The 67,369-nt window shown below is 49.0% G+C and overlaps 8 protein-coding genes, 2 long non-coding RNA genes and 1 other non-coding gene across 16 annotated transcripts; 5 read left to right on the top strand and 6 right to left on the bottom strand.

Moving 5' to 3' along the window:
- Positions 1-15,383: 15,383 nt before the first annotated feature.
- LOC120676882 lies at positions 15,384-16,195 on the top strand. The gene is made up of 2 exons (XR_005676023.1): positions 15,384-15,526; positions 15,631-16,195. It is a non-coding gene; the product is annotated as an uncharacterized LOC120676882 (long non-coding RNA).
- A 708-nt stretch (positions 16,196-16,903) lies between these two features.
- Positions 16,904-21,185, bottom strand: LOC120673956 (inactive leucine-rich repeat receptor-like protein kinase CORYNE). The gene is made up of 3 exons (XM_039955003.1): positions 20,639-21,185; positions 19,362-20,530; positions 16,904-17,834 (listed from the first exon to the last, which is right to left on the bottom strand). Exons 2-3 carry the CDS (start codon positions 20,312-20,314, stop codon positions 17,525-17,527), a joined length of 1,263 nt encoding a protein of 420 aa, XP_039810937.1. The 5' UTR covers positions 20,315-20,530; positions 20,639-21,185; the 3' UTR covers positions 16,904-17,524.
- A 1,166-nt stretch (positions 21,186-22,351) lies between these two features.
- On the top strand, positions 22,352-25,942 carry LOC120672704. 4 transcript variants are annotated; one of them, XM_039953239.1, is made up of 5 exons: positions 22,409-22,576; positions 22,769-25,030; positions 25,173-25,223; positions 25,315-25,462; positions 25,641-25,942. In XM_039953239.1, exon 2 carries the CDS (start codon positions 22,770-22,772, stop codon positions 25,023-25,025), a length of 2,256 nt encoding a protein of 751 aa, XP_039809173.1. In that variant the 5' UTR covers positions 22,409-22,576; position 22,769; the 3' UTR covers positions 25,026-25,030; positions 25,173-25,223; positions 25,315-25,462; positions 25,641-25,942. The 4 variants fall into 4 exon arrangements, with proteins under 4 accessions (XP_039809171.1, XP_039809173.1, XP_039809172.1 ...); XM_039953238.1 differs by having other exon boundaries at positions 25,173-25,462; XM_039953237.1 differs by having other exon boundaries at positions 22,352-22,576; positions 22,769-25,462.
- A 1,799-nt stretch (positions 25,943-27,741) lies between these two features.
- On the top strand, positions 27,742-31,385 carry LOC120672705. 2 transcript variants are annotated; one of them, XM_039953241.1, is made up of 3 exons: positions 27,742-28,238; positions 30,736-30,817; positions 31,004-31,385. In XM_039953241.1, the coding sequence occupies exons 1-3, from the start codon at positions 28,086-28,088 to the stop codon at positions 31,168-31,170; spliced, it is 402 nt and encodes a 133-aa protein (XP_039809175.1). In that variant the 5' UTR covers positions 27,742-28,085; the 3' UTR covers positions 31,171-31,385. The 2 variants fall into 2 exon arrangements, with proteins under 2 accessions (XP_039809175.1, XP_039809176.1); XM_039953242.1 differs by having other exon boundaries at positions 27,758-28,238; positions 31,007-31,385.
- Positions 31,386-32,668: 1,283 nt separating this feature from the next.
- On the bottom strand, positions 32,669-33,919 carry LOC120671903 (trihelix transcription factor ASR3-like). The gene is made up of 3 exons (XM_039952164.1): positions 33,412-33,919; positions 33,225-33,278; positions 32,669-33,105 (listed from the first exon to the last, which is right to left on the bottom strand). The coding sequence occupies exons 1-3, from the start codon at positions 33,917-33,919 to the stop codon at positions 32,786-32,788; spliced, it is 882 nt and encodes a 293-aa protein (XP_039808098.1). The 3' UTR covers positions 32,669-32,785.
- Positions 33,920-34,838: 919 nt separating this feature from the next.
- Positions 34,839-35,927, top strand: LOC120675113 (putative cyclin-dependent kinase F-2). The gene has a single exon (XM_039956204.1). The coding sequence runs from the start codon at positions 34,839-34,841 to the stop codon at positions 35,925-35,927; it is 1,089 nt and encodes a 362-aa protein (XP_039812138.1).
- A 433-nt stretch (positions 35,928-36,360) lies between these two features.
- LOC120675206 (histone-lysine N-methyltransferase, H3 lysine-9 specific SUVH4-like) lies at positions 36,361-45,342 on the bottom strand. 2 transcript variants are annotated; one of them, XM_039956313.1, is made up of 17 exons: positions 45,210-45,342; positions 44,568-45,046; positions 44,401-44,484; positions 44,180-44,260; positions 44,018-44,072; positions 43,765-43,874; positions 42,089-42,268; positions 41,874-41,972; positions 41,538-41,636; positions 40,365-40,414; positions 39,850-39,938; positions 38,777-38,939; positions 38,231-38,336; positions 37,420-37,599; positions 36,862-37,092; positions 36,620-36,775; positions 36,361-36,516 (listed from the first exon to the last, which is right to left on the bottom strand). In XM_039956313.1, the coding sequence occupies exons 2-16, from the start codon at positions 45,018-45,020 to the stop codon at positions 36,662-36,664; spliced, it is 2,094 nt and encodes a 697-aa protein (XP_039812247.1). In that variant the 5' UTR covers positions 45,021-45,046; positions 45,210-45,342; the 3' UTR covers positions 36,361-36,516; positions 36,620-36,661. The 2 variants fall into 2 exon arrangements, with proteins under 2 accessions (XP_039812247.1, XP_039812246.1); XM_039956312.1 differs by having other exon boundaries at positions 36,442-36,520; positions 36,624-36,775.
- A 4,352-nt stretch (positions 45,343-49,694) lies between these two features.
- On the top strand, positions 49,695-51,361 carry LOC120673691. The gene is made up of 3 exons (XR_005674749.1): positions 49,695-49,740; positions 49,830-50,897; positions 50,985-51,361. It is a non-coding gene; the product is annotated as an uncharacterized LOC120673691 (long non-coding RNA).
- A 672-nt stretch (positions 51,362-52,033) lies between these two features.
- Positions 52,034-52,105, bottom strand: TRNAK-UUU. The gene has a single exon. It is a non-coding gene; the product is annotated as a tRNA-Lys (tRNA).
- An 82-nt stretch (positions 52,106-52,187) lies between these two features.
- On the bottom strand, positions 52,188-55,493 carry LOC120676448 (phosphatidylinositol transfer protein 3-like). The gene is made up of 6 exons (XM_039957707.1): positions 55,145-55,493; positions 53,363-53,621; positions 53,106-53,142; positions 52,883-52,988; positions 52,682-52,792; positions 52,188-52,541 (listed from the first exon to the last, which is right to left on the bottom strand). The coding sequence occupies exons 1-6, from the start codon at positions 55,241-55,243 to the stop codon at positions 52,404-52,406; spliced, it is 750 nt and encodes a 249-aa protein (XP_039813641.1). The 5' UTR covers positions 55,244-55,493; the 3' UTR covers positions 52,188-52,403.
- Positions 55,494-62,341: 6,848 nt separating this feature from the next.
- On the bottom strand, positions 62,342-65,201 carry LOC120676738 (phosphatidylinositol transfer protein 3-like). Its single transcript, XM_039958065.1, has 6 exons — positions 64,948-65,201; positions 64,057-64,357; positions 63,696-63,732; positions 63,505-63,610; positions 62,963-63,076; positions 62,342-62,861 (listed from the first exon to the last, which is right to left on the bottom strand). Exons 1-6 carry the CDS (start codon positions 65,041-65,043, stop codon positions 62,724-62,726), a joined length of 792 nt encoding a protein of 263 aa, XP_039813999.1. The 5' UTR covers positions 65,044-65,201; the 3' UTR covers positions 62,342-62,723.
- Between the last annotated feature and the right edge of the window lie 2,168 nt (positions 65,202-67,369).

The raw sequence follows: 67,369 nt of genomic DNA, 5'->3' as shown, positions 1-67,369 counted from the left end.
CGTTGCAAGATTCCTCCGTCTGTGCTGCCGTTCTTTACTTGTCTTCCCTCACCCGTGATTGCAGCGCCGCCGGGCACTGGATGTTCTACTAATTCAAACAGAAAAATGGCATTCAGACAAGAGTGTAACTGTGGAAGCGATGCTACTAGATCAAATAGACCATACTAGCCACTAGATCTATACTACCATGAACAAGTAGAAGAGGAATGAATGACATACGTTGCAAGATTCAGGATTTAGGAAGCCGTTCTTCGGTCGAGGACTCGAGGTCTTCAGGATTCAGGAAGCCGGAGCCGCCGGGGGTAAGGAGCGCCTTGCTGGCCTGCAGTCGAGGTCGAGGACTCGAGGTCTTCTGGTCTCAGGCTCTCAGCGATGTCGGGGACGGGAAGAACCGAAGAAGGGGCCTCGCCGCGGCGCCTCGGGGGGAGCCGGTGAGGGGGCCTGCACCGCTGCACGGCCTGCAGTCTTGCACCGGCTGCACCTTCGCGCAGGCGCAGTGGCGGCCGGCACCCGGCAGGCGGCGGAGTTGGGCGAGGGGCGCTGGTGGGGTGGGCGACTCGTCTCGCGACACGACGGGGAAGCCGACAGGCGACAGGGTAGTGGCGGCGCGACTGGGGTTTGGGGTGGGGTGGGCGCCTCTGTGCGGCGCGACTGGGGTTAGGGTTGGTTTCGTGGGCTGCCTGGGCTCTGGGCTGCAAGTACAAAAATGTGCAATGAGTAAATATATATGGGCTGGGCTATATTTCGGGTAGTTCGGGTAATTCGGGTACCGTGGCCCAATACCCGAACTACCCGTAATAATTTCGGGTACCGTGGGTTAGAACCCGAATTTGGATTCGGGTTTTTCGGGTTCGGGTTTTTCGGGTTCGGGTTCGGGTTTTTCGGGTTCGAGCTTCGGGTTTCGGGTATTTTGCCCAGCCATAATCGGGGTACGTCGTTCCCGATGATGAGGATGCGGACGCCGCGTCGGTCATCATGGACGAAGCCGATGCAGCCGCGGAGGAGTTCGCCACCGTCCTCGCCGAGAAGCTCGAAGCAGACATCCCTCCCATCGCCGAATTCGACGCCCCTGAGGGCCCGCAAGGGGGGATGATAGCCTGTAGGAAAACTGGGCCTCGAAGCCCATGTAAATAGATTAGTGTTTATATCATGGTCGTGCTTTGTAATCGCATTCTATGAATATAGAAGATTTTGTTTCGTAATTTGAGTGCGTGGCCCGTCGAGGCCTTGTGTGCTCGAGCCTTTGTTCCTTTACTTTATTCCCATGTTCTTGTATGCGACTTGGACGACGTCTGCGAGGGGGTTCGCATTCATAAGCAACGTAGGCGTAGGGTGGTGAGGGGGGTGCCGTATCCCGGAGGCGTAGGCGGCCCCACGACTCGGCCGGCCCCGTACCGTAGTTGCTTATGCCTCGCGTGCGTTTTTTCTAAGGATACGAGAAACTTAGGGTCGAGACGGAAATATTTCGAAAAACATTGGCGACTTTTTGGGGACGTTCGGGGGTTCCCCCCGTAGTAGCCCCCGAGGGAGGCTCGGCTTTGCCGAGGGTAAAGCCGGGCGTACCTCAGTGTTAACGCACATCCTAGCCTTCGAGGGCCTAGACGGTTCCCAAAAATAAGCCAGTAAAGCGTACTTTATTATTTCGGGAAATTGAAGATGCGAGTACGAGCAAATGCACAAAAAACTTGAAATTCTAGGGATAGAAACGACGTAGTTGTTGTATATTCCAAGCGTTGGTGAGGACTTCGCCTTTTTCATTGGCCAGCTTGTACGTGCCGGGCTTGAGCACCTCGGCGATTATGTACGGCCCTTCCCATGGAGGTGAGAGCTTGTGGCGGCCCCTGTTGTCCCGTCGAAGCCTTAGCACCAAGTCCCCTTCGTTGAGGTCTCGGCGCCGGACCCTCTGCGCTTGATACCTTCGCAAGGACTGCTGGTAGCGTGCAGAGTGGAGGAGCGCCATGTCTTGAGCCTCGTCCACTTGGTCCAGCGAGTCTTCGCGAGCTCGCTGGTTTCGTTGTTCTTGATATGCCTTAAGCCTCGGCGATCCGTACTCCAAGTCAGTGGGGAGGATAGCCTCAGCACCATAGACCAGGAAGAACGGAGAAAAGCCCGTGGCTCTGCTCGGGGTCGTCCTCAGGCTCCAGATGACCGAGGGCAGCTCTGTGAGCCACCTCCGGCCGAATTTGTTCAGCTTGTTGAAGATCCTCGGCTTTAGTCCTTGGAGGATCATGCCATTGGCACGCTCCACTTGCCCGTTCGTCTGTGGGTGTGCCACAGCTGACCAGTCCACACGTATGTGAAAGCTGTCGCAGAACGCCAAGAACTTCTTGCCTGTGAACTGGGTGCCGTTGTCGGTGATGATCGAGTTCGGCACCCCGAACCTGAAGACGATGTCGTTGAAGAATAGAGCTGCTTGCTCGGATTTAATCTTGCCGATGGGTCGAGCCTCGATCCACTTGGAGAATTTGTCGACCGCCACCAGCAAGTGGGTGAAGCCCCCGGGTGCCTTCTTCAGCGGACCGACGAGGTCCAGTCCCCACACTGCAAACGTCCATGTGATGGGGATCGTCTGCAGGGCATGGGCCGGGAGGTGTGTTTTTCGAGCGTAGAACTGGCAACCCTCGCAAGTCCGCACGACGTTAGTGGCGTCGGCGACCGCGGTGGGCCAGTAAAAACCTTGCCGAAATGCGTTACCCACGAGGGTGCGTGGCACGGCGTGGTGGCCGCAGACGCCAGCATGGATGTCGCGGATCAGCTCCTTGCCCTCGGGGATGGGGATGCATCGTTGCAGGACACCCGAGGGGCCACGCTTGTGTAGCTCATTGTCGATTAGAACGAAGGACTTGGCCCTCCTGGCGAGGCGCCGTGCCTGAGCACGGTTCGAGGGTAAGATCCCTCGAATCATCCAGTCAAGGTACTGGATGCGCCAGTCTCGCGAAGTGGGGGCCTCGTCAACTTCCATTGTTTCGGCCTCGTCCGCGGAGGTGGTCCCGAAGTCAATGTCCATGGGCTCGACCCTGTCAGCCGGGGGGTTCCCGTCGGGGGACCCGGTGGACGAGGGGCCCGGCTCCGACGGGTCCTTGAATTCGGCAGAGGGCTTGGTGATGTCGTGGGCGAAGATATTCGGGGGGACGGTGGTCCGCCCCGAGGCTATTTTGGCCAGTTCGTTGGCGTCTTCGTTGTACCAGCGCGGGACATGATTGAGCTCGAGGCCGTCGAATTTGTCTTCGAGGCGGCGCTCCGCGTTGCAGTACGCCTCCATCTTCGGGTCGTGACAGCTAGACTCCTTCATTACTTGATCGACGACGAGTTGAGAGTCACCGCGTACGTCGAGGCGTTTGACGCCGAGCTCGATGGCGATGCGGAGGCCACTGAGGAGGGCCTCATACTCCGCCATATTGTTCGAAGCAGGGAAATGCAAGCGGATCACGTACCGCATGTGTTCTCCAAGGGGTGAGATGAAGAGGAGGCCGGCACCGGCACCAGTTTTCATCACCGACCCGTCGAAGTACATAGTCCAGCATTCGCCCTGGATTTGTGATGGGGGTAGCTGAGTGTCGGTCCACTCAGCCACGAAGTCAGCCAAGATTTGGGACTTGATCGCTCTGCGGTGGGGCGTAGGTGAGAGTCTCCCCCATCAGCTCCACAGACCATTTGGCAATTCTACCCTCGGCTTCCCGGTTGCGGGCTATCTCTCCCAAAGGGAAAGACGAGACCACGGTGACGGGGTGGGCCTCGAAGTAGTGGCGCAGCTTGCGTCGAACAAACACTACTGCGTAGAGCAGCTTCTGAATGTGCGGATAGCGTGTCTTGGTTTCAGACAACACATCGTTGATATAGTACACCGGCCGCTGGATGGGCAGAGCCTGACCCTCCTCTTGTCTTTCAACCACGATCACCGCGCTGACCACTTGGGTCGTCGCAGCCACGTATAGATAGAGGGGCTCGCCGTCCGTAGGTGGTGTAAGAATGGGAGCACGGGTAAGCGATGCCTTCAGCCTTTCGAGGGCTTCTTGAGCTTCGGGGGTCCATGTGAAGCGCTCGGTTTTCCTCAAGAGTCGATACAGGGGCAAGCCTTTCTCGCCGAGACGCGAGATAAAACGGCTAAGGGACGCTAGGCATCCCATGACCCTCTGTACCCCCTTTAAGTCTCGGATCGGTCCCATCCGAGTGATGGCCGAGACTTTGTCAGGGTTGGGTTCGATGCCCCGCTGGGAGACAATGAAACCCAAGAGCATGCCTCGAGTAGACCTGGGCAAACGTCGGGTCGGGTCGGGTTCGGGTCGGGTCAATGCCGGGTCACGGGTCGCATAGGACGGCCCGCGCCCGACCCGTACCTATCACCGGGTCGGGTCGGGTTGGCCCGTGCACCCTGCGCGGGCGTGTCGGGTCGGGTTTTTTTTCGGGTTGGGTCGGGTTTTTTGGCCTTTGGGTCGGGTTTTTTCGGGTTGGGTCGGGTTTTGGGTCAAAAATCACGGCCCGTGCCCGGCCAGTTGATTGTTGCGGGTCAAAAAATACGGCCCGCGCCCACCCGCCACGTAGCTCGGGTCGGGTCGGGTCGGGTTTTTTTTCGGGCGGGTTGGGTCGGGTTGTTCGGGTCGGGTGACCCATGCCCAGGTCTAGCCTCGAGGCACCCCAAATACGCACTTCTCGGGGTTAAGTTTTACCCCTTTGGCCCGTAGGCAATCGAATGCGATCCTGAGATCGGCAACCAGGTCGTCCGCCTTCCTGGATTTTACAACGATATCATCGACATATGCCTCTACGCTCCGCCCGAGATGGTCTCCGAAAACGTGGAGCATACACCATTGATAGGTAGCCCTGGCGTTTCTGAGGCCAAAGGGCATCGTAACATAGCAGTACATGCCGAAAGGAGTGATAAAAGAGGTCGCGAGCTGGTCGGACTCTTTCATCTTGATTTGGTGGTAACCGGAGTAAGCATCAAGAAAGGATAAGAGCTCACATCCCGCAGTAGTATCTACAATCTGATCAATTCGTGGCAAAGAAAAGGGAACCTTCGGACATGTCTTATTTAGACTAGTGTAGTCCACACACATGCTCCAGTTTCCACTCTTTTTCTTTACTAATACTGGATTAGCTAGCCACTCGGGATGGAATACCTCTTTGATGAATCCGGCCGCCAAAAGTTTCTGCAACTCCTCGCCGATCGCCCGGCGCTTGAGCTCGTCGAAGCGTCGCAGGCGTTGCTTCACCGGCTTGGAGTTGGGTCGGACATCAAGAGAGTGCTCGGCGACCTCCCTCGGTATGCCAGGCATGTCCAAGGGGCTCCACGCAAAGATATCTGCGTTGGCGCGGAGGAAATCGACGAGCACCACTTCCTATTTGTCGTCGAGGGTGGCGCTGATCTGCAACGCCTTATCATCGGAGTGGCTCGGGTCGAGGGGCACCTTCTTGATACCCTCGGCGGGTTCGAAGCTCCCGGCGTGTCGGTGCATGGAGTCCAAGGCCTCGCTCGCCATTTTGTCGAGGGTGGCTGCGAGGGCCTCGTCCTCCGCTTGAGCTTCCGCGCGCTCAACGCACTCGACGTCGCACTCGTAGGCGTGCTCGAACGAAGAGCCGATGGTGATGACGCCCTTCGGACCCGGCATTTTGAGCTTGAGGTAGGTGTAGTTGGGGACGGCCATAAACTTGGCGTAGCAAGGACGACCAAGGATGGCATGATAGGACCCTCGAAATCCCACCACCTCAAAAGTGAGTACCTCCTTGCGAAAGTTGGCTGCTGTGCCGAAGCACACAGGCAGATCGATCTGGCCGAGGGGTTGGACTCGCTTCCCCGGCGCAACGCCATGGAATGACGACTTGCTGGGGCGAAGCTTGTCCAGTCCGATCCCCATGAGCTCCAAGGTAGGGGCGTACATGATGTTGAGGCTGCTGCCTCCGTCCATGAGCACCTTGGAGAAGCAAGTGTTGCCGATGATGGGGTCGACAACGAGCGGATACCGTCCCGGATGCGGGACGTAGTCGGGGTGGTCCTCGTTGCTAAAGGCGATGGTATCCTTCGACCAGTCGAGGTAGGATGGCGTGGCTTTGGTGACGGAAAAGACTTCGCGGCGCTCACGCTTGCGCTGCCGAGGAGTCATATTCGTCGTTGCTCCTCCAAAGATGAAGAAGGCGTTCTCCACTGGGGGGAACTCGTCGTCTCCACCTTTGTCGCCCGCATCCTTCTTCTTGTCTTCGTCGCCACGCGCGACGCGGTTGTAGTACTTCTTGAGCATCTCGCACTGCTCGAGGGTATGATTGACCGGGCCCTTGTGGTAAGGGCACGGCTTCTTAAGCATGTCGTCGAACTGGCCACCGCCGCCTCGAGGGGGGCCTCGAGGTCCCTTGCGGTCTGGGGCGGCTGCGAAGGCCTCCTCGGAGTCCTCTGCCTGCCCCGACCCGCGCCGGTTCGGTGGGACCGGCTTCTTTCCCTTCCTCCCCCGCTTCTGTTTCTTGGTGGGGGCGTTGGGCTTGACGTTGCCGCCCTCCGCAGGCGCATCGTCCTTGCGCTTGCTCGATTTGTCATCGAAGATGGTACCAACAGCCTCCTCGCCGGCGGCGTAGTTGGTGGCGGCGTCGAACAACTCATTGGTGTTGACGGGTCGGCTTCTGGCAAGCTCATGCACCAAGTTCCTGCAGGTCGTACCCTCGAGGAAAGCGTTGATGACCTCGACATGGGTGACACTAGGGAGCTCGGTGCACTGCTTGGAGAAGCGTCGCACGTAGTCACGCAGGGATTCGCGGGGCTTCTGGCGACATCCTTTGAGATCCCAGGAGTTCCCAGGGCGCACGTACGTGCCCTGGAAATTGCCCACGAAGATATGGACCAAGTCGGCCCAGTTGTGGATCTGATCCGCAGGCAGGTGCTCGAGCCACGTTCGTGTGGCGTCGGCAAGATGAAGAGGGAGGTTGCAGATGATGATCGCGTCCTCCGTCGCGCCGCCTAGCTGGCACGCTAGGCGGTAGTCATTGAGCCAGACTGCAGGATCGGTCTCGCCAGAGTATTTGACGAGGGTGTTGGGTTGTCGAAAGCGCGGGGGAAAAGATGCTGTTCGAATCTCCCGGCTGAACACCCGAGTGCTCGGAGGCTCCGGGGACTCACCCCTGTCGTGCTCACGGTCGAAGCGTCCACCCCGTCGAGGGGTGTACCTCCTGCCGTTGATGACGTTGCGGGCGTCGCCGTCGCCAGCGTACCCGCGAGTATCACGGATTCGCTCCCTTACGTGAACTCTTCCGATGCGCTCGTGCACCGAGGGTGCCCTCACGCCGGGCGCTACGGCTGCCTTGCCCTTCCCCGCTGGGGGTGTGTGCACGGAAACCTCGCGGTCCTGACGCGCAGTCCCATCACGCTGCTCCGGGGCCTTCGAGCGCATACGAGACGCAGAACTCTCGGCCTGCTGCACGGCAGCTTGCTCGATGAGCTCCTGTGCCTCGTGGCGCAAGTTGCGGCCCGAAGGTGTCGATGGCTCGGGCATAGCTTGGAGTAGGTAGGCCGCAGCGACGAGCTTCTCGCCCGCCGTCTTCAGTTCCGGAGATTTGTCGACGTTGTCATCGGCCAGGATGCGCTCCCGGGCAAAACGTCCCGCTGCCTGGGCGTGTGCATCAGGCACGGTACGCTGCTGCTCGAGTGCGGCGCGTAGCTCCTGGGTTTGTTGACGCTGCTCGTCGAGCTTGGCTTGAAGCTCGTTGAGCTGCGCCAGTTGAGCTTGTCGCGCCGCTGAACATGACGAGGAAGGGGCTGCAGGCGGGACCACCGGTTGCTTTGCCCATACGTCCGCCCCGCCGTCCTCATCGTTGGCTGGAGCATTACCGTCTTGCTCGTCCGCGAGGTCCGCCATGAAGCATTCCCTGGAAGGATCGAAATCCCCCTCGCTGGAGTCTTCGGAGCAGGTGAGGCAGTAGGCCGTCGCCAGCTGGAACGCGCGGAGAGCGTCGGGGTCGCGGACCCCGGAGTAGTCCTCGGCCTTCTCGGCTACGAAGTTGTTCATGAAGAAGTCGATGTCGTCAGCGATCGAGCTCGCCGTCTCGGGGTAGGATTCGTCAGGGGACGACGCGATGGGGCTGCGAATCGACCGAAGACGATGACCCGGCAGATCCTCATGCTCGATGAAGCTAGCGCTGGTTGACGAGGCGTGGGCGGCAGCGTTGCGCATCCCGAAGGGGAAGGGCGACGCCGAAGTCAAGCCCCCCCTGGGAGGCACTAGTGCCGCAGCAGGTGACGATGTCGGCGCAGATGACGCCGAGGCACGTGATGACGAAACGGTGGCCCCGTTGGCCGTGATGCTGAGTTGCGACATGCCAGCCTCAACCCACGTGGGGGAGCTGCGGCGTGCCGCACGACGCCGCTCCGCGCGTGCTTGTTGCGAATGCGGACCCGAGCGCCTGTTGCGCCGGGCTGGCGAAGTCAGAGCGATGGGGTTGCGTCCGGGAGAGAGGAGCTGCATAAGGTAACCGTTGCCGGTTGCCCTGAACTCGAGACTCCCGAACGAGATCACGCGTCCCGCTGGGAACGGATCCGAAACACCCATAGGGTATGGGTTGGATCTGCTCGCCATTCCTGGAGATCAAATGGGAAAAAGAGAGAAAATGTCACGCAGCTCCCCTACCTGGCGCGCCAACTGTCGGCGTCCCGACCCGGGGGCCTGGATCCCAACTAGTAAATGCTGCGTGTTTCCTCGTCCCAGATGATGATACAAGAGGCAATCACAGTAACGCACGATTTTATCCTGGTTCCGGCCGCGGGGCCGTACGTCCAGCAAAGTGGGTGTGCGAGGGCACTGTATTATCTTGCACCCGGAGTGCTTAAAGTAGGGGATACAAGCGAGGCGAGAGAGGGAGGGGAGCTCCCAAGTCTCTGCTAGGAGTGGAGTCGGTTGAGATGAGTGCTCAGTAGTGCTGAGAGTTCTCTTGGGAGATAGAAACCAGAGAGACCCAGCAGACTAGAGTCCAGTTAGAGCCTAGCGCCGCTTAAAGGGGGTCCGCCTCCTCCTTTTATAGTCACAAGGAGGGGGCGGCGTACACGAGTGTAGGGCGCGGAAGTCGTCGTTTTTCCCCGAATCGCGGGTACAGTGGTCGAACACTGTAGGAAGTACACTGTGGGAAGGCGGCGCGCGTCGCTGTCGTCCTGGATTTCGTCCTTGGTTCTGCGAAGATGGCGCCGGTCGTTCTGTAGTGCCCCGGCGGTAGTAATGGCGCGAGTCGGCCCCGGACCCCCTGGTCGGAGTGCGGGTGTGCACACTAGAAGGTCCGGGGGACACGTGACGTCGCCGGACCCCTTCCTCAGTGGGGGGCGGGTTCGGAAGGTCGGCGTCGGCAGAACAGTAACGGGAGCAGTGCCAAGCCTGTCCTATCCCGCGTCGCAGGTCCCAAGGCGCTGCTACAGTGTCCGGGATGGCGGAGTGATGACCAGAGTCAGCGGATGGGACCCAGGTCACATCTACTGTGGGAGTGGCGGCCTGACGCCGCCCGTCCTTTGAGCCGTGGTGGAGCGGCTGGCTTTTAATGCCTTCGTACGGCGAGCGGTTGGGCGGCGGGGCCGTTTGTCCCTTGTACCGAGAGACGGCCTCGAGCGAGGCGGAGATGAGTCACCCGCTCGAGGGTAGATCCGCTACCCTCGAGCGTGGCGGAAGTGTGTTGCGCGGTCGAGGGTCCCGAGGGGGGCCCTCGTGCGAGGCGGAAAATGAGTCACCCGCTCGAGGGTATATTCGCTACCCTCGAGCGAGGCGGAGATTGTCCGGCGGGTTCAAGGGGGATGCAAATGGGCCGCATGCTGGGCTCCTTTTGAGTCCTTTCCTTTCTTCCGGATGGGAAGCAGGCTGTGGGCCTTCGTGGGCCCAGTTGTCTTAACAGGTGTTTTTGTGTTTTAAAGCGATCTTATCATCCTAATTAGGGTGTCCCTAATTGGGGCACCCGACAGAGCCAATGGCACATGATGGATGAATATAATTTCCAATATCAATGGAGGGAATTGACTCGAGAAATTAGCATGGGCACTCCTGTAGCGACGCCCCGACAAACTATAATCCCCTGTGGAGCAGACATGTTTTTTTCATTAAGAAAACATTAGATAAAAGTACGTGCAATCCGGCGAGATCCACATTTATTCCGGAGGAAAATAAAAAACAAGGAAGAGAAATTAGCATGGGCAATGGAGTTTGGTGGCGATTAGCTTTGACCCGATTGGCTAATAATGCCTCTGCTCCGCACGGAGGAACTTGTTTTTTTTCCTAATTGTTTTCTCTGCAACTGGAGGGGTTTGGGGATGGGCTGGCCGGGAACGGCGACCGCTCTTGTCTGTGCCGGCGGATCCTAGCGAGTGGTCGTGGTTGGGCGCGCTTGTAGTTTGCTAGGCCTCGTCTCGATGCCCATCTCTGTCGACGAGCGCCCTTGCCATCGTCAGCGCATCGGGTTTTCCCCACGTCCTCTCCGTTTGACCGCGTCCTTCTCTTGGCCCTCTCCTGGTTTCTGAGATGCGTCCATGACTACCTAGGGCTAACAACATTCTTGAGGGCGAAACGGCAGCAGCGCAGCTCGAAGAAACTATCATGGTTCCTGGAGCTTGATAGCAGCACATCAGTCCATCTGTGAACTGAACACACAGCAATTTGGAAACAAAAGAAAATCTGAACCAGATTTTTCCCAAGTGTCTGAGCAGAAGTCCGAACGGAGTCTAGGTTGCCCAGTCTTTTTTTTTTTGAAACTAGGCAGGAGCACTGCCGATGCATTTAAGGGAGGAAGCAAGAGTTAGCAATTAATACAAGAAGTTGTGATTACATAAAACAAATAAATCTCCTCGACTCATTAAGAAAGCGCTAAGACACCACCGGAGTGCCACAAGCTACCCTTCTAAGATTAACTTCTTCTCTGATCAGTTGAAAAACTTGTGGTGGCTGCAGCGACTTTTGATCAAAGATTCTTCGGTTCCTCTCTTTCCAAATATTCCATATAGTATATAGTTGAATTGCAGCGACTGATCGTTTCTGAACTAGAGGTAGCATCTCCAAGCTTCTCGTCCACCAATCCTCAAGCCCTTCATCTTGGTCCGCAGGTACTTGGATTATGCCCGAAGTCCAATTGCTTACCAGAAGCCAAACTTGCTTGGCGAAACTGCAGTACAAACAAAGGTGAGCCCCTGTTTCATTCCTGATAGCCATCAACTTATCAGCTGTTAGGATCTGCTTTGAACTAAAAGCCAACCAAAAAATCTATGTTTCCCCTGTGCATGCGAACTCCAAACAGCTTTGGCATCAAATGTACAATAAGTTCCTTGCAGTTGCGCATTGTAAGCTGACTTTGAGGTGTAACAGCCATTTGCAGTCCATCTCCAAATTATCTCATCCGGTCGACTAGCTGTATTTGCTGCACAGCATCCCAAAGCAACACAAACTCAGCTATTTGCTCAACAGATTCCATTCTCCAGAGCCCCCGTGTCCATTGTAGGTTGCCTAGTCATTCCAAGGAAAAAAAGGCTACGAGGATGAGCACTAGTATGGTTCAGAAAACGCTACTGCTATACTACTAGTACCTGAAAGCAACGCGAAAAAGCTTTTCAAAAACAAAAAAAAAGCAACGCGAAAATGCCACCGTCCAATTCGATTCTGCCATGGAATTAGCGTAGTGTACTCCTACTAGTATATAGAAAGGTGAGTCTGCGTGTGACCGTGAGGAATGCTGAGAGTTGAATCCAACTGACCTTCGTTCGTGGGAGCTACAGCCCGCGGACACAAGTAGAGTACTTGGGCTGTTCACAGCACATCTGCCTTCTGGCGCCGGTGAAAACCAGGTCTCCGAAATGCACACGCAAACGCACAGCGGGGGCGAGGAACATTCAAAGCACGCGCGTGCTGGTGGTCGCTGTCCCCCGTGTGTTTCCCGTCCAGCGGAACAAAAGTCACCTCCAAAAAAGAAAAACGCCGCCTGCTACTCCTGCTAAGCATAGCATTACGGAAACCAGTTCCCCCAAAGCAAGAGGTTTACACGCGTGTCTAAGCACCGAGGCAAAACAAAACTCGGACGGGGCGAGGGAATCCATTTCTGGAATTGGGGCGCGCCTGAAACAACTGGTCAACAACAAAAGGAAAGCTGTAGGAATACAGTAGGAAGATCTTGATGCGATACGAGCGAGCGTCGTGTGGCCCGAACAACGAGCCACACAAGATCTCTCCGGAGAGAGCACAGAGCGGGGGGCAAGGAGGAGGACGGTGGCGGAGAGACAGACGCCGACAGGTCGTGGCGCCGTGTCGCACGCCTGCCCGTGCCCGTGCCGGCCCCCTCCTCTCCTCCGCTTGCTGCTACAGGCCCCCTACAGCTACATGGGACGACGACGCGTCGTGCGCGCGCAGGCAGGCCGATCGAGACCCTGCGAGTGACGCTGATGTGCTCTCTCTCTCTCTCTCTCCGTGCCGGGCGGACGACCGGTCGACCGCACCCCGAGCATACTCCGTGTATGTATACACACCGCGGTGGCCGGGAACATGTACGTACGGCGGATCGCTGTCGCCGTAGTAATGGCGGCGAATACGTACGCGTACACCCGATGTGATCTGATCCCGATCTGATCTGCTGCAATCTGATCGTGATCGGCCACGAGGCCGGCCCACCCACCTGTAGGGACAGGTAACAAGCGGACGGCCCACGCCACCACTGCGAGAGAGCCCAGGAGTGGTACCGAGTACAACACGTGGCTGTCAAAGTTTCATCACCTCGGCGACCGTACGGCCCGGCAGGCTCGACCTGGCGCATCCGATGATGATGCCCGTGCTCTCTCTCTCTCACACACACAGTGTGTGTGTACGGTGAATACAGAGGGGTGAGGACGATCTGGGCCGTCCAGCTGCAGATCGGACGGACGGGGAGCCCTTCTCTTCTCTCGCCGGGATGCGTCTCTGTGGGCCGTACAGGCCGTAGTCTGATAACCCGAGGCAAAGCGAGAGGGCGGGCAAGTCACGGGCCTGCTGTGTAGCCGGGCACGCCGTCCTTTCCTGCTTGGGCCCTCATGCCCTACCTAGCCAGGCCCATTGCCCGCCGTCTCTACAATTATATCGCTCTTTCGCATCTCATGTCCCCCCTTTTTGTGTACGACGGGTACCCAACAAATTGCCCCCATCTTTGATGCTAGGCATTGCATTTGTATTTTTTTCGAAGGATTGGCATTGCATTTGTATGAACCAAGCTTGGTACTCCAAGCATTTTCCCCAGCACAATTGTTGCTAATTTTAAGTTCGTGCCTTTGTTTTGGGAAAACAAAAAAGAAAAAAAAAGCCCTTGTAGCTTAGCTTCAAATAATGATAGAAAGAAAAGGTCGAAAGAGTCCCATAGTCCCCTTCTTTTTCCTAGCGCATGTCCCCTTCTTTAGCACATGTTCCTTCCCTGTGCCTACTACTATTTCATCTTTCTGCTACCAAGAAAAATGGAAAGGAAAGGTGAGCACCGGGGAACAGCTGCTCCTTTCAGTGCCCACATGCAAAGCCTGCAATGCGGCATGCATGCTGTACTCTCTCTCCCCGTCTCTCGTACGATGCCCTCGCACTGCACTGGGGCCCCTTCTCGTGCCACGCGCCTGGCCCACTGGCATCCATTGCATCGTACATTTCTACTGCCAGCACCTTGCTTTGCCTTTGCTCTTGCGCAGCACAACACACCCTAGCAGCGGTCCTGGAGTTTTTTAAATTTTTATATTATTTTTTTCCCGATTTATCAAAAATATATGCCGAATTTTTTTTTTGCAAAAATGTCATCCTGCCGCCAGTTCATCCGGCGGAAGGCAGGCACCGGCGGTATGGTTACTGTAGCGACTTCCAGCGGTACTGTAGCGACTTACCGCCAATTCAACCGGCGGTTATTGTAGTAAATCACTGTAACACATTTTCAAAAAATTATAACAAATTCATATGGATTCGGATGGAGATAAAATTTATACGAAAATTATAGATCTCGACGAGATCTACAGCTTTGTAATTCAAACTTTTTTCATTTAGAATCATTCTAGTGTTTAAATAATCGACACAATATTTAGATCTAAAAAATCAGATCTAAACAAGTCGTGCTGGTCATCGGGAGTGCACCGGAAATCGCCGATCTAAACAACTTTGTAATTACAACAAGTCTAGCGTTGTTTAGATGAAAAATTCCCGGTGCACTCCCGATGAGCAGCACGACTTGTTTAAATCTGATTTTTTAGATCTAAATGTTGTGTCGATTATTTAAACACCAGAATGATTCTAAATGAAAAAAGTTTGAAATGCAAAGTTGTAGATCTCGTCGAGATCTATAATTTTCATATAAATTTTATCTCCATCCGAATCCATATGAATTTGTTATAGTTTTTTGAAAATTCGCTACAGTGATGAGCTACAGTACCGCCGGTTGAATTAGCGTTAAGTCTACCATACCCCCGGTTCATCCGGCGGTACCTGCCTTCCGCCGGATGAACTGGCGGCAGGATGACATTTTTGCAAAAAAAAAAATTCGACATATATTTTTGATAAATCGATAAAAAATAATATAAAAATTTAAAAAATTCAGCGGTCCTGGCAAACAAACAGCCCTCGTTCCACTGCGTCGCTGGAGGCCTTGCCATCCTGATCTGCTGCACGGTGCAGGGCTCAACATTTTCACAAGGCCCATCCATGCCATTCAGGCCATTGCACGGAGGGGGGCGGCGGAGGCGATAGCGGGGGCGTCGTCACTCGCATCTCATTTTGTGTGGCGGGGGCAGGGGAAGCGGATCCGCCGGAGACGAAGCTGAAGGCCGGCGGGTCGGGGGAGCGGCACCGAAGATGAGGCCACGAGGGAGAAGACGGCGGTGGCGGCAACAGTTGGAACTTTTTGTTTTAAAAGTTCCTCATCTGGATACAGCTGTAGTATCTGTTCATATATGCACTCACACTCATTCTACACATGCACACCTCACTCACACCATTGGCGGAGGCAGCTGGATTCCTGGGTATTCCCAGGAATACCCAACTATTTTTAAAAGTGAATAAGTATATACATCCATAATACATATATACATACTATATTGACTATACTATATACTCCTGAGCTCAAATTTAGCCCAAATAAATGATCCAACCCACAAACAACCAGCTTCGGCCCACGAAACACGGCCCACAGCAACGACCCACGCCCACCGGCCTGCTCTGACCCGAGTCCCTCTCTCTCCCGTCCGTTGATTGTTCCCCATTCCCCAAAATCTCGTGATGAAAACCTAGATCGGCAGGTGGCGGAGGCCGGAACCGGGAGCTGCGTCGTGCGTCCGGCGACCGCGAGCGCCGGCACCGTCGCGGCACGCGGCCAGGCGGCTAGGAGGCACGGGGGCGCTGGGCGGCCGGCCGGCGGCGGCGACGCCGCGCCATTGCGGCAGGCCGCAGGCCGCAGGCCGCTCGAGCGCTCGCCGCTGGGCGCTGCCGTGCTGCCCGCCTGTGCAGTGCGCACGGCCGCACGGGGTCAGGGGCCAAGGGCCAAGGCCGGCAGGCCCAGGGAGGTAGGCAGGGGAGCGACAGAGGCACAGAGCCATATACAGGAGGTGAGCAAGCAGACTAGCATAGTAGCATAGATTTACAATTAGAAAATTTTGAATTCCAATTGATATGCCATTTTGTTAATTAGTGTTTATGTCTTTAAGTCTAGATCATAGAGCTTTGCAAATTGCAAAATGAAGAAGAAGAAGCCGATTGATTTGAGAACTTTGTGGGAAAGAAAGGCAAAGGCACAGAAGGTGGGCTCGACATCAACACCACAGCCAGTTACGAATGAGAGTGAAGCTCATAATCCAGATGCTCCTGTTGTTGAGGCAGTCACAATTGAAAGTCATGTTCAGATTCGAAATCGAAGTACTCCTTCTGTTGAGCCTGACATAGCAACCAATGAGATAGAAAGAGAGGTAACAGAACTAGATATTGCTAGCAATGACCCTACAATAGCAAGCACAACAATGACAGAGCACCATGGAGAACCTTTATCTTGGTTCCCAATCAGAGATGGTGATAACTCAGATAATGAACCATGGAGCTACTCTTTCAAGCCATGAAGGAACAGAAACATAAAGTTAGAGTTAATTTGTAATTTTTTTATGTATTTTGTAAGAACTTCCCTAATTCCCTTTGTTTCATGGACATGTTAGAGTTGAACAGCTTTGTACCTTTGTTTGATCGAACACATATTATGCCTTTTACTGTTTATGTGGACTTTTTTATTTGTTTGGAGATGGGAATACCCTACTCTAAAATCCTGGCTCCGCCACTGACTCACACCATACATGTACAAACAAACCTACAACTACACTCAGATCCTCACACTCATTCTACACATGCACACCTCACTCACACCATACATGTACAAACAAACCTATAACTACACTCAGATCCTTAAACCGCGTCTTTCTCGAGATCATCAGAATTCTCTATACATGACGGGCACGTCACGATCACATTGTAGTTTCGCGCGTGGGAGACAATGCTGGGAAGCATCCAAACGGAGACTGTACACTGGGGAAAATCCACGGCAGCCACCCGAGCTAAGGCTGACCACAGCGGAGGGAGCAAGAGCAAATTTGCTCACTCCTCGTTTCCCACGCTCTCTCTGTCTACAGTGCCAAACAGTGCATCTACAGTGTCAGACAGTGTATTTGCTCATTCATTTGCTCCCTCCACTGTGGACGGTCTAAGCTCGGTCTTCAGCAGTAGGAACTTCAGGTAAGGAGAAACGTGGGAGAAGACCACCGGATGCTACCGGGCCTAGGTGGGCCGAGCGATGCATAGGTAACCCAATAGGAGCCCCCCATTGCAGTCGCCGGCAGGCAGCCAAGGCAGATAGACAGCGAGACAAAGAACCTGGTGGCAATAAAAGCCTTCTGAAATGGTGCTTGCAGCTCTCCAGAGCCAGGGACAAGAAGATAATTTTACCAGTGGTCCGGGCCGGCCTCACATAGGATTCTTATTAATTTCCAGTGTCAGACAGAGTCAAAGAGTCTATCACAGTCTACATGAACAAGTTGCACATGGAGGCAAGCACAGTGAGTGGCCAGCAGTTCATGAGCACAGCAGTGCTCTACTCCTTACAAACCTGTGAGATGCAGTCAAATGCCGTGGAAACAGTTGGGCCCAACAGCCTGTTAAATACCAGGCATCATAGTCACAGGCAGAATGGTGAAGCCGGTGTACTGTGTACATGATGGGTCTCAGTGCGCAGCACAACATCCTAACATCTTTCTACAGCTTACAGCAACAGATCCATGCCACAGCTTTCTACGAAGACATTCACAAATCATGGGCAGAACTTGAACAACCCAAGAAGCTCGACCACCAGCATATAGCTGCATTTTGAATCACAGGGAGCTGCTGCTTGTTTCTGATTCTGAAACTGTTGCTTCCCTGGTGGACCATCTGGTTTGGACACTCCAGCCCAAGACACTGAAAGCCACTACACACTCACTTGTGCAAGAGTCGGTTGATCCAGCACGATTCATCGCCGTGCCATGATGGAAGAAGAACATATGCAGCGCTCGAGAAATGATTGGTGATGATTATAAGCTGTGGAGCTGTGTTAGCATGGCGACGAGCTCATCGCTGGATGGCCGATCAACTGGCGAATCTGAGAGGCAGACAATGGCAACCCTAATAGCCATAAGCATCTCCTCTTCTTCACCCTCATCTCCTAAGATGCTACTATCCAGTGCTTCTTTTGGATCCCCAGATTGCTGCATATGCCGGAGCCATCTGGCAAGACCACCCCGCCCAGCTTCTCCCAAGAAGAAAGGATCTGTTGGGTCTCTCCCGGTGAGCAGCATGCCCAGGATCATGCCAAGGGCATACACATCGCTCTTATCTGTGTACCTGCACCATCAAATGGTTGAATTTATATGTGATAAGGCACCAGCTCGTGCAAGTCATCATGGTATTAATCGCCCCAAAGGAAATATATGGACACAATCGAACACATTGCTTGTACAAAAAATATAAATTATATTGAAAACAACGAATATATATACTTGCAAATCAAGGAGCGTAGATTTGAAGTCCACCATGGCTGAAACAAAGCATTAATCAGACCCATCTCCTTATTTGTGATAAATGAGACTTCTTTCTCTCTCTCAGAAAGGTATTTGAATCTCGTAAAAGTACTTGCTTAGGAATTACGCCTCGGAAATTTTACTAGCATAGGCGCATAGCTAGGCATGCCATAACTCATAAAAGAGGGTGGAATATGAACAATGGAATCAGAATGCCAACCCTCAAAGGATTTATTCTCAGATGGAGATATGGAAGGTCCGAATGAAAAAGGATAGTTATAAAAATTTTAGGAGAAAAAAAAAGGAAAGCAGCCCATATTCTGTATGCGCTCATGCAGGAATATATGAAAAGCATAAGTATCAAAGGCAGGGGCAAATGGAGGTCCTCTAGCAAAGTAAAGATTCTCATGTCGCAAAAAGTAAAAGTTGGATACCTTCACTAAACCCAAGGGATAATCATCATTTTTATGCTTTATACCTTCTCTGTTACTCTTCTCACCATTTCATGATAAAGAAGACTACTAATAGTAATTTGGAAAACTGAATGGTAACATCCACAGGTCAATGAATGTACACTGTCTAGTGCAGTTAGAGAACTAGTAATTTTTTTTAAAGGACTCGGTTGATGCAACATGGATGTAGTAAGCAACTAAAGCGCCTTAATTTTTTTTTTTTGGCCAACAAACAGGCGATCTGTCAAACTGCCTCTAGGTTTTCCAAAAATGATGCTAGGATGCTTTTAGTGTCACTCCATATCCAGGTAGATCTCATGATCCAATAGAATCATTACAAGATTATATTTTAAATCTACAATGTCAACTAAACTAGACAATGCAAAAAGAAAATACTATACATCACAACTCCTTTTTATCTTAATATTTCTATAATGAAACGCCTTCAGTTATTTGCATGGTCTGCGATTCTTACTAGAACTGTTGAAATCTAATAACCAACACCAAAATGCTCAAATTCTACAACACATTGTTCTTGTGGTAACCTTCTATGCAGTGAGAATGTTATATGATAAACATGCATTCAAGAATGCTACATAAGTAAAATTGAGCTGAAATTCTTAAAGATTATCACTCCGATTTAATTTTCCTTCTTGGGTCCAAAATTCAATACCATGGTAAAGGCAATGATAAATCTGAAAGTATTGATTTGTATCATCAAGTATCAACAATAAGCTAAGGGGGCTTAGAATGTCGGTTTTCATTTTCAACATTCCTGCCAGAATTAGACTCTTTGCTCTGAAATTCATGCATTAAGAGGGGGCTAAGAATATTTCAGGGATTTAACTGGTAACAAATCAACCAAAAAAAACTGAAAGTGGTAATGCGTGTATGTTTACCTGCTGCTCTGGTAGCACTCCGGAGCTGCATAGAGGCCACTGCATAATTCTGGATCACCTGAACCTGCTGCAATCAGCCTTGCAACACCACAATCTGTCAATATTGGTTCAAAGCCTTCATCCAGCAACACATTTGATGGTTTGAGGTTGCAATGTAGTATCCTTGGACTGTACTCAAAATGCAAGTGCGTCAATCCCTTGGCAATCCCAACAACAATCCTGCTCCTGGCATCCCAATTGAGGCTGACCTGCTGCGATCTCACCCTCTTCATCACATCCTCGAGGCTGCCCCCAGGAATGAAGTCGTACACGAGCGAAAGGCGGTCAGCCTCGCGAACATATGCCTTCAAGGTCATCACATTCTGGTGCCTCACCCGGGCAAGGGCCTCAAGCTGCCTCTGCACCCTCCTCATATCAGACTTGGATGTGCTCGGGGACATTGATGGCGAGGCCTCCGGGCGGTTGGCCGCCTCGAGCCGCTTGACGGCGACAGTGAGGTCGTTGTCTAGGGCCAGCTTGTAATACTTGCCATGGGGGCCATGGGCGAGCGGCTGCGCGGATGGGAGCGCGGCCAGGAGGTTCTTGGGGGAGATTTGCGGGGTGAAGGAGACAGGGCCCTTGACGATCGCGGGTGCGCTCTTGGCGTGGAGGATAGCGACGCGGATGGCGTAGAGGAAGGCGAGCGCAAGGAGGAAGCCGGAGAGGGAGCCGAAGAGGACCCCGAGCGCGATGCGTCGGAGGCGCGCGGCGCCGCCGGCCTGCGCGCGGGGAATCGTGGACTGCGGTGGCGTGGGTGAGGGCGGCGGCGACTGGGTGGCCATGGGCTCCGAGTGGAGCGGCTGGGAGGAAGCGGGCGTGCACAGGGCGAGGAAGGCGAGCAGGAGGAGAAGGGTGACCAGGAGCGGCGGGGTTTTGGTAGGGTTCTTGCTCTTCATCCTAACTGGTTGCTCCATGATACAAGAACCAAACTTGCTAGGAAAACAAGCAAAATTCCTTGGGCGAGATAGGGGAAAAAATGATCAATGCTCAGGATCAAAGGAGGCTGAAGATGCCAATTTCTGCTCGCTTCTCGCCACCTCACTCATACCTTGCACTTTTCCTCCATGGAAATCAAAGAAGAACACGAGTTGCAAACGGTACCACAAGCGAGGAACTTGCATACCTTCAACCTGTGCATGGTCCTCGTGATCTTTACCCACAGAAATTTTGCAAGAAGGGAGATGAAAAGGCAGCCGCGCCCAAGGCGAGAGTGGCGTGGAGCTTGGAAGGGGAAGTACCTGACGAAAAGAACCAGCACAAAGACAACAGCGAAGAAACGCCTCCTGCTTTCACCTCCCAAGCAGGCGGCTCACGCCCCTGTCGCCTCCCACCACCAAGAAATCAAGCGAGAATAGCGGGGCTCGCCACAGCACGGAGCACACTCTGCAAGCGTGATCTTCGCGAGAGAAATCTCAACCTCAACTTCCCCTTTTGCTCTCGCTGCACTCTCAGCTCACTGAATACCGAGCCGTGTGCTCCCTCCAGAAAGCTTCAAACCAAAACGACAGGGTCAAGAATTATCCAAAGCTGGCTCGCTCAACGGGGGTCACTGCTTGCAATAAGTTACTCGGAGAGCAGAGCAGTGTGGCATTGGTGTGGGCGCCTAAAGCTAAAAGCCGAGACTTTTCTCGACGCACCCTTCCCCTCTTCATCGGCCTCAGGCGGCTTGGCTTCGCATCCACCATGCGCGGGTACAGCGACCGGACCAGCCAGACATTCTCCCCCGCCGCGACTCGACGGATTCTCTCTCTCGTTTTTACCCCTTCCTCTCCTCTCTCTCCGGGCCGCGGGGGGGTGTGGTGCAGCGCGGCGCGTGGCTGTAGCGGAGGACATGGAGAGAGAAGCCCGAGACGGAGCAGGGATGCTTTGGTGCCCGTGCACCATTGCCCACACTGTTTCGAATCTCTTTTTTAACCTGTCCTTCCTCAAAGTGAGAACTGTCGCTTCTCCCCCACAGTCTTGCTGCTGATTTTTTTTTTCATCTGGAATACCGGCAGCACTCCATTCCCATTTTCCTTTTCGGTACTCTCCCTCCCTGGCGTGGAAAACACTGGTCCAACACACACAGCTTGCTGAAATGACGTCACCGTAATCCTGCAATAGACTTGCTGCTAATCCAAATTTGACTCGCCCAAACTGCAGCACCTGGTTAATGGAGTACCATCAGATTGTCTGGGCCAGCATCATTACTTTGCTCTGTGGCAGTAATGAATAAGGGGGTGTTTTGGAACAGGGACTTAAAAAAAGTTCCAGGGACTTTTTAGTATTTAGAAGTATTAAATAAAGATTAATTATAAAACTAACTGCAGAATCCTGGGCCTAAACTGCGAGACGAATCTAATGATGTATCTTAATCTATGATTAGCGAATGGTTACAGTAGCATCACTATAGCAATTATGAATTAAATAGGCTCATTAGATTCGTCTCGCGAAAAAGCACTCAGCTGTCAAAAAACATTTATAAACAGATTTTATTTAATACTATAAAATAATAAAATTCTTTTTTCCTTTTGATGTGATAGGGACTTCTGAAAAAAAAAATTTGGAACCAAAGGCCTAATACTCGTAGTAGAGACGGAATGGGACGAACAGCAAGGAGGAAAAAAAAAAGAAATTAGTGGAGTAACAGCACGGATGCTGGAGCCAGGCCGGGGTAATTATACCCGGGCCCGTACTTTGAGATCCGCTTTCCCTTTTCCCGCCGCTTGTGTTCGGGCCTCTTTTCGACTGCCGCGCGACGGGACCCTGACATGTGGGGAACCCTCTGCGCCCCGTCATCCACGTGCCTGGGAAGCGGGCCGCGCGCCGCCGGCGCCGGCGCGGCGGTATTGGACCTTCGGTGCGGCCTCTCTCCTCTTCTACGTGGGCCGGCCCGTCAGGAGCTAGCCACGGGCCCGTATGAAGCGTGCCTGGCCCACGATTCATATGGCCAGGCCGCGAAGACAGCGTTCGTTACGACTCCTGAGAGGCCCATATCCAGTGCTGAAGAACTTGAAGCTGCTGTATAGTGTCAACCAACAAGACACCGAAATTGGCCGTGGCATCCACCGAGATCGCTCGGCTGTGTTCATCCCGCCGGGTAATCCATGGCTCCGCGCTAGGGTTTAGGGCTTCCTCGCCCAATTCCATCCGCCTCTCGGAGCTGCACCCTTGCGGAGGCAGGATCGATCGGTTTGGTAAGGACCAACCACCCAACCCCGATCCCCGTTCCCCCATTTCCGATCGATATGGTTCCCCGGTGAAGGGGGCGGGTTAATCCAATGCGTAGGCTCGAATTTGGCCGCCCCATTTCGAATCTGCGGTGGGATGCTTGCTTTCTGATCGGATCCTGCCACTTTCCGCGGGTTCTGAGGATGGTTTCGGTGCAGGATGGAGGACGGGGACGCCGAGGCGGCCCAGAGGGACGCGATCACCGCGAGGATGCGGGGCCAGGACTACGCCGGCGCGAGGGAGCTGCTGCTGCAGACGCTGCAGACCAACCCCAGGCTGGAGGGCGCCCTGGAGATGCTCCCCGTGCTCGAGGTCCTCTGCGCCGCGGCCAAGGCGCTTGCCGGCCCCGGCCGTGGCGTGGACTGGTACAGGGTCCTCCAGGTGCTGCCCGGGGACGATGCTACCAGGATCCAGGCGCGGTACAGGAGCATTGTGGCTCAGCTGGAGCCGATCGGGAGCGATCTGCCCGGCGCTGAATTGGCTCTCCGGCTTGTCAGGGAGGCGTATGCGGTGCTGTCTGATCCGGAGAAGAGAGAGGGGTTCGATTCCAGGGACATTTTTGCTCGGTTTGTTCGTTCTGGTGTTGTTGCCGCACCAACTCCTGATAGTGCAATGGTCCATTCTGACAAGCTCAACAGGCTTCACACAAGGGATATTATGACAGCAGATTTTACAAGCAATGCAGTCTCACTCTCACATGTTCAGCACACCGACAAATCATGTTTTGACGAGAGGAACTCACATCTTCCAAATGTGGCTAGTTCTTCTAGAACTAAGAGGATGGATCCTTGCTTTCTAGGTGATGATGGTGACTTGCAGCCACCTGATGACAACCATGTTGACAAGAAGCAAAAGAGTGTCTGTGAAGAGGACCTTTATTATGTGTCCCCCTCACAGGAAGATTTGGATGCCTTCTCTTATGTTCCGTCAGATGCCAAAGAAGATGAACACTGCTCTAGCAAACAGTATGATTATCATAACTTTGAGGAAGATAGGGCGATAGAGAACTTTGCTACTGGCCAGGTTTGGGCAGCATATGACTGGGAGAGGTTTCCTCGCAGATATGCACTGATAACTAAAGTATTAATGGATAAAATGCAGTTATATGTCTCATGGTTCAACCCCTGTCTGCAATCTGATGAAGAGAGGAAATGGTCGTGTGCAGGCTTGCCATTGGTTTGTGGAACTTTTGCTGTGGAAGAATGCCATATCTCATTAGCTTGCCCAACTATTTTCTGCCATCAGATATCCAGTGATAGCCTGAATCAACGTCTTGAAGTATATCCCCAGGAAGGTGAGGTATGGGCCATATACAGTGACTGGGATATTGGGTGGTGCACTGATCCTGAGATGTGGAAGAAGAGTGCCTTCTCTATTGTTGAAATTCTTACTGGTTATTCAAAAGAGTCAGGTTGCACCGTTGCACACTTGGTAAAGGTAGATGGACATGGAAGTGTTTTCCAGAGGCATTTGAAGAGTGGAACAGAGCACTTGTTACAAATACGCAGTGACAATCTACTCATGTTTTCTCACAGGATCCCGTCTTTCAGATTTACTCCTGAGGCTGAACCTATGTTTGAGCTTGAACATTCTGCAGTTCCACAAACACTGCGCCAAGAACATGCATTGCCATGTATTTCTACTTTGTCTTTTTCAGGTTTACATGATGACACGAACAGCTTTCCTGAAACTGCTGTTGCACAATTCTCAAATCCTTCAACAAGCAAAATGGATTCAGGTGCCCCGTTGCAAGCCACGGTGAGCTGCAATAACAAGTTGTCCCCCAATGATTTCCTGGAGGGCCAGATATGGGCTGTATTTGATTCTCGGGACCGGATGCCTAGGTCTTATGTCAGAATAATCCGTGTGGTTTCATGTACTTCAGTTTTTGTGTTGAAATTGGAACCTCACCCTATGCTTAATGAAGAGATACGGTGGGTTGAAGATGGTCTACCGGTTGCTTCTGGGGTATTTCGTGCTGGTACTGAAACTACTTACAAGGACATCTGGGAATTCTCTCACCCTGTAGAGTGTGATTGGAGCGCAAAGAGGTCTTTCTACCGAATTTTCCCAAAGAAAGGGGAAATATGGGCCATGTACAAAAACTGGAAGGTCACCTCGAATAGCAATGATATTGATAGCTGTGAAATTCGCATGGTTGAGATCCTCTCAGACTACTCTGATGAAAATGGAGTCAATGTGGGCAGCTTGGTTAGGGTAAAAGGTTGCTTGACCTTTTTTCATAGGTTAGTAATGGAAGATTTCCATTTGACAAGATGGATTCCAAGGTCTGAAATGCTCAGGTTGTCGCATCGTGTTCCTGCTTTCATTGTTGTTGGAATCAAAGGTCATGATATACCAAAAGGGTCCTGGCATCTGGAACCAAGTGCCCTTCCTACAAGGATCATACATTAACACATGTATAGTAGCAATGTAGCCAATAACCTTTCTCTATTGCTCCATTTTAAATAGTTTTACTTAGTGATCTTGCCCTCATTGTTTTATTTGTGAAGAGAACTATTTGATCAACGCTTCCTAATTATAATGCCTTATCAATTGCAGATGAGGACTGGCAGGTGTTAAAATTTAGGAAAATGAGTTTTTTTAACCATGAAAAATAAGATGATACATTGCAAAATGAGAAAATAATGTAACTGAAATCAGGGTTTACCATAGCATCATTTTAGCGTTGCTATCAAGTATCAACTGCCCAGTTACACTGCCACAGGCTCTCCAGTTGGGTTATCTGTTGATCGGCCCTTCTGTTCTTTTAGTTGCTTCTTGATGAGCATTGTGTGCAATCGTCATCTACTTTGACCCTAATTGTTATTTGGTGTAATGGAAGCATGAAGGTAAATAATCTCTCTTGAGTGATTCTGCAGACACTGCATTATTGTCAAAGAAAGGAATTACATAATTGTCAACAAGTAACATGGGTTTCCTTGTGATAGGGTGCCCAAAATATCCTTGTCAGCGCTAGATAATTCGATTGCGATGATTTGTCTTAATATCAGAATATGATGTTTGCAGACGTAGAAACAAGAGAATGATGTCTTCTATAGTCACCCTCTAAAGCTGTTTGAAGGTCCACATCAGCACAATATCAATCAAGTACTACTGAGTACTGACTTTGTGAATACACTAAAGATTCCTTTTTCTTGTTATTTGGATCTCCTGTAAGGCTTGTTAGTTGTTAGGTACTTAATTTCTGTCTTTACTTTGAGCTAAACCTATATATACATTCATATGTCAACACTGTGATATTTACTGTTCCAACACAACAGTTGGATTTTGATAAATATCTCCAGCGAGGGTCACTGAATTTGGTCCAATTCTTGCGAGCTGGATATCTTGTTGCTGAGTCCAACCTTCTAATTTGCTGCATTCAAAAGAAATGTTAGGTTATAAGTAGCATATTTTGTGGCCTTTTGATCATATGATGTAGGCAGCTTAGGAGTTAAGATAAAATTAGACGGCATCTTGGTATAAATGTACCCTTTTTTATCTGTCTTTATGGTCTGCACTGCATCACATTGTCAATTGTGGTACCTAACTAGGAGTAGCATCCAGTAAGTACCTGTTTGTTCTGATCAGCTGATTGCTTGTTGCACGAGCATAGTCTATGCGTTTTTCATGTGCTCAAGTGCAACTGTTTTGAAGTTTTTTTTTTGACTTCAAATATGAAGTTTCCTGCTTTCCAAGTGGCTTTAGGAAATTTGAGAACGACAGGGACGGTTGAGTTCATGATTCAGAAAGAGACGTGAAGCGTTCTGGGGGTACTCACATTCAATTATGGAGATTATTTCGTCTACTATCCAATATGTCACTATCACACCTAAAAGTTTGCTGACAACGCATATTACTCTGTAAGCTACACGTTGTTAGTAATGTTCGAAGTGGAGGTTATTGTCCTTGCAGATCTGGAAACAAACTTGAAAGTGCAATCTTGGTTGGTAGCGTGCTCAGAAAGGGTTGTTGGTGGGCAGAGGCACGCCCCTTGTTTTTTACATGGAATTCACAGCATTGTTCTGAAGTTTACTTTGAGTACTTCTGGCATTCAGCTATCCAAGGTGATTTGCACCGTATGTTTTTAAACTATTTAGCTGCTAGCAGTTTTCAAAGTTATTAGGTAGCGTGTCGGTTTGGCCTTAGAATAGATGCTGAGTACATCAAGAAAATGAAAGCAGCTGATCCAAATTTATAGGTCAGTCTTGTACTCTTGTGTATGATAACAATCAGGGTCAAATAATATTTGGTCCTTCTATTCTTTGGAGATCCCAGGCCATTTGATTTTCAGTTTTTATTCATGTTTCAAAAAAAAGTCTTCATTGGATAGCACTGAGGCACGAAGATGGAATTTCAGTGGTGCTAGATGTCTGAATTCCCCACTTGTCATATCGTACTTCTGGTTTCAGACTCTTATCGTACTTTCAGTATAGGTGAAACTGAATGCATACCAGCAATGATATTGGGGGTTTGGGAGATTGATAGTTCCTCTTTGCCTACCACGTAAATAACAGTAGCTTGGTGTCTCTTATCCCGGCCTTTTTGTTGCAAGTTCTAAGGATGAAGCAGTACTATAGTATATGCTAATAATTTCGTGGCAACAGTTTATTAAACTTAAAGATGCCTAGAGATAGCGTACCTAAAGAGCACTTTGATTCTCCTTTTTATATCACTGCAACTTTCGTTTCTCTGTCCCTTTATTTTCATTATCAACACTACCTAGTACAATTTATAACCATCACGCCACAAGGTGCCAAGAGCTGGAACCATTTCCCCTGTGTACTATCTATACAAGGTAAAAATACACTCCCCTAAAAGAAAGAAAGAAAAGAAACTGCTAGGGCAGTTTCTGGCAGAAAACTTTAGAAGATCCTAACTTTCTAACTAAAAGACAATAGAATAGAATATGGATTCTTGATAGTTCCTTATTGTGTATTTTGTTGTTCTAATGTCACATTTCACCTTCCATGACGGTCATTTTAGACTTTGGAGGCCTTTCTCTCTTTTTTTAAACCTTTTGAGTTACTTACTTCTGCAAGTAAGTGACCTCTCTGATGTGGTGACTTCTTAATTTCTTACTGTGACGTACAGAGTGAAAACACATACACACAGGAGAGGCAGGAATCCAATACAACGTGGGCCAATGAAAGTGAATGACCATGATACAGTGGACCGGACTGGATGGGTCTTTGCAAAGGGAATCCATCATCAAATAAATATGATTGCTGGAGTTCACCTTCTTTCTATTCATCCTGCACCTAATTTCATTCGCAGGTGCTTAAAATAGTGGACGCCTTCCAGTGGCTGGCCTCGGCAAGTAACTGTTGATATGATATGATATCTTTTCCTTTCTCTCTCATTCTCCTCTCCGACTCCGAGCACTGGCTAGCATAAAAGGAGAAGCCTTGGTGCTACCATTCTACAAGAAAAGGGGAGCTCAGAGGGAGGGAGGGAGGGAGCCAGGCCGCCATGGACATGGAGCTGGAGCATGGAGGGGGCGAAGATGACAGAGGGAGCGAGTCGTCCAAGGGGAGCTCGAGTGCTTCGTCGGATGCAACCGTAAGCAGCACAGCGAGCAAGCTGCAAGCTCTGAGACTTGCAGAGGACCTCTCCCTGCCGTCGGTATGCTCGATCTTGCCCCCCTGTCTCTTTCTCGACATGCTCAGTTAGCTGATCAGCACCAAGAAATCTGTAATGACTTCTGGTCGAGTTCTTGAAATACTTGCTGCGATTAGTTCTCTGCCTAATTAGACTCATCTTCTCCTGAAATACTTTGTTCCGCTTGCTTCGATGAGGGTTCTAATCCTGCCATTCGAGAAGCCATTGACCTCCTCAGACAAGTAGACAACTGGCTGTTTCTTGACGCCATTGCTCATTCAGTCGTTTGATCAGCTGATCTTACCACCACAGTTGTCTGAACCTTGAACAACAGAGCCATCGGAATCTCTTTAAGTACCATAGTAAATTACTCTATCCCTGACTGCATTTAGGCAGACAGTATCCACAGATTCTGTGTCCCACTGCCCCCTGCACATCGAGGGAGAAATGCAGGTGTCTCCTTGGATTCTCACGTCACAGGGCCCCCCATTTGCGATCGCTTTTGCCCTCCAGTCCGGCTTTTAGCGGAAAGGTGAAAAGGCCTGCTAGTGCTAGTGCCAATCCGCCAAACAACTCCACTGCTGCTGCACTGGATGGATGGGAACAGAAGCAATCTCCTCCTCAGCCTGGGAAATGGGGATCCCGTTCCATTTCTTCACTTGGAAACGGAGAGCGGTGGTAAGAATCTGGTCGCGGACACCGGGCACCCCTGCAGCGGCTGTAGCCTGTAGCCTGTAGGAGAGGAGCAGGACCATGCTTGGTGTGTGCTACAGCTGCTGGGAGGTCGAGCTGCTTGTCTGGCCACGAAGGTGAAGCCGTCACCAATTTCCAGTTTTGACCATGGGATGAGGTAGGTAGACAACTAGGTATGAGCGAGCATCACGTGCGTGGCAGACAGCGCCGTCTCCGATCCTCCATCCTCGCGAGGCTCAGTCAGAGACTGTAGCCGCCATGCCCGATGAATGCTCCTGGTTTAATCCTGACGAACTAGTTCTGCAAAAAAAAAAAAAAATGCTGACGAACTTGCCAGTCTCCTTAGCCGTTGGAGGTTAGCTGTTGGCCCTCTCCTCCTCTCAACCGTTGGATCAGGATCTCGAGTAATCACTTGATCTTTCTTTGTGCTGGTCAATCGAGTGTCGTTTTCTCTTGCAGTGTGTTTATATACTAGTATATTCCAATACATTCTGCATGTTACAAGTGCAGTCAAAACGCAATACATGTGCTATATACGATGGCACGTTTTATTTGACCAGAGACGTATACGGAATCCGTCAGAGAAACATCCCCTTCGCTCATTCATTCTCTGATCCCAGCAATGATGCCACCCTGCTGCAAGCAACGCGCCTTGACATGCATGTGTGTGTGCACCCTCCCTGCTAAATTTGACCGCGCGTGCAGACATATATATCTCCTGCCATTTGATTCCGTCCACCATCTCGCCATCAATTTGCCACGCCAGCAAGCATGCTTTAATTTATTTCTGTATCAGATCGAGTTCCCTCGCTACTAAGATTAGATTAATTTCGGTAGATTACTGGGAAGAATTAACAACGAAGCCGCTGATATCTTTCAGAATTTCAGATGCTGCTTGTGCCTTGTGCTGAAGATGATGGCCGGCCACACATCCACGCGGTGATTTTAGGCGGCCGACAAGAAGGGATGAGAGGCCACACGGCCACATGCACTCGCCCTGCAGCAGCAGCAGCTGGTATCTGATCGCTAGAACGAGAGAAGCAAGTCAAGATCATCACAACGGTAGCCAGAGGCCAGAGCCAGGCATGCGTTATGCGTTTATGTGACCGGACCCAGCCCAGGCACTGCACGTGATACAGTATCCGTACTCTAATAATGCAAGTGGCCTGCATAGACGATAGATTAGCATGTGTTGGATTGTTAGCATGCAGAGCCAGCAATATGTTACTGCTGCTGCTGCCTGATAGCCTGATAGGAGGAGTACAATTTAACAGTAGGGTTGCGTTCATCAAGAGTGGCAGCCATGTGACTAACTTGAGAGAGAGAGAGAGCATTCTTCATACTGTATCTTCTCTCTCTCTCTCTCTCTCTCTCTCTCTCTCTCTCTCTCTCTCCCTCCCTCCCTCCCTCCGGTCTACATATTCCAGTGCCAATTAGCGATGACGATGGAATGAATGGTAGGTGAGAGACAGGGCCATTAGTCACCTAACTTTTTAATTAGGGTAGGTCTGCTGGCACTTAACCGTGGTCATCATCAACAGCTACGGCGATGCTAACCCAACTTGGCCGGCGTTTTTAACAAGCGCCCGTGCAGGGTTGAGTGGATCGGCAGTGGCCACGGCTGGTCCATTTGCGTATAGTTGCGTACAAGCAATGCAAATGCAAATGCAATTTCGGGTGATGACGAGCTGATGATCTGTTGTCATGGCTGGCAGTATAATGATGCTCATGGAGAGTGAATTGAATGCTACTTATTTAGTGTTGATGGATCGAGAAACTACTGCTGGTACTAACTGATGAACAAAACAATGGTGGAATGACGATGCAGGTGCAGGTGGTGGTGATGAGCGCCAACATGGGGTGCTCGCACTGCCGGCAGCGGGTCGCCAATGTCGTCTCCAAGATGAACGGTGAGCATCTCCAGTTTGAAGAGATGCTTTGGTTAGGATCGGTAGTTATCATGTCAAAGCTCTCTGTAGCTCGTCAATGGCGGTAGTGGACCATCACTACCACTTGATTATTAGGATTAGGATCCGTCTAATTTAAGTAGGCTGCTAATGTACCATCGTTCTTACGCATCCGTTTTTTGTCGTTAGCAGGGCTGCTGGATTACATGGTGGATTTCGGGAAGAAGGAGGTGACGGTGAGGGGGAAGGTGGTGCCGGCCAAGAAGAGGAAGAAGCACAAGAACCCGTTCGTGGCGTCGCCACCGCCCGGCCACGCCAGGACGCTGTCCTGGTTTTTGGGATGCTACGGCACATAGATAGCTAGTACACCAGTCTATACTACCACATATATAGGAGTACTATGTGTTATATATAGTATCTACCATCTTAATTGTAACCTTTTTTTTCTTTTTTCTCTCTTGTAATTCTTTCCTTTTTTTTCCTTTTGCTATTTTTTACTATATTCATCAGAATAATAACGTAGTAATCCTTTTGTAATGTATAATGAGGATTGAGGCGGCCATTGTATGTATGTTCATAGGGGTGAGTGTGCGTATGTGTTGTGAGCGTCTGCGTTATACTGTACTAAAAAAGCGGCCATTGTAAGTGTCACGCACGTGCGCGTGCTCCCTGGCCCCACATCCCTGCATTTTTATTTTCAGGCCTTATCAATGCCTCATCCCTGTTGCATACTTGCATCCTCATCTCTCTCTACGATGATGGCCGAACAATGAAGGCCCGTCTGCTGAGCACTTGGCAACAGTGTACTAGGCTCAGTTCAGTGTAGCCCACCACGCCCCTCCTGGAGAGCCGGATCCGTGCTGCCGGGGTCCGATGAGCGTTCATGTCACTTGGTCCGGCCGTGTCGGCCGGCGACTCGCACCTGTGCCGCCTCGCACTGGCGGAGCTTGGTGTAGGCAAAAGTGGGCTATGGCCCCCTTTTGTCATACAAAATTTCCATTAAATAAATAGCAAATTTGACACTAATTATTGATTTAGCACCTCAATTATCAAAAGTTGCCCCCCTAATTCTTTGTTCGGGCTCCGCCACTGCCGCCTCGCCTGAATGTTCTTCACGTGCGATGCTCGCAAGTTGAGACCACCTGTCGGGAACTGAAAGAGTGGAAGGCCTGAGCTGAGGTCGTGAGGGAGGTGAGCACATGAGAAGAAACAGAGCTCGGAGCTTGAGACTGAGAGCTCCGCCCTGACCTGACTGCGAACTTGGCATCAGTTACAGTCGCAGTCAGTAACATGAACAGAAAAGAGAGGAAAAGTGCGTGGATTTCGGATGAACAATGGCATCTGGGGTAGATTCAGCCGGTAAAGGACGACGCACCACCTCTAATCATAGGAGGGAGACTGGGAGAGGGACCAAACAAAGATGGCAAGATCGGCGCGGTGCGGATGCTTACCTTTCGAAAAGAGAAAAGATGAATGCACGCACCAGCGGCAAAAGTGTGTGATCCCTTCCAGGGGCCAAACACCAACAAGAACAGAGGATGAGATGCCCGTAGATCGGGTGATGGTGATCGGATCCGACGACGAAATGCTCCACGCGTGCAGACGCATGATCCAATCCTCTGCCGCATCAGACATTCAGATGGGGTCAGCGGCGCCTCAGCTGGGGTTGCTGCTGTTGGCGTACACTCTGTCAGAGCAGAGTTTCTGAACGAACTGAACTTGTGATCCTGCTGCGCCGTGGAGCAAGCTCTAGCCGTGGGGCCCGGCTGTCGGTGCCAGCCGAGTTCGCGGCGACGCCATGGCGCGACATGTCAGCAAGAGTGCACGATAGATAGGCGAGTGAAACTGACATTATTTCATCAAGGTCCAAGTGTTGCCCATTTGTAATTCACAGCTACAATAATCTGATGGTATATCGGTCTTGTTTCTCACGGCCAACGCAGCAGAAGCGTCAGACCGCGCTCCCTTTCCTCAGAGCTTGTCGGCGATCCTGGCGACGGCGCCGGCGAGCCTGTCCAGCGCGCCGAGGAGCGCCGCCCTCTGCTCCCTGTCCGCGCGCCAGCTGCTCTTGTGCGCCTCCAGCTGCTGCGCCAGCGCACGGTTGCCCCGCTCCAGGGCCTCGATCACCTGCTTCCCGATGCTCACCGTCACCGCCGGCGTCGCCGTGGTGGCGCCCTCTGCTTCCGCCACGAACGTCGCGTCGCTGTCCTTGAAGCCGCCGCCGCCGTCGTTCTGCGACGTCGAGTTCTTGTCCGACGCCGCCGCGCCGGCCTTCTTGTCGCTCTCCGTCACTGGCGTCGCCACGCAAAACAATTTTATCGTGTAATTCATGGATCATATGAATCAGATTTTTGTTTCGTAGATCATCATGTAGTGTTTGATGAAATGATCACGGGCCGGGGCGGCGCACCTGGACCAGAGCATTCGTGTTCAGAGGAGGCAGGTTGTGGCTCGTACTTCCTTGCTGCACGGAACGCGACCAAAACATGAGACGTGTCACGTTCTGTACGGGTGCTGCTGATGCACGGCAGGCACACGACAAGCACCCAAGTACTGAACAGACGTGACTGGATGAGTGAGCGGCTAGTGATGCAAACCTGATAGGGGCGTGACCATGATGGGCGGCTGCTGCCCGTACACCCCTTCCAGCTCCCCGTCGCCCAAGTCCGGCGGCGCGGCGGCGGCGGACGTGCCGCAGACGAGCGCGTCGTACACCTCGCGGTCGAAGGACGACGGCAGCTGCCTGGCGCGCCGCTGGTCGCCGCGCATGTCCCAGAAGGACTCGTGCAGCTGCGGCGGCGCGGCGCCGGCGGCCTTGCCCTCCCACACGACGATCTTCTTGAGGTCCCAGGACAGGTTGCCCCACCGCTTCCGGCACTGCATGGGGCCGCGCTCCACACCGTGGCGCCGGCAGTAGGCCGACACCGCCGCCCACTTGGGCCGCGGCCGCACCGGCAGCGGCAGGCCGCGCCGCTCCATGGCGCGCCTCGCCTGAATCAGGACCAGCGTCTCGTGCCGCGTCCACCGGGGCAGCCGCGACCGTGGCGTCGAGGCGGCGGCGGCGGCCGCGGCCTCCACCGCCGGCGAGTTCTCGTTCGCAGACATCATGCTCGCCGGCGAGGCTCCGAGGATCGGCGCGCACTATGAGGCTTTTATAACCTGATTTTCCCATGGCCATTAAATCGGCATCAAAGCTTGCATTTTTCAGCATCGATCGAAAAATTGCAGGAATTGAATCCAGTACAGCAAATGCCATCTTATTGTGCTCGTACATATCCATCAGGCACCAGTGTTTAATTGCTTCCAATTAGCAACGAGAAACTATTAGTAAGGAAGGATTAAAGCGGCTAATCAAATGGAATCTCACTACTTACAGTCTCAAAGATGTGCAAATTAGTGTCATGACAGAAAGCTTATGAATTAGAAAATTAGTTACATTTTTACTTCAAAGAAAAAAGGAAAATTATTAGTACATGACACATTGACACGCAACTCCAGCTATTGCATACTCCCCCTCTATCCCATAAGGAATGTAATCTCGCTTCCGAGGAGTCAAACGATTTAAAGTTGGACCGAATTTATAAATAATATTATTAATATTTATGTTACAAAGTAAGTACTATTAGATTAATTATGTAATATATTTTTATACTAAATTTATTTGGAGATACAATTATGAGTAATCTTTGTATAAATTTGATCAAATTTAAAATTATTTAATTTCTCGGAAAGTGAGAGTTGCATTCTTTATAGAAGAGAGGAAGTAAAAATTTCAGATAAGGGAGGGCTAGATTCCATACAAGATTTGTTAGAGTAGGAGTTGTATTGAACTAGGACCTAGAACATGTACTCCGACCAGGACTAGGACAGGACTAGAATTCTGTCAATCCGGCCGGACTATATAAATATATGAAAGCCAGGAAACCCTAGCATCAAGCCATCAACCAGCAGCAGACGTCTTGCGTTGCGCCTGCTTCGTTCTTCCTCCCTGCGCCCGGAGTGTTCCAACACGACAGGATCATCCATGGCGGCCGTCACAGCCGAGGAGAAGGATGAACCGCCCGAGGCGGCGAAGAAGAAAGAGCTGATCGTGGCGGCGCCCTGCATCTCCTGCGTCTCCTGGCCGCCTGCCGTGGCGGAGCGGTACGAGCCCCTCGAGAAGCTGGGCGAGGGCATGTTCGGCGACGTCTACAAAGCCCGGGACCGCGTCGGCGGGCGCCTCGTCGCCGTGAAGCGGCTCAGCGGCAGGACCGACGACAGCTTCGTCGAGACGAGCCTGCGCTACTTCGCCCGGGAGGCCATGTCCCTCGGCGCCTGCCGCGGCCACCCCTCCGTCGTCAAGCTCGTGGCCACGCACGCCGACAGCGCCCGCAGCGACGGCGACTGCTTCCTCGTCACCAAGTACGCCGGCCCGCTGAACCTGCGCCAGTACATGAGGCTCCGTTCCGCCCAGGGCCGGCCGTTCCGGGAGGCCGAGGTGCGCGACGCCATGCGCCAGCTCCTCTCCGGCGCCCGGCGCGTGCACGACGCCGGCGTCCTTCACAGGGACACGGTGCCGGAGAACGTGATCGTCGACGAGAGGCGGGACGGGAAGAAGGTGGTCTACAGGATCTGCGGCTTCGGCATGTCGGAGCCGGCGGCGCGGCCGGGCAGGGACGGCTCCGCGCTGCTGGCGTCGCCGAGCCCGTACCGCGCGCCGGAGATCTTCCTCGGCTCCCAGGACTACGACTGCCGGGTCGACACGTGGGGGCTCGGCTGCATCATGGCAGAGCTCATCGCAGGCAACGGCAGGCCTTTGTTCGGCGCCGACCTGGACGCCAAGGTCTTCGAGAAGATGCAGCGCGCGGTCGGGACGCAGGGCATGGTCGAGTGGCCGGGGCTGCAGAGGCTGGCGAGACAAGATCTGGCGGCCGAGCTGCGGGAGAAGGGCTGCGCCACGTACACCGGCTGCCTGCGGGAGATGTTCCCGGAGGAGGCGCTCTCGGAGGCCGGCTTCGAGGTTCTCAGCGGCCTGCTCGACGCGAACCCGGAGCGCAGGCTCACTGCCAAGGCCGCGCTCCGGAAACCATGGTTCCGGCGCTTTAGCTACGGTGGATTGTGCTTCGTGCCATGACCGACCGGCCGGCCGGGGAAGAAGATTGCTTGTTTGCACAAATAGACACGTCGTCCTTGCGTTTGTTTTCGGAGATTTAATCAATTCGTAGTATCCACGTATTGTTTTAATATGTTGATTAAGCTAAGCTATATTAGTTGACAGTTTTTTTTTGTTTAGTGATCTAGTGTAATTACTAATTACAAAATCTATAAGTGACCTACTCGCGTAGTACATTGTCTAGTTCTAGTTTAATACAACTGTTACTCTAACAAGACTGACACTTGCGATACCAGCAACTGTAGTACCTTAGAAATGTCTAGCAAGTACCTTCAAAAAAATTTAAAAAGTAACATACTGTTTATGCTGGAATTTATCAATTCTGCTGCCAGCATCATCCATATAAAAATGCACGACGCCGCACATGATAAAAAAAAAACGTAGAATCAAACCATGACTGAACATGTAGTATATATATTGATAGCCTGCAGAATATGCTCGCATGTCCTCTACATATGACAAAATATGAATGCTCTAAAGGTCGCTCCTCTTTTGCTATATATCAGAGCATGTCAACTACACAGATACTACTGCTGCATTCCTACAATATTACTACCTCCATATCTTAATATTTGACGTTTCAGACAAAACTTTACACTACAAATAAGCTAAAGGTTGATGTCCTAACGTCATTTAAAAAAAATCGGAGGGAGTACTTGTTTCCTCCAAAATCCAAATGAAAACACCCAGCAGGTCTAGTAGAGGCGTTTCCGGCAATCAGGAGCACCACAGTGGCAAGGCAGCTTCACAATTTCTCCGTCATGCCCAATAACACTGTCCAAGCGATAGCCATAGTCATAGGACAGCTCCTGAAAAGTACAGGGAAGTCAGTACTTTTTTATTTTTAAAATGGAATTTAAAGTTTTTTATTAAAGAAAAGTCAAATCCATTTCACCTGAAGAGGAAGTATAGTGTCAGCAGCAAAAAGCATTACTTTTGCCAGCTTAACGTCATTGTGCGAGCTCAAGATGCATTGGACGAAAAGGTTAGGTTGGCAGCTGTGGTTTATGAACCTTGCAAAATTGCCAATAGAACTAGCATCTATGCAGTACTCTGGCGCAGGTGGTGCCTCTGAATCATTCTCAGGATGAAGGTTGGGCAGGTGCATTTCAGAGCCAGCCCTTTTCTGCAGGAACAGAGTATACATAAGCATTCAACAGTTCAAGAATTCATGCCTACAAAGGATCTGATGACATTTTAACACACCTTAACATTAAATATCTATTATACAGTAAATATTCCTAGCTCTAGAAATTCTTAGAGCTCTCCTGGCACATCAAAGTGTTCATTTAAGCAATTAAATATTATTGATCAAATACGTATGTTTAAACCACTTTATTTTATTCTAAAAACTCTAAAGCCTTCATGAATTTCATAGCTGGAGCTTTGACAATTAGGCACATCACAAAAGACAATATTTCATGTTACTGTACATGATTAAACCATTAATTACCTCCCTTCCATCCAAACCCTTCATGGTTTGAAGACAGTCAATGTCAAAAACATAGTTGTTCTGCAAACCATCCAAATCATCAGTCCTCCTCAACACCCCAGTGTACTCACATATGGGAGCCCCAGGGAGGATAGTGTCCCAAGTCCTGACACCCCAACCTTTTGAAGCTGTCTTGAATACCTGCATAATTAAGCTTGTTAGATCAAGTACACAAGTGACTACAGCGATATGTCAGTATCAATCACAACAGAAGAATATTTTGCATTATCATCTATGATTTTTTTCAAGAAGTCTACGACTATTCGGAAGAATTAAAAATACATGGTTTGCTATCTTTTCCAACTACACTCTAGATTGTGAAGCAGCAAACCTCGATAAAGTTCACATACATTGTTACATGAAGGGAGAAACCAAAATAGACAGTAAAAAGGGACAAATGTTAATATAAAAATAGATAAAAATTTGATAATTCATATATTTAGAAGTTTACTAATTTATCTTACCGTATTATAGATTTATATTTAAAAGCACGCCTACATACAACAACAACAACAACAAAGAAGTGTTTGCTAAAGACCTTGATATCCTACACAGTAACAGAGCCTGGAGGGGATAATAAGAAAAATGTAACAAAGCCTGGAGGGGATAATAAGAAAAATGGAAATACTTCATATAGGACCCATTCATACAACTTAATTACAAGAAAGCTGAACAGTGAGCACTGACCCAAATGATTTAAGCCATCTGATCTCCAAGTTGTAAAGGAGTGTAAACGGGGACTGCACATATAGAAGCAAAGGGAAATACCAACCTCTAGGCGATACTGCAAACCTTGTTGAGATGTTCTGTTTACACAGTTGTGGTTGCAGCCGCAGTTAGCCCCACATTCAAATACAACTGCTTTGGGTTCCACCAATCTAATAATTAACCAAGAGTTAACACATCTCAGCTGAAAATGCTTATACAAGAAACATATATGCTGCTTATATGGCGTTCAAGACACATTCAAATTCCCTTAATGTAAAATTGCATGGATAAGTAATGATTTTAGTATGAAGGAACTATCTCAAAAGAGTATATTGGTGAATATATACACAAACTAAATCCCGCCCCTCATATCAAATCTAAGCGGCCCATGTTGGGGTGGGAGTTCTCTCATCCCTCTTGTGCTAACTTAGCCCCCAATTGGACTCCGTCAATTCAAAAAGTGAGCAAGGGGATGAGGGAATTTACAGCTCACTTGGGCTGTTCAGAACAGATCCAAGGTGCTGATATTAAATTTGTGCATATGTGCACCAATATACTCTTGTATATCTGACACTTCCTCTTAGTTGGAGAATTCTAACCACAAATTTACCTGCCAACATTCTTATATGATACGTAAGGAAGATCAGAACCATTGCGCTGAGCACATGAACAGTTTTTGTTGCTAGCGCAATCTCCTTCACAATCACAGCCAATAATATTAGATGGCATCTTGATGCCCTTTGTAATTTTTAGAGACTTCAGGTACGTGAAACCTAAATTGTTGCCAAAAGTAAACACATTAATTAGTCATATTACTACATAATATGGAAAAGTAATGGGAAGAGAGACTAAAAATAACAGTAGAACATAGAAGATTTGTAAGAAGCAACTATACATTAATCAACATCCGTCGATGATGAAATTCTCATAGGAATGAGAAACATTGGGCACTAAATTTGGGAAATTAAGCTACGATTAAGTTTCAGAGATTCCATTTAGCATTTTATTGCATCATGATTATCATGTTTGGTAGTACTACTCTCAGTTATTTGGCACTTTGGCTAACTGCTGTTTGAAGTGTAAACCAAACGGCAAATGAGGTGTTGTTTTATTCTACTTAAACAGTTACAAACAAGTGTTGTTTAAGCATAGACATTGTTCCTAAAATAAAACTCTGACAACTAATTTTGTTCTAATAAATGCATAAACATAGCAAAAGTATAATATTATGAAATGCATTTTAATACAAATCTACATGTATTGTTTTAAATGCAGACACTCAACAACAACATCAACATAGTCTTTTGTCCCAAGCAAGTTAAAAGGTAGGCTCAACAAATAAAAGTAAATTGTAATCAAAGTTTGGAATGATTTACTGCACGCAATTCATATCACTTGAAACCAAAGGAGTAGTTAACATGAAAAAGTTTAATCCAATTTGTGAAAACGCTAGTTTTCTCTAAGATACTTTTCCATAATAAAGTAGCAGCTCTAAAAATTTAAAACACACCACACCGCATAAACACAAACTAACCCTGAAACACAGCCATTTGACGTATTCCAGGATGTTGCTTATTTCAATCTTCATAATAATGCTGCACAACTATTCTAGCTTAAAGGAACAATGCATAAGAGGTGTCCAACAACGAAAATATAAAATGGAAAATTGATTTTGGAGCATACCGGAAGGAGGAGCAGGTGGGTCATCAACTAAGTTAGTAGCAGGAATTGGAAGATTTTCTTGCCCTCCAGAAATGTCGTCACAAACCAAACTACCAAAGTAAAATGCAACATATGTTTAGTGTCATTCATTAGATGAAGCATAACCAGTATATCCCTAAGATGATAAAACAATGCGTGCATCGATGGTGATACACAGCTACAGAAACGACCACTCTATCATCAATGTTATTAAAGATCTGTCTTGTAAGAAGAATCTTAAAAGATAGATTAGGTAGGAATTGTATTTTGGTATAAATCCTATATCATCTCTAGTAGACTGTCATGATATCCAAGTCACTTTGTACCATAAACTATATATGTTTGACATCCAGGATGATGCAATACAGCCAAAATTGTGTCTCACTATTCTAACCTGTACACCGTATGAGCTACTTTATGTTACAGAATATAACACATGCATGAAAAAATTAACTGTGGACGAAAAATTAGGAATTCAAGGAGTTTGGATCATTTACCCAGGTAATTCAGAAATAGTTGTGGGCGCTTCCGCTCGAGTAAATCGCACCTGGATGTATGTGACAAGGCACAATAAGTTATGCAAAGAACACATGATATTTTAAAAAGGTAAAAATACCCCAAAAAAAAAACCAGCATATAAGAAACTGCATAACAAAATTTGTTAGAAGATTAAATCAAATTCAGCAGAATCAGGTGACTGTATTAATAGTACATCATCACAACTACACACTTCTCAAAGAGAATGTTACCAACAATAACAATTAGCATGTATTTAGCCATCCATCTAGCAAACCTCAGATTGTTTTTTCATTTCTTCTCTACACAATTAACATGATGTAGCATAAAAAATAGAGAAGTCTAACAGTCTAAGGAATAACAAGACAGTGGGTGCCATCAGAACAGCATAACAAATAGGGATGAAAGTAGGAACGGGAAAATCCCATACCGACCGACACCGAATATCATCTAAACCGACTGAATACCGTATTTTCAGGAAAATACGAAATCAGGAAAAAATATGGGAAAAAATGGTGAAAACGAAAACGAAAATGGTTGGATCAATTTCCTGACCGAATTCTCGGTTACCATTTTTCAGTCGGGAATTCCCGCTTTTTTCCCGCTTTCTTCCCGTATGGAAAATACTAAGCGACTTGAGCTGTCTTGGGTCAGCTTTATAGCTTCCTCAGTGCACGCATGGATTGATTATAAGACAAGGTGGACTAAATGGTAGTGCAGTGCGATGCTGCTGGCCTGCGTCTCAGCGCATGCAAAGCACAGCCTCGCACGGGCATACGTGTGGCCCATGGGCCAAGGCCTGCTAGGCCGCTAGCTGGTTAACCTTTTGCCTGCTGTTGTAGCGTGCTCGAATGCCCCTTTTTGCCACTGCCTACTGGCTAGAAATATGTATTAATCCCTTGCTAAAAATATTTGTTGGCTTGAATGCTCGATTCATTGATCTTCCCGATTTGAATTACCGGTTCCCGACCGTTACCGTTAGGTTCCCGATTGAATTATTCCGTTTCCGTAATCCCGTATATCCGATTCCGTTTTCCCGACCGGCGTACCGTTCCCGTTCCCGTAACCGAATAAAAAATATGAAAACGAAAATGGTTGGAGTATTTTCCCGACCGTTTTAACAAATATAGCTTATTAACTTTGTGCAGTCATACCTCAGAAGTTGTCAATGATGGCTGACCCTCAAGCCGCTTCAATTTGTACTTGAAAACAACATGACCTTGCACTCCGTTCTGCACCCAGTCATCGACAACCTACAGAATATTGATATGAAATAAACAAACAAAAAAAAGTCAGACAACATGTGATAGAACCAGATATTAGCGAAGCTACTTCTGTTGTTGGAACACAACATGAATAATAATTTAGTCAATAGAAGCAAGAAACAAAAACACATATCCATGTTAGTGGATGTTAAAAGCCCTGAGCTCCTATCACAAGACTAAGAGGAGATCCAGTCTACATTATTCGTAAGTTCAGAAGCTCAATACCTTGTAAAGTCCATCATAGGTGTAGACTTTACCAGTATAGCTAGTCTTTGATGAATGACCCCGAATAACTCGGATAGGATTACCATTATCCCTGCTATTCTGCAACAGTAAAAGAAAAATAGGGTCAATAAATACTAAACAGTTATCAAGAGCTTAGCATTTTACAAAAATAAAAGAAGAGAATAATACTTATATAAAAAAACACCAAAACAAACCTTCAGCGCTAAATTTCCACGCTTCAACTGTTGAGACTCAATTTGGCGATGGTTACCAAGTAAATCATTTCCTCCTTGGCCCGTATAAATAATTTCATCAGCCTTGTCAAGATCATCTTCATATATCCCAGACATTACTATACATGTGGCCAGTGGGAAAGTTAAGTTCTCATACCCCTTCTGCGTAATTAAATTAAAAATGTGTTAGTTGAGATACATAAACTCCGCCTATGCTGACTGGAAGACTCTCTCTCCTGAGTCGTCTCAGCATAGCCGATCCCAAGCCCGGGTAAAGGAGGAGGGTTGCGTTAGGTTTTGGCAAACCAGCATAAAAATAGCCATTCTAATGGATTTGAAACCCACAATAAACTCATTGGGGCGTAACCCTCTTAGCGACGCTCTACATCGGAACCCGGGTGTGGTGATAAATGGGCAAGGGCCGGGTCGCCATCCCCCCAAGAGCGCGTCGTATCGTGACCTGGGTACAATGATAAGTGAGCAAGGGTCGGGTCGTCACCTGAATGGCGCGCTACATCTACGCCCGGGTGTAGTGAAAAATGAGCAAGGGTCTTCGCACTTCCCTCGACGGGTACGAAGGGTAAGGAAGCTAGCCGAGCCAACTAGGATTCGTATAGGTAGCTGGAACGTAGGGTCCATAACGGGTTGAGATACATAATGACTCTTTCAGCATAAACAGGTGACTTGATTAACTAGTAAAAATAATTAAAAAAACTCGATATGCGGGGGTAAAATAATTAAAAATGATTTGCTAAGAAGAAGACATTTCTCACGCAGGTCAAGAAAACCCCCAAACCACTGCCCCACCTTAAACTCAAGCTAAAATTCGCTCCTAGGGAAAGTCGAACCCAAGATCTGAGAAGTGCTACTAGGGCCACCTAACCAATCCGGCTAGGGACCCATTCGCTAGTATAAAATACAAAGAAATAGCTATTGGATGCAGCAACAATGAATTAGATACTTGGAAATTATGAAAGGGAAGTACTAGGAGTAACTAAGAGTATCTCCAGCAGTCCCCCGTTCCTCAATAAATTGCATTATTAGGAAAGATGTGCACGAGCAATCCCCGAAGATCTCTTCCTTTCCCCAATAATTATTGGTTTGCCCAATATTTCTTTCCCAATCCGGTAGTTGTATTGGGATGAGGATATTGGGGGGCTGTTTTATTTTAATGGACAGGCAGAAATCACCCTTCCCCGATTTCATTATGAAAACAAAGCAACAAGTAGCTTTTAAGCATCGTTTACACAATCCAGACATGACAGACCGACAACAGAGCCCCGCACCCATGAGCCAACAGACTGACGAGTGGAACTACTACCCGTGAGCCAACCATCGAGGGTATTGGGGAACTGGAAAACACTTCTCCCCGTAACCTATGAAAGCATTGTAGGATATCCCAATAACAACTTTCCAGGGAATGTTTATTGGGGGCTGCAGGAGATGCTGTACACTGACATAAGCATGTTGGATCAAACAGTATTTGCAGCATCAAATAAACAGATTAGTTGCAGGAAGAGATGTCTTGTGGCATGCTTAGAAGGGAGCGATTGCAGGAAGGATCAGAAAGAAAAAATTCCCAAGTCCAAAAGTTGCACTTCTATTTTTCTATGATTATTTTTTTGAAAAAGTGTTTTGCAGAAACGTTTGCTGAGTACCTTTCCTTGATACTTCATTCCCATGTAGTCGATCCCATTAAGCCAATGGCTGTGGATGCCTAACACAACCATTTCTGCACGAGAATAAAATTGATCTCCAACATCAATCCCTGAAAACAAGAATAAAAACACATCACATTGCGCATCCATAAAGTAAAATGCAAATATGCAACAAAAAAAAAACTCCTTTGAGCTCATGCGCCTCAAACTTCAGAATAAGACTTTTCGTTCCTTGGAGGAAAAAGAGACCAACCTGGTAGATGTCCTATCCTCTTCTCTGGATAAAGGACAGAATTGCTTTCTTGCATCTAGGATACAATAACAATAGGCCAGAAAGTACAGCAAACTGAGACAGTGATACATTTTGGTAAAAATTAAAATAGTACTGAGAAGAATGGTAAAGATCATCTAATACCTTTGTGATTGCCTTCAGGTCAGGCCGTTTTGATGGGCGTTTCTCTTTCTCCTCAACTGCAACCTCCTGTTTACCGCCCTTCTGCGTTTATGGAGCAAAGGAGCATATAAATTTACCCAATATTTATCATGCTCCTAGCAAAATCAAACAAACATACAGGCAACTAAAGGGATACAAAAACATGTGCTTCGAGGAATTCAAAACCGCACAAACATTCACACCTTTTTACTACCCTTTGTCTGACGTTTTAGGCCACCTTTAGCCTCAATTTCTCGTAGTGCAGCCTGCGCTCTTTTCTGCTCCTCCTACACATAAACATACATCAAATGTCAGCCGAAAACACGCACTAAACTGAACAAAACTCGTGTATTCAGGCACACAAGACTACCTGCACAAAGTGGAGGTAGTGGCTGGTGAACGCCCTCAGTGTCTCCTTCACCCTCAGCTTGGCGCTCTTCCCAGTCCCCGTCCCATCATCTTCCGCAGCAGCTGGAGCAGCACCAGCGCAAGAAATTGGCACCGCCGCAATCACCGGCGCCGGCTTCCTCTCCCCAGGCTCAGCGTTGGAGGCCTTCCTTCCCGGGCTCTTAGCACCTTGCGCCGCCGCCTGCTCCTGCTTCTCCTCGTCCCTCTTCCTCTTGCCACGGCCGCGGCCACTGGGCGGCTCCTGCTCCGCGTAGCTGGGCCGGACCGGCCTGTTAAGGCAGCGAGCGCTGCGGCGCAGCGCAAGCGCCGCCAACGGCGCGGGCGGCGGCGGCGGGGGCGGCGGCTGCAGGGGAGTGGCGTCGATGAATGGCGGGTCCGGCACCGGCGCCACCTCCATCACAGCCACCGAGTCCATCTTCGCCTTCCACCGGACGCCTCGAACTTCACCGAATCAAAACCCCAACGAGACCCCGAGGAAAAAAAAAGTTAGGAAAACAGAGGAACAGAAAACCCCATTTCCTGACGAGCGAGGAATGAAGCCGCGACTTCACACCACACCCAGATCGCGGCATCGAAGGCAGGAAGAGAGGGAGGAGGAGCTCACCCTTCCGGCGCCGCCGGAGAAGACGATGCCGCAAGTGCCCCTGCGCTCCGTGGTAGCGGGAGTGGCGGAAGACGCTGGGACGGGGGGAGGACTGAGGAGGAGAGCGAAGCGTCCAGAACACAACACTGCAAAATAGGACGCCAGGGTGGAAGGGAAGATGACAGTAATGCCCCTGGGTGTTGCGGCTTATTTACCCTCGCTGCCACGGCGTGCTGGGTTGGGCAGCGTTTGCCCGGGCGAGTTTGAATTTTGGACGAGGCGCACATTGGGCGGCTGAGGATTGCCCGTTCGAATTGCAGGCACTCGCGGCGCCGTCCGATTGGGGTACGCGTCTTTGAACCCGATGCGTCAAGTCGCTGCGCCAGTAGGGCATGAGGATCACCAACGGGCAACGCGGTGATTTTCTTCCATACCATAGCTAGGGTTAGCTGGGGACTGGAGTTTCCATTGTCACGCTTCATCGATTTCTAGGCAATGCAGGTGCACTGTGCTTTCAAATTTTGAACTCTAAAATGACTCTTTTGGTAGAACTACTCCCACATTCTCTTTTATTCATCGCTAGAGAACTGTGACTTGAGGGAGCCATGCTTCCCGAGTGACTAATAAAACGGGACAGAAAGTAGAATATAGGGTGCATGTTCAATATAACTACGAAGTATGATGTGATGTGTGACCTTCATATTTTAGTATTTCAAGTAACTCGATTGTTTGTGATCTTTCGAATTTTAAATTTTTTGTCTAGACTCTCTTAGGTGGAGCTTCAGCTGACTCCAGCTCCATCAGTGCAGTACCGAGAGAAGCAAGAGCCAATGGAGCCACAATTTATGGCCCCACCGGCTCCTCGTGGTTTTGTGAGGGGGAGAGAGGAGAAAGAAAATAGGGTTAATTGAATAGTATTTGTGCTAGGTGAAGTCAAGCCATTTGGAGGCTGGGCAAAGGGCCCTTGTGGACTGACACACACGTGAAGATGACGCGTCCCAATGTTGAGCTTTTGCCCAGCCATGTTTTGTCAACAAAACCCAATTGATGATTGGTTTCCCTTCTACCTTTAAACCCCGCCTCGCCAACCAATAGCGATTGTATACATAGCGACAAAGTTGGTTGAGAGCAGTTGCAATGCGATGGAAAAGTTGTCATTATGCAATAAAGGGGCATAGACCCTTAAGGAGTGCCTAGATACATTGCACAGTTAGTCTTTATAATATTTATTGTTAAAGTTGGCAACGGTTGAGCACAGACTGTAGAGGAGGTCAATGAGACGCGATATCATTTTTACATGTGGGACCTAGTTTTATTGTCTACCGAGTCTTTTTGTGTAGTGTGAGATTACTTTTAGACTATTGGCACCTATTCACTGTGTTCGGCTGACCCACTTTGGGCTGCTTGCGGCTGCAGCTGTGCAGCAGCCGGCTGCTTTTTGCAGCCGTCCAGCAGCCGATGGATGGAATCCTAGGCGACGGGCGAGAGACAGAGAGCGACTGAAAGTCTGGAAATGAGCCGTTTCGGCTGATGCGGAGGGCCGGCAATGAGCCGTTGGTCCGGCAGCTTAGAAACCTCCATCCGAATGGTTGGAGTGGGCCTGCCAAACAACTGGATTGGGATTCAGCCCAGGAGCAGCCGAGAGCAGCCGCAAGCAGGCCAGCCGAACACGGTGATTGCGGCCTCCACCTTATTGACCGTGTGGTCCTCTAACATTGCCCATTGCCCTCGCCCTGAGTGGGTACACAGTAGGTGGTTCTTGCACCAAAGTCATCATGTTAGGAGTGGGTTGATGCAAAAAGAGTAAAATGCACCGGAGGCCCCTTAACTTGTCCGGTGGTGTCATTCAGGTCCACCAACTTTAAAATTGCAGGTTTGGGTCCTTAATCTTTGTAAGTCGTTCACCGCAGGTCCATACCCCTTCGTTTTATATTTTCTTTTGCATTTAGCCCCCTAGAATTTCTCCCTCCCTCTCACTTATGCCCTTCTTCCTCATCTACCTATCCACCGGCCGCCGCCGCCTTCCCCACGCCCGGCCGCCAGCCACGGTCTCCTCCTGGCCCGCGCCAGGCTTCTCCTCCCGACGCCACCACGGGCTTCTCCTCTGCGCTCGCCGGCCGCCGGCGCCTTCATCCCTCCTCGCCGCCGCCGCCACCGCTGCGTACCTACCTCGTCCGCGGCGGGCGTGCGCCGCCACCTCGCAGGAGCTCCGCCGCCGAATCCACTCCTCCGCCGCCGGATCCCGGTGGCGCAGGGAGGAGGCCGCGGCAGCGCCGCGCGCCGGGAGGAGGCCGCGGCGGGTGCGGAGGAGGAGTGCGCGGCGGGCCCAGCCACGGGCGCAGGGAGGAGAAGGCCGCGGCGCGCGTGGGCGCAGGGAGGCCGTTGGAAGTGGAGGTTGCGGGCACATGCTTCTCTTGTACGGGTGTCGCATCGGGTCCGCCGGGTCCCAGAGCACCGGCGGGAAGCTGCAGTGCACGCCGCCGTCCGCGGCCGGCCTCGGCAGGGCGCTCAGCGAGAGCGGCAGCGGCGGCAGCGGTGCCGGACGGTGCATCGAGAGGAGGTGGCCGAGGCCGCCGCCGCCGATGGCGTGCGGGTGCGGCCCGTGCACGGGCCCCGGCACGGCGGCTCCCTCCATCTTCTTCTGCTCCTCGATCCGTAGCTTCTCGAGCTGCGCGACGCCGAGGCCGCGCTGCGGGATCTTCTTGGGCTTGTTCTTCTTCGACGCCCGCGCCGGGGCCGCTGAGGCGGGCGCAGGGAGGAGGCCGCGGCGGGTGCGGAGGAGGAGTGCGCGGCGGGCCCAGCCGCGGGCGCAGGGAGGAGAAGGCCGCGGCGCGCGTGGGCGCAGGGAGGGTGCTGGAGAGGAGGCCGCGGCCGGCGGCCGGGCGCGGGGGAGGCGGCGGCGGGCGGCGGGCGCAGAGGAGAAGTCCGTGGTGGTGCCGGGAGGAGAAGCCGGGCGCGGGCCAGGAGGAGTCCGCGGCCGTGGCTGCGTTAGGCGCGCTGAGAAGGCCGCGGCGGCGGCCGGCGGGCGTGGTGAAGGCGCCGGAGAGGAGGCCGTGGCTGACGGCCGGGCGTGGGGAAGGCGGCGGCGGCTGGTGGAGAGGTATATGAGGAAGAAGGGCATAAGTGAGAGGGAGGGAGAAATTCTAGGGGGCTAAATGCAAAAGAAAATATAAAACGAAGGGGTATGGACCTGCGGTGAACGACTTACAAAGATTAAGGACCCAAACCTGCAAATTTAAAGTTGGTGGACCTGAATGACACCACCGGACAAGTTAAGGGGCCTCCGGTGCATTTTACTCATGCAAAAAAAAAATCACGGAGGGTATCTCAACACAGGTGTGATACATCAAGCATTTGCATGTATGGTTTGAAATAAAACCTTGTTATATTTGTCCACACCTAAGGTTATACGAGTTTGGTCATATGAGTAGTTGTTTGGTTTTAGCCATAAAGTGTATCAAGATTCCTTCCCTTGCAGCTCGGTCCCACATGTCAAAGACTAAGAAATATGCAGCAAGATTCTCTTACAGTAGTCAAAACACGGCAACCGATTTGATGAACTAACCTTGGTTAAGTTTGGTAAGAATGTGTAGCAAACGTTTCCGATCTCAGCATGCCAATCAAACGGGCCATTTGATCTTGGTCTTGCTAGTGAAAGTAACAGGATGCAAATGGGAATATGGAATGAAACATCACGGTTATTTGGCATTTTTAATGTTTACCATGAAGCTAGTGTGAGGCCATAGTTTTTCTTGAATATAATTATTTTCCATCTTTTCTTTCATCTATAATATCTTGGCTTGCTTTCACAATGGGGCCTTGATAACCTATTCCTTACTTCCTTGCGACTCAGGTCATTAACCGGAACAGGGGGTTGGATGCCTTTTTTTTCTTTACATTACAATGATAAACTTCACTTTTCCATAGGTGGCAACGTTCAATTACGTTTTTTTTTGTGGGTAACGGAGTTTGTGTAACATGTCTCTCGTCAAACTTATTTTGTTATGTGTCATAAGCTCATACTATTAGTCTAACTTTTCCATATATTTACGGAAAGTTAGTTATGACAACATTAGACATCAGAATCAGAATGATTAAAACCTACTGCTTTTTGATCTCCCCTCCGCACTTCACGCAAAAACTGGGACGCGTGTCGCTCAGCCAGGAATTTGGAATTTTTTCAAAAACGCCCTCTGCTTTTCTAAAAATCACAGCTAAACCCAACTTGTCCAGACTGCACAGTGGCCACGTTTGTATAATTTGCACAAACAACCTTATACTAATATTTATCTCGACATGAAGAAGAAAAAATCGACAATACTGTCACATTTACAAAAGAACCCCGCAAGGCAATTTTCATTTACCCCCAACGACCCGAACCCTAACCCTCTCTCCCTCCTCCCCGTCTCACGGCGCCCTCTCCCTCCCTCTCCTCTCCCCGCCGCCGCCTCGCCTCCCCTTCTCCCTCCCCACGCGGCGCTCCTCCTGCTCTCCGCCGCCGCCGCCCGCTGATTACCTGCTGACCGTAGAGCAAAATGTTATATAGTGCAAGGTGAGCCATGAGTACTCCTTTCTTGCTGTGTTACTTTACTCTGATCATTCAGTTGCTATGTGGCTTATCAGTTTCCTTCAAAATTTAAGGTCCATTGCTTGCCTAGGAACTGCTTGGGGATTCATCCTATCGTCTCCCCCGTCCTCTGCACTCCACTGCTAACAACCCAAGGTCCATCTTCTCCCGTCTCTTCCCTTCATTGCATGCAGGGACTTGGTTCAGTTATCATTTGATAAATTAATTAGTTGTTCATGAGATTGTGACCTGAATGATTGACCTTGTACTTGAGAAATTGATGACAGATATTATCATCTAAATGAATATGTATTGGCCTGATGTGAGTTCGAGATGCCCAGCATAATGCTACTGGCCAGAACCTCAGAAGTTCGCTTGCTTCGAAACTCTTTTTGTGATTAGAGCTATTCTTGCTTCGGTCCTAGAAACATGTGTTGTTGATTCAGTTGATTCAGACTTCCTATTTCCTTGTGGATGCAGGGAGGGTTTGTGATCAGGAGTAGCAGGATTTAGGCCTTTTCAGGTGAGTTTATGCCATCTTCCTTAACTTGCTTGTGTTTTGACTTGTGCCGTTGAGGTTAGCTTTCTTTCTCTAGGTTTGTAGGCTTAGCTGAGAAGTGGAAAGAAGACTTCCTATTCAAGCAATGCATCTTCCTTGGATGGTATTAGTGAGATTGCAGATACAAAATATTAATGAGTCAAGGTCACCAAAGATGATAGCTTTAGGTTTCTGTTTTTTTGGGAATGTACCTGGACTTGGTTGTCTTTGGTAGATTTAGATATGAAAAAGTGGTTTAAATGCACATGTTGAGAAAAGAAATGATTTGTGATTTCAAATATTAATTTTCTGCACCTTTCGTTTATTCTCAGCTTTCGTAATGAGACCATGAAAGTTCTTATACTTTGCCTTAGTTAACTTTGAATATGCTTCTTGAAGACCAGATCCTGTACTGATTCAGATAGCAAAAATAAAAATAAAAATTACTGATTCAGAGGACTGTCGACAAATCTCCAAATCTTTCATAATGAGAAATATAGGTCAGCCTCGCTATAAGCCTCAGGTAGGCCTTGTTGTCAGCCGCCAGCAAATCTCGGCATCGGCTCCTGTCACTCCATGGAGGACACCAAAGGACGACATATAGGTATGCTGCATACATATTTAGTTTAACCTTATATTCTAATGATAATTTGTGATGGTTTCTTAAAATACTGTTTCCCTGCTTTCCTAGCCAGCTTTTGTGTGCCCTTCGTCTCCGACAAGAGGAGTCCGATGCATGGGATTTGGAGTCTGCATCGACCTCCGCTTGCAAACTGTGTAGATGATGATTAGCTTTTTGTTTCAGTTTGTATTATATTAAAAGTTACCAGCTAAGTTGTTTGGTAGCTATGCATACTTGTTGGTGCATGTAGATTTAAGGTGCTCAGACGTGCTCTAATATCGATGCTCCAAATGCCGGACAGGCACTAATGATAGGATAATTTGGTGCTCGGATGTAACCATGTTTATCGGATATACTGTGATGTTAATGATTGACATGTTGGACAGACACCTAATGGATATGATAGCCTGGTGCTCGGATGTGTTGTAATATTCATTATTCAGATTTTGGACAGTCACCTGATGGCTATGATAGTATGATGCTCGGATGTGCTTTTATATTTATGATTCAAATGTCAGATAGATATATATTAACATGTTGATGATTTGCTTGCTACCAGATGTGGTAGTTTGGTTGAATTCATCTTATACTATGCATATAGTTTAATTATCACTTTTTTATTGCATTATAGATACTTATAGTTTATTATTCATAACGGTAGGGCGCGCATCGCGCGCCGAATGTTCTAGTGAACCGAAAAGACATAAGATTGCTATACACAAGAGGTGCTAGTAGATGTTGAGCAGCAAGTAAGAGCATCTCCAACAGTCTTCCAATCCTCAATCCAACTACCGTATTAGGAGAGTAGATAAGAAATTAGTGTTTCAGCAGTCTTCCAAATTTTTTCCCTTTCCCCAATAGTTATTGGGACATTCCAATAGTTCACCTCATCTCTCCCTAAATAAAGAGAAAGTTGTGACTCTCCCAATAAAGTAGTTGGATTGGGAGAAAGTTATTGGGAGACTGCAAAACAACTCCCTCAATAATCCTAAAATTGCTATTGAGATATCTCCCAATACCAGTTATTTGGAAAAGATTATTGGAAGACTGGTGGAGATGCTCTAAGTTCGCTTGAAAATTGAAAAAAACAGAGAGAAGTGCAGGCAAGGAAAAAAGACCGCCGTCCGTGGGGATCGAACCCACGACCACGTGGTTAAAAGCCACGCGCTCTACCACTGAGCTAGGACGGCTTGGACGTTCTAAAATATTAAAAGTCTTATTAGACTCATTTAGTGAAAAGAACTGAAGCATTGCAGTAGCAAGGGATTGTCGTGGCTTCGAAGGTGCCTTCCTGTTCATAGTTTTCGTATGCATACAGCCAGAGCTTGATTAATTGGTTTCAGTCGAACTAGTGAATAGACCCCGCCCCATGCAAGCAGACACAGCTGCATCTTACAGTTACACCATTATTTCGGGAGCATACATACAACACCATGGACAACCATGTGCTCATATCCTCTAAAAACATGAGAATGACAATGTGTATGGTCAACCGGATTCAGGCTGCTGGGCACAGTCCCTGAGGGAGATGAGGGGCGTCTTCCCTCCAAGGAACTCCGGGAGCTGGGTCTCGTCGATCTCCCGGCGCAGCGTCTCGTGCAGGCTCTTGTTGTTCACGAAAACGAACTGCAAATGCATTGCGGAAAAGCAGTCAGGAGAAGAGGAGGATATATATGGTCAATCCGCAATAGCAGTTTCTCGAGGCAGCAAGTGGCAATTGGTGTCGTATATAGCTGGAATAGGATTCAGAGAGATCTATCGATCACCTTGGTCCTGGTGTTGTTGTCGATAAACGGGTAGATCATCTTCCACGCCTTCATGAAGAGGTAGGGCACATTGATCATCAGCGCCTTGCCGAGTCTCTCCGGGTAGTAGTTCTGATGCCATTTGCTCCGGTTGCTCAGTTTGTGTGCAATGAAACTTTTGTGTGGTCTAAGTCTAACTGAACCAAGGCAGAAATAACAGACCTGCATGATCTCTATAGCTGCCATGTAGGCCCGGATGTCGCAGTTTGAGTACCCCCAGCCCTTAAAGTCAACGAGGAGAAGGAATTTCTCCTGGCCTCTTGGGATTCTGCATTGTGCATTGCTCCGTGAATTACTCACTACACCATCTTTTTAATTTGCAAGCCATGGCACAATCAGAGGTTCAGAAATTGCTGGCCTTCATCAATGGTTACCTAGTACTTACCTGGCACAGATCGTGTCGAAGAAGTAGACAACAAAACCTGCAGAAGAGCAACTGCAACTCAGAAACTACGTACTCATGATCAGTGAGAACATGATCAACGTTAACTGGTGTCCCCAGTTGGTTGTATCAGACGTTATTGCTTTCAATATAAGCAGAGATGTTTCTCGTTCAAAAAAAAAAGAACATGATCAACGCCTTGCTGCTATCATAAATGTTGGCAAGGAACAGCATGCGTCATCAAGTGCATGTATACATACGCTTGAACTCTGGCAGGTCGCGGTCGGCGGAGTAGTGCCTGGCCGGGAAGGCAACGAGGATGGGGCGTCCGGTCCTGTCGACGCCGCCCATGCAGACCTTGTCCTGCGGGAGCTCCCTCCGGACCTGCTCCTCCGGCACGAAGCCGTCGGGCACCGCCTCCCTCCGCCACTGGAGGAACTTGAGGAACATGGCGGCGGCCTTGTCGACGTTGTGGTCGCGCGCGCGTAGGAACCTCCGCAGCGTCAGGTTGTCCACCTCCTGGGTGATGTGTGCGTCAGTGGCGTGGAATGGCAGACGAACTTCAGTTAGCCCTTGTTTAGTTGCAAAAACTTTTGGAATTTCAGTGGCGTGGATTTTAGAGGCAAATTAACTGCTAGCCCTTGTTTAGTTGCATAATTCAAAATTCTAAATTTTTTTCCGGCACCTGCATGGAGACTTAAATCTAGACGAAATAAAAAACACATTGCACAGTGTGCCTATAAATCGCGAGACGAATCTAATGAACCTAATTAGGCCGTAATTAGACGTTAAATTACTACAGTAACAACCTCTAATGACGAATTAATTAGACTCATTAGATTCGTCTCGCGATTTACAGACGAGTTCTGTAATTAATTTTGTGATTAGTCTATTTTTAGTACTTCAAATGTAGAAAGATTTCATTTAAAAATTTTTACACCCTGCAACTAAACAAGACCTAGTATAGAGAATGACTGAATGGGGGGCAGAATGACTGGCATGCCTGTGTGTCTGATCTTTTTTTTTTCTCGAAAGCGATGCCTCTTGACTTTAAAGTTAGTGTATTACAAATTGCATTCTTCTGTACTTGGAATAATATAAGCGCCATGCTCCACGCATGGAGTATTTGACATCCCCGGATGCGAGGTGCCACACCCTGTTGAGTACTTGTGTTTGTTCCATCATCCCCGGATGCTGATGAATCCTACTACAAGCTGATAAGCTTATCCATGTCGTGATCTCATTGGGCAACTACAAAGATACGATACCAGCTGTAGGGTGTGTTTAGTCCCCTGTTTTAGAATTTTGAAAGGGAATCTTTTCATATTTGAATTATTAAACATAAACTAATTACAGAACTCGTCTGTAAATTACGAGACGAATCTAATGAACCTAATTAATCAGTCAATAACATATATTTACTGTAGCTTTACTATAGCAATTTAGCGTCTAATCACGATCTAATTAGATTCATTAGATTCGTCTCGCGATTTACAGTCCATTTGTGTAATGCGAGTTTTTCTTCGACTACATTTATTACACCATGCGGACGATTTACAAAAAAATTGAAACTTTGAAGTTTTGATCTAAACAAGGCCGTAGTAGCAATTCTACAGTTGCAGAAGCCATTGAATGATCCATTCGCTTGCAACTGCCGTTCTCATCAGTATATAGTGTATACTGAAAGTTTTGCTTTTGGCCTTGTATTTTTTTAAAAGAGAAAATTTTACTTTATATAGAAAGCGATAACGGGGTACTTTTTCCTTGTATTTTAACGAGAACCTATAAAAGTATAACGATGGATCGGTTCTTTTGATGTCAATTAAGAAACAGTCTACTCTGTACTGATCAAACAAGTCCAAAATGAGCCTACAACAAACTCTGTATTGTATCGTCCTCGAACAGTCAGCCGAGTCTCCCCAGGCTACACAGCAGACGAATCACGAGGGGACAGACAGACAGGCGGGCATGCGCGCAGGCAAGGGGAATCGATGCATCTCAGGCAACCGGAGAGCGGAGAGAGCTGAGATGAGATCACTGACCTTGGCGCGGGGGTCCTGCGCCTGGACCGTGGCCCTGAGCTGGGCGACCATGAGCCACTCGCCTTCCCCTGCTGCTCCGCCTCCAGCGGCGCTCGCCATGATCACCCCTCCGCCACCGCCTCCTCGCTCTAGCAGCGGTGACGATCGAGATGAGGAGCAGCAGGAGGAGGTTACCAAGAAACTGGGCCGGTGCTCGGACGATGGGGAGCCTGTTTGACTTGACTCTGGTGCAGTGCAGACTGCAGAGGAGGAGGGGTCGCCTGCTGCCCTGCCCCCTGATGGCTCAAGCTCAACGAGCAGGCGGCAACAACTGCGAGCCCTAATAGTTAGTTATAGAGTATCTACTACGTAGTATGCAGCACAGATCGAGCTGCTGCTGACTAGTTTTAAATCTCCGGCTATAGCCGTCGCTATAGCCGGCTATAGCTGTTTTTGGCTCATCAAGCTATAACAAATATCCTGCTATAGCCCGCTATATTCTCGTTTAGCCTCCGCTATAACTGTTTTAGAGGTCATCCGCTATATACTCTTGCCCGGAGATTTAAAACCTTTGTCTCTGTCTTATTATCTTGGTTGTAATAAGTGAGCGAGGCGCGGGTCACATGGCGGGCGCTGGACTTTGTTTTCTCTTCGACTTTTCTGGATGCCTTGCGAGAGACCGTAACCATTAACAACCAACAATTCACACAGTGCAAGCCGTCGTTGGCAGCGGGGCCGAGAAATTAAAGTCCGCGTCCGCCCATGTGTTTTTGCCCGGGCGACTTGCACTTGCTTGACCGTTCCGTCCGTGGACGGGATGCTCGTTCGACTTCAGTTCACCACACATGCGAGTTGGCCCGAGAAAGTCCGCGCACGTGTTAGCCGGATGTGATGATGGGTCGCCGGTTCTTGATCGTTACAGGTGTGCGCCACCGATTTGTTGCCCAAAACTTACCAAATTTGACCTTTTCAAACACAAAATAAGCAGAGGAGGACGTACACCGTATTTGCTTCTCTTTTTTTTGACATGAAGGTACAGAGGAGATAGCTAGGCTATGACTTTTTGTGTAGCAACTCTTCAATGACTTATATAACTTTTTTATATGAGCCGTCTTTGTTGAATATGTGTTGAATATTTGTACGAGTCTAGTTACAATAGGACCTAGATTGTGTTTAGCAGTATATGGTAGAATTCGTGTCAAACTCTGTAACCGGACTTCCTCATAAAAATGAGAGGAGGGCTGCTGTTGTAACCATGACGACATAATGACAGGCTTGTAGGAGGGAGGCTGCATGATGCCCGGACCCTAAAGCGGCTGGTGTTGCGGTATTAGGGAGGAGCGTCTGTAGTCATGCTTTGGGGATGTGGCTTTGGTTGAACCTCGTCAACAAAGATCGTGTCTCCGGTGTTGTCTCTGATTTTGCAAGTTTGTCTCGGTAGATTCAATCATCGCAGGCGGCTCATCGCTGGGAAGGCTGATTTTCTAACAATCTTGGTATGTACCAACATTTTATATCTATGTTTGCATATCCAAATATTATACCAATTATTTCAGCAATAAGATAAGGCCCACAAAGTCGTAGTCACATCATCTAGCTCTAAATTTTTACATAATTTTTTATCCCTATATAAGCTCATATGAAAATGTATTTTTTTCAAGATATGATTTCTCATATGCATGCGTCTATTATACTAACTTTAAATGGCACGCATATTGTTTGTTAGTGGTTGACTCTACCATGCATTAGAGAGTAGAGACCCTCTAGGCGATGGAGTCCCTAGTCCTACATCAGGAAACGGTGATTCTGCCGAGTTTAGAGTTTCACAAGCGAGTCTGTGTCCGTGTCTGCCTCAGCTGCCGCTTCTTCCGGACTGAAGAAGAAAAGCAGGCACTTTAGCTGACTAGTAAGTACGCTTGTGCTAATACTACGCTTAAATTTCAAAAGAAAAAAAACAATATATAGTATTACATAAAATAGAGATATTATGTTGATTACAGAACCAGATCCATAGAGCAAAATTAAACTTAAAATTTTAACACAATAGCAAGTGCCGTTCTATCATCCATACCAATTTTTGCCGCACCATCATATTCTAAATCCCATTCTTAATACCAATTACCAGCATGTGAGGTCCACACGTCAGATTTTTTTTCTTTTGTTGCCTCTCATGGTCTCACCCCCGGCTACTCTCTCTCCTCCCTCCCTCCTCTTTCTCCCATTTCCCACCCACGCTGCCCCCTCCTCTACTCCACCTGCATCGCTCCTGCTCCTTCCGCCGTCCGCTGCTCCTCCGCCCGAGCCATCCGCAGGGGCGGCGCTCCCTACGCCGGCGGCCGCGTGCCCCTCCCTTCCTCCTCGGCCGCGTAGACCGCCTCCCTCCCTCCCTCCTCCCTCCTCGAGCACGCCGGCATTGCTCCTTCCCCAACGGCATGGAGCTCGGGCCTCCGCCTCCGCCACGGGCCAACACCTCCAGCGGCCTCTCTCTCTCTGCTCGCGCGGTGCCTCCGCTGGGTGTGGGCGCAGATGGCCAGCACGACCGAGGTGCAGCCGCGATGAAGGCGCGCAGGCGCCAAAGTGCGCCGGAGGAGGTGCAGGCGTGAGCACCGGAGGAGGCACATGCACTGGATGAGGGGGCGGTGCCGGAGGAGGCACGGACGCCGGAGGAGGGGGCGGCGGCGGCCAGTGCTGGTGAGAGAGGGGAAAACAACAGAGGGGAAAAAGAAGGAAAAGATGACCGTAGAAGGATTCGAACCTTGGGCGCGCTGGCCGCGCGTGGGACGGAGGCGGGGGAGCACGCGTTGAAGCCTCCGATTTGTAGCTATCTGATTTTTTGTTGGATGTTTGCTAGCATTTTGTTGGATGTTTGCTAGCTGTTGATTTCAATATAGTTGGTTTTCTGGATACGTATTGCTGGGTATACAAATTCTAGTTGTCTCATCAGGTCGTTTCTTTGGGTGGCCCTAGCATAATTCTGATCGGTACTTTAGTGGATGGATGGGTGGATGAGCCATTTTGTTTTTTTTTTATGGAAAGGGCCATGTTTTTTTATGGAAAGAGACACTTTGCTTTACTAAAAAATGAGACAACTGATACTACAAGGACTAGTGGTCTCAGTCAAGCCTTTATTATGTTGCCGTAGGCAGGTGCCATCCCATTCACAGTTTTATTATCATGTTGCCATAGGCAGGTGCCATCCCATTCACGAGGAAGAAGGAAGACAGAGAGAGAGGGGGACAGGAGCGGGAAGGGCGTCGACAAAGGATAAGGGAATCCGCAATAATTGTAGAGAGCAACTCTCTATAATATTATTCACATCAGCTATAGAGAACACTATGGTTGTGTTTAGTTTTCAAAAAACTCTTTCCCTAATTCCAAACTTTCCATCACATTGACATCACATCGAAACATTAAATATATCAAATGACGTATGCATGGAGCATTAAATATAAGTAAATAAAAAAACTAATTGCATAGTTTTGATGTACACGACGAGACGAATCTTTTGAGCCTAGTTAGGTCATAGTAGGACAATAATTACCACAAACAAACGAAAAGTGCTACAGTATACTACAATTTCCGATGTGACTTTTCACATCTCTTTTCCCTCCATCTAAATACAGCATATATATATATATATATATATATATATATATATATATATATATATATATATATATATATATATATATATATATATATATATGATTCATCCAACGGAACATCTCCGAACACGTACTTCAAAAAAAATTGAGGACCCCACACATCACAATTTTTGGTTTACAGATTTCTCTCGCACGCAGACTCTCATTTCTTCTCAGCCACTATCCCCGATCTCTTATCCTCTCGCAGCTCAAGAGTAGCTAGCCGGCGATGCATACACCGGCAGCTAGCCACGCCCATCCCCCGCGCGCCCCAGCAGCGGCGAGTGCTAGCGGCCGCGCCGCGTCCATCTCCGCGTGTCGAGGCGGCGTGGTCGAGTGCTAGCGGCCGCGCCGCGTCCATCTCCGCGCGTCAAGGGCGCGTCCTGCTTTACGGCGGCGGCCATGCTTCACCAATGTCTCGCCACGGCGCTCGTCTCCGGCCTCGCCGCCCGGCGGCAGCAGGCCAAGCTCCACCCCGCCGCATCCCCCGCAGCGCCAAACAAGCTGCTCCGGTCGCATCGCCCGCAGCGTGCGCTCAGCCTGAATGCCTCTGCTTGATCCTCCTTCAATCCCCTTTATCCTGCTCAGCGAGTGAAACCGGAGTGGTGGGGTCCGCTCACGTGGAATGGCGTGCGCTCGAGAGCCGCTACGTCTAGCGACGATTTCTCTTTCTTCTCAGTTTTTTATTCTCAAATGATGACATGGCTCTGCTATAGAGAGCTGATAACGGCTCGATGCAGGTGTCCTAAGAGCAATAGCCGGTGGGGAACGCGTTCAATCCAATGTGGGAGAGAGAGGAAATAAGAGAGAAGAAAGCCGGCGAGTTCCAGACGCCGACTAACGGTGGGCGAAATGCTCTGCGCTTCTCCACATATCTACTCCTATTGCTCCACGTCCTAGCAAAACAGTGCAGCGCGTTAAAGAATCGAGGGGCCCGCCACCCACCAGCTCGGGAGCTCGGATGAGCTGGCACTCGATACATTGGCAAGCAGGCGACATTATAAAACTTGCTCTAAGAGCAAGTATAATGATCGGCTCAGAACGGGCTGGGATCCAACGTGGAGGAGTGAAAAAGGTGGAGTGGGCGCCTGGTAACTCGCTCGCTCCGAGCCGGCGAAATCGGCTCAGAACGGGCTGGGATCCAACGTGGAGGAGTGAGAAAGGTGGAGTGGGCGCCTGGTAACTCGCTCGCTCCGAGCCGGCGAAATGGGTGTGTTGTCTCACTGCAGCGCAATGATGGTCTGTGGGGTCCGCCACATGCGACGCGCTCCCAGCCGGCAGTCGACTTCTATTATTCTTGCTCTAACCGTGTGTTTGGTTTGGGGTTGTGTGGGTTGGGTTGGGTTGGCTCCAACTCTCATTTTGGGGATGGCTCCAACCTTTGTTTTGTTTGGTTGCTGGGTCGGGTTCGTTCCAGTTTCTTGTTTGGTTCGAGGACTGCAAAGGGTTGGAGCCAACCCGTCACTTATTTGGATGAATGGATTGGAATGAAACCTGAATGTTATCACCTTTGCAGTCCGTTGGTGAGGTTACCCCCCTCAATTTCATCAGCAATTTAACAGTCACATAATAATTTAACAGCCACTTCATCAACACATAATAATATTTCATATGCTTGCACCATGCATCAAGGAACAGCACACACAATAATTTAAAAGCCACATAAAAGTCTTGCCCACATTAGAAATAGAAGTCTTAGGTCATATCCATAGGCACATTACATACAGTAGCATGTAGATATTGCTTAGTTCAACGACGGCAAAGCTAATAAATATTGTTTAGCATCTGAAACTACAAGTTGGAAGTGAATAAAACAGAGTAGCCACAACCTTCTAATGAAGATCCAAGGGTTGAAGTTGAAGCCTGTGCTCTCGAGCATGTATCTGTCGTCTTGTGACTGACGAAACTGAATGAAAATGACTGAATTCAAGATCCAGTAAATCTCAAACCGGAAGGCAGACAAAATCTTACGAGCTTGCCTTTGCTCCCTCCGCCGCAGCCCCTACCTCCGCGGGGGTTGGGACACCGGCGGGCGGAGCTTCTGGGCAGGGGACCGGCGGGCGGGCGGGCGCGGCCGCCGGCCAGGAGAGCGGCTTCCAGGCGGGTCCGGCGCGCCGGCGGGGCGGCCGGGAAAGGAGACAGCGGGCAGGGTCGGCGGCGTGCAGGCCCGGCTGGCGGCGCCGGCAGGCCTTGCCGGCGGGCGGGCGGGCGGGCGGGCGGGCGGTGGTGGCCGGCGGCCGGGCGGGCGGTCGTGGCCTTCGACCCTGGCGGCGGCTCTGGGTGAGATGCGAGTGGAGGGTGAGAGAGAGAGAGTATCGTGAGGGATAAGGTTCCAACCCGAGCGGAGCGGCTCCGTCCGACGGATTTCGACGGTCGAGTGCAACCCGCATCTTGGAGGCATTTTTTTTTGAGGTTGGTTCCATCCCCTATCCAACTCCTATCCAAACAACAATAAAACGGGTCGAACCCGTCCGGGTTGGTCCCGGCACTCCAACCAAACAGACAGTAAGGGTGCGGCAGAGGGCATGGCCGCATGGCACGACTTGGATGGTGGCGGCGAGGTAGAGGCCCGACTGCCGGGAGCCAAAAGATGCATGACCAATATTAAAGGATCACCCCTGTTCAAAAAATATATTAAAGGATCACCCAGTCCATATGGATAGGACCCATCAGTAGTCATTATAGCTATAGTAAACTCCACAATGTATACAGACAGGATAGGAAATAAGAAGCCCCACAAGTGACCCTCTTCGTGACCTTTGCTGTGCGAGAGTTGTAGCAAAAATTTGTTTTTTAATTGCTTGTGGCCAGACCATATGGCTATGGGTGACTTTTGAAGTTAATGCTATAAAGACTGACTTTACAATATATATGGATGTGCTATAAGAGTGCATTTATTGCCTAAGGACTACTTTTTCACCCCATTGTGGATGCCCTAAGGCCATACCGCACTCTGTGCGAGCACATGAGAAGGTATGTGGGAGTTAGCAAAGAAGAGGGTGATTGGTGGGCTCGTAAATAGTGCTAGCAAGAAAATATCTCTCTTCTACAGTGAATCTACTCCAAAAGTGGTTAGACAATAATTTTCATGTTGGTCACAAATTTAGTATTAAGTCAAAATAAATTTTAAAAGTCCCCCAAACAAGACTACTTCCATTTACAAAGACAATCATTTCACGTGATTTGATGTTTAAGCATAGATTTGAATTGGGTTCTTTTTGAGATCTTGTTGAAGAATAATAAATACGTCATTTGGCATTCAAAACAAATTTTTAACACAAATTTACCACTTTTCCTATTCGTGCATTCTTAATTTTATTTAATTGCAGAATCGCATAAACTTTTTAAATAGGAAATTTTTAGCACCTTTCACATCAAAAGAAATCTAACGAGTATCAAATAAAATTTGTTTATATTAAATATTTTTTTGCACAAATGGGTGATAATTTGCGAGACAAATCTAATGAGCCTAATTAATCCATAATTTGTTACAATGATGCTACTAACCACTCGCTAATCATAAATTTATATACCTCATTAAATTCGTCTCCCAGTTTAGTCTGAGATTCTGCAATTAGTTTTATAATTAGATTTTATTTAATACTTCTAAATATCAAGATTCTCTTTAATATAACATGATCTAAAATTTAGACCCTCGGTCCTTCCCATTCACAATTTTATTTCATGTAGGCCAGCATGTGGTGCAGACAACTGCTGACTGGTCCCCCGCTAATTGGAGCAGCTGAAGAACTGCTGACTGGTCCCCCGCTAATTGGAGCAGCTGAAGTATGCGAGCGGACAGAGCTGCATTTTACAATTACGCCATTGTTGCAGGACTAGTAGCAGCTAGATTATTCCATCTTCCTCCCTTTTGAGGCAAATGATCATCCTTACTTTGTGCACGAAATTAAATCGCTAATGGATATTACCGACGTGTAAATGTGTAATGGTAATGGCTAAGCCGATTCAGTCTGCTGGGCATAGTCCTTGAGGGGAATCAGAGGCATCTTGCCGCCAAGGAACTCGGGGAGCTGGGTCTCGTCGACCTCCCGGCGCAGCGTCTCGTGCAGGCTCTTGTCGTCCACGAAAACGAACTGCAAACGCATTGCGCAAATGAGTTACAGTTACCTCTTCTTTTTTTCTTTTCATGCTTTTCTTTTATTTTTCCAAGATAGGTGCAGAGCGCAGCATGCACCTTGTCTCTGGTGTTGGTGTCGATGAACGGGTAGATCATCGTCTTCCACACCTTCATGAAGATGTAGGGCACGTTGATCATCAGCGCCTTGCCGAGCCGCTCCGGGTAGTAGTTCTGACAGAGTAATGAACAATAAACAATAATCAGACTTGAGACAGTTGCTTCTGTTGTTTGATCCTGCAAGCAATTCAAGCTTTTACTTCGGGTGTGTTTAGATCCCCAAACTCCTCCAAACTTTCCAAACTTTCCATCATATCGAAATATTAAATATAACAAATAACCCATGCATGGAGTACTAAATGTAGGTAAATAAAAAAACTAATTGTATAGTTTTGATGTACGTTGCGAGATGAATCTTTTGAGCCTAGTTAGGTCATGGTAGGATAATATTTACCACAAAAAAACGAAAAATGCTACAGTGTGCTACAGTGTCCGATGTGACTTTTTCTCCTACCTTTTCAAGCATCTAAACACACCCTTCGTTAGTCGCTCCATTAACTGAACGCAGAATCGCCGAATTATTGCAGGGAACGAAGACAGACCTGCATAATCTCTATCGCAGCGATGTAGGCCCGGACGTCGCAGTTTGCATACCCCCAGCCCTTAATATCAACGATGGCGAGGAATTTCTCCTGACCTCTGGGGATCCTGCGTTTCAATTTGCCCCAGGGTTACAACAAGATAGAGTGCGTTTTGGCACAAAATCAGCAGAGCACTACAAGCAGTTACGTACCTGGCACAGATCTTGTCCAAGAAGTAGGCAACAAAACCTGCAGGATATAAGATGAAGGGGAACAAGTGCGATGATTCAACTGTCAATACTCATCATGGTGTTGCGTTTTAGTAAGGCCAAGCCCAACCAGACGAGATAGATAGATGATCAACATGTGTGGCCCCGTTTAGTTCACAAATTTTTTTCTAGAGTACCCGTCACATCAAAACTTCGAACATATACATGGAGCATTAAATACAGTTGAAAAAAATAACTAATTACACAGTCTAACTGATTACAACGAGCTGAATCTTTTAAGCTTAATTAGTCTATAATTAAATATTATTTATAAAATAACAATGAAATGTGCTACAGTGTTAACATCTAAACTTTTTCACAACTAAACACACTCTGTATTGCGAAACGCGTAACTCTGCCAGGTCGCGGTCGGCGGAGTAGTGCCTGGCCGCGAAGGCGACGAGGATGGGGCGGCCGCTCCTGTCGACGCCGCCCATGCAGGCCTTGTCCTGCGCGAGCTCCCTCCGCACCCGCTCCTCCGGCACGAAGCCCTCGGGCGCCACCTCCCTCCGCCACTTGAGGTACTTGAGGAGCATGGCGGCGGCCTTGTCCACGTTGTGGTCGCGCGCGCGAAGGAACCTCCGCAGCGTCAGGTTGTCCACCTCCTGCATGCATATGTTCGCGCTTCAGTCAAAATTGTTACCACTAGTAGTAGCTTCTTCCGAATGTAATTCGTGAAGTTTGGGCAGTAATTCTGGCCTAGAAGTAAAAACTGCATCTTGATTAGGTGATCAGACCAGCACTCCAGCAGTAAAAACTACAAAGATGTGGCTACCGGTCGGTATTACAGCGACAGTTGCAAAAACGACAGAGCATCCCCCACGCTGTTTTTCCTGGTATATAACGAGATCTACAGAGACGCTGAAAATGATCTCTGGTCTTTCTTTACTTGCCATATCGACGCATCAGTTTTCATATGAACCGTGATGTGAAGCTGAAAGATTCTTATCACTGAATCCAAGGGTTAAAAAAAATTCTAAGCGAAACAGTAAACAGTGACCAAAAGAGAAGGAAGCAAAGTGTCCAGTATGTAATTGACATGCGTCAGGCAGGCTAAGGAAGTAGAGACTCGAGAGTGATGCGCACCAGCGAGACGAGGCTGGGACGAGAACGCAGCAAAAGCAAGCAAGCAAGCAAACAAATCAATCGAAGACGAAGCTGGAGCAGTGAAATAGAGGGGCTCATCGTCACGGACCTTGGCGCCGGGGTCCTGCGCCTGGACGGCGGCCCTGAGCTCGGCGACCTTGAGCCATTCCCCTTCCCCCGCCGCGCCGCCTCCAGCGCTCGCCATGTCCCCCTCCTCGACCTAGCAGCAGCAGCCAGCAGCGAGCGCACGACGAGCGGGTAGAAATGGCGAGCTGCCGACGCGGGGAGGCCACGCGCGGCTAGCTAGCTCGGCAGAAAGGGGATCGAGCGAGCAGCTTGTGGACGAGGGAGGAAGACGACGATGGCGGGGGGGGGGGGGGGGGGGGGGGGGGGGCGCTGGAGCTTGGCTGGTATGTACGCATCTGCTGCGTTGCTTGTTATCTTGCGCGCATTTTTCCGATTTTTTTCGTTGCGCCCTTTGTTAGAAGTTATAGGATCTTAGACCTGTTTAGATCTTTACCCGTAAACTCCGTATACACAAAAAAAATATCACATCGAATGTTTTCACACATGCATGGAGTACTAAATGAAATCTATTTACAAAATTTTTTGCATGGATGTGCTATAAATCGCGAGACGAATCTAATGAGCCAACTTAATCCATAATTTGCAACATTGATGCTACAGTACCATCCGCTAATTATGGATTAATCATAGATTAATTAGCATAATTAGATTCGTCTCGTGATTTACAACCCATCTATGCAAAAAGTTTTATAAATAGACTTCATTTAGTACTTCAAATTAGTAAGATTCCATCGCAAAATTTTTACTTGTAAACAACTAAACACGGTCTTAAGCTCAAAATAGAACCACATAGATGATATACCTTGATTATTAGGGCCTACCATCTTCCTCCTTCTTAGATCTTGTCTCTTGTTTTTGCCTCTGTGTGAGTGTATGTGTGTGTTTTGCCGGTCACAAAACCCCGGTGATGGCAGCACGCACGGATCAGGTTTTGAACGGATTTCCCCCTTCTATTTATATGCCGCTCACCGGGAGGGACCGACATCCATGGTCGGTTCCCGTCCCCGATCAGGACGGGACGGGAACGCTAGTTCCCGTTTCATAATTTTCTTCCATTAGTTTATCTTATCGTTTTACTGTAGATCATTTAATGAACTTACTGTTTAAGCTCACATATCATCATCCCAACATTCTCCCCCTTGATCATAAGGCTAAAATTTATAAGTTTATTTCTTAACAAAATAGTACATCAAGACAAAAGGATTACAATGGTTAATAACAAACACCACTGAACCCAGTGACTATAACATACTACTTTATTTCGAAACAAACTTCTTTAATTTAGGAGCTCCATAAACTTATTACATCAGACTTATACAAACTTACAGACTCACTCTTCGACAGATAGTACACCAAGACACTAAGTTACAATAGTCAATTAAGTACTATTGAACTAAGTGACTATGGTTCCTGAACAATCTCCAAGGAAGTCCACATTAGGATTATGAGGAGATGATGTCATATTGGTCCCAATTAATCCAGGATCAAGGGTTTATCTACCAGACCCATACCGGTAACGTGATCTTTGAATACACTGGGTGGTAGGCCCTTTGTGAGTGGATACGCCAACATATACTTAGTGTTTATATACTTAATACTTATTGTCTGATCCTGGATCCTTTCTTTCACAACATGGTACTTAATGTCAATGTGCTTGGCACCACTCATTGACTTATTGTTACTCGAATAGATTACTACTGGTTGATTATCGCAGTATAATGTGAGTGGCTTTGAAATGCTGTCGACAACTCTAAGTCCCGGGATAAAATTCTTTAGCCATACTGCCTGCCCGATAGCCTCATAACATGCCACATATTCAGCCTGCATTGTCGACGATGCAGTAACACTTTGTTTGGAGCTTTTCCACGATATAACTCCTCCTGCGAGTGTGAAGATATAACCTGACGTGGATTTCTTAGTGTCAACACATCCCGCAAAATCAGCGTCTGAATAACCTATGACTTCAAGGTTATCAGACTTCTTATATGTGAGCATGAGATCTTTAGTGCCTTGCAAATAGCGAAAGGTCTTTTTGGCTAATTTCCGGTGTTCTGGTCTTGGATTTGACTGAAATCTGCCAAGCATCCCGGTCACGAATGCCAAATCAGGGCGAGTGCACACTTGTGCATACATTATGCTTCCGACAGCTGAGGCATAAGGAATTGACTTCATCTACGCAGCTTCATACTCATTTTTTGGACATTGGAATTTTCCAAATTTATCACCCTTAATAATAGGAGCAGGCGAGGCTGAACACTTATGCATATTATACTTTTTCAGCACCTTTTCTATACATGTCTTCTGAGATAGCCCCAAGATCCCTTTGGATCTATTTCGGTGAATTTCTATGCCCAGAACATAAGTGGCTTCACCAAGATCTTTCATCTCAAATTTGGAGGTAAGAAACCTCTTTGTTTCCAGCAGTAAATTCTTGTCACTGCTGG

This window comes from Panicum virgatum, chromosome 5N (genome assembly GCF_016808335.1).
Source record: "Panicum virgatum strain AP13 chromosome 5N, P.virgatum_v5, whole genome shotgun sequence".
Taxonomy (NCBI): Eukaryota; Viridiplantae; Streptophyta; class Magnoliopsida; order Poales; family Poaceae; genus Panicum; species Panicum virgatum.
The sequence above is the reverse complement of the archived record's forward strand: the minus strand, read 5'-3'. Positions and strand labels throughout refer to the sequence as shown.

Coding starts and splice junctions, on each gene's coding strand:
- LOC120673956 (XM_039955003.1), bottom strand. CDS start 20,314: ATGGAGCAACCAGTTAGGATGAAGAGCAAGAACCCTACCAAAACCCCG. Junction 17,835..19,361: donor GAGTGCTACCAGAGCAGCAG/GTAAACATACAC, acceptor TTGATGGTGCAG/GTACACAGATAAGAGCGATG.
- LOC120672704 (XM_039953237.1), top strand. CDS start 22,770: ATGGAGGACGGGGACGCCGAGGCGGCCCAGAGGGACGCGATCACCGCG.
- LOC120672705 (XM_039953241.1), top strand. CDS start 28,086: ATGGACATGGAGCTGGAGCATGGAGGGGGCGAAGATGACAGAGGGAGC. Junction 28,239..30,735: donor AGGACCTCTCCCTGCCGTCG/GTATGCTCGATC, acceptor ATGACGATGCAG/GTGCAGGTGGTGGTGATGAG. Junction 30,818..31,003: donor TGTCGTCTCCAAGATGAACG/GTGAGCATCTCC, acceptor TTTTGTCGTTAG/CAGGGCTGCTGGATTACATG.
- LOC120671903 (XM_039952164.1), bottom strand. CDS start 33,919: ATGTCTGCGAACGAGAACTCGCCGGCGGTGGAGGCCGCGGCCGCCGCC. Junction 33,279..33,411: donor CATGGTCACGCCCCTATCAG/GTTTGCATCACT, acceptor CGTTCCGTGCAG/CAAGGAAGTACGAGCCACAA. Junction 33,106..33,224: donor ACACGAATGCTCTGGTCCAG/GTGCGCCGCCCC, acceptor TGGCGACGCCAG/TGACGGAGAGCGACAAGAAG.
- LOC120675113 (XM_039956204.1), top strand. CDS start 34,839: ATGGCGGCCGTCACAGCCGAGGAGAAGGATGAACCGCCCGAGGCGGCG.
- LOC120675206 (XM_039956313.1), bottom strand. CDS start 45,020: ATGGACTCGGTGGCTGTGATGGAGGTGGCGCCGGTGCCGGACCCGCCA. Junction 42,269..43,764: donor GAATGAAGTATCAAGGAAAG/GTACTCAGCAAA, acceptor TTAATTACGCAG/AAGGGGTATGAGAACTTAAC. Junction 38,940..39,849: donor CCCACCTGCTCCTCCTTCCG/GTATGCTCCAAA, acceptor GCAACAATTTAG/GTTTCACGTACCTGAAGTCT.
- LOC120676448 (XM_039957707.1), bottom strand. CDS start 55,243: ATGGCGAGCGCCGCTGGAGGCGGAGCAGCAGGGGAAGGCGAGTGGCTC. Junction 53,143..53,362: donor CGACCTGCCAGAGTTCAAGC/GTATGTATACAT, acceptor GCTCTTCTGCAG/GTTTTGTTGTCTACTTCTTC. Junction 52,542..52,681: donor ACAACAACACCAGGACCAAG/GTGATCGATAGA, acceptor ATGCATTTGCAG/TTCGTTTTCGTGAACAACAA.
- LOC120676738 (XM_039958065.1), bottom strand. CDS start 65,043: ATGGCGAGCGCTGGAGGCGGCGCGGCGGGGGAAGGGGAATGGCTCAAG. Junction 64,358..64,947: donor CGCAGGACCCCGGCGCCAAG/GTCCGTGACGAT, acceptor ATATGCATGCAG/GAGGTGGACAACCTGACGCT. Junction 63,733..64,056: donor AGTTGTGAAAAAGTTTAGAT/GTTAACACTGTA, acceptor TATATCCTGCAG/GTTTTGTTGCCTACTTCTTG.